The sequence below is a fragment of the Eurosta solidaginis genome, chromosome 5 (genome assembly GCF_040869045.1).
Source record: "Eurosta solidaginis isolate ZX-2024a chromosome 5, ASM4086904v1, whole genome shotgun sequence".
Classification (NCBI taxonomy): domain Eukaryota; kingdom Metazoa; phylum Arthropoda; class Insecta; order Diptera; family Tephritidae; genus Eurosta; species Eurosta solidaginis.
The window spans coordinates 133,604,821-133,676,909 of NC_090323.1; the positions used below are offsets into that span (position 1 = coordinate 133,604,821).

General features: G+C 39.7%; 1 protein-coding gene and 1 pseudogene across 10 annotated transcripts; both read right to left on the reverse strand.

The window, feature by feature from the left end:
- Positions 1-12,144: 12,144 nt before the first annotated feature.
- Positions 12,145-18,880, reverse strand: LOC137233766 (protein transport protein Sec24C-like). Of its 10 annotated transcripts, none has more exons than XM_067757116.1 (10): positions 18,613-18,875; positions 17,908-17,956; positions 17,682-17,846; positions 17,085-17,311; positions 16,795-17,024; positions 16,396-16,736; positions 16,092-16,342; positions 15,476-15,592; positions 15,299-15,413; positions 12,145-13,669 (listed from the first exon to the last, which is right to left on the reverse strand). In XM_067757116.1, exons 2-6 carry the CDS (start codon positions 17,950-17,952, stop codon positions 16,651-16,653), a joined length of 753 nt encoding a protein of 250 aa, XP_067613217.1. In that variant the 5' UTR covers positions 17,953-17,956; positions 18,613-18,875; the 3' UTR covers positions 12,145-13,669; positions 15,299-15,413; positions 15,476-15,592; positions 16,092-16,342; positions 16,396-16,650. The 10 variants fall into 10 exon arrangements, with proteins under 10 accessions (XP_067613217.1, XP_067613219.1, XP_067613216.1 ...); XM_067757118.1 differs by having other exon boundaries at positions 18,544-18,875; XM_067757115.1 differs by having other exon boundaries at positions 17,908-17,973; positions 18,613-18,874.
- A 13,756-nt stretch (positions 18,881-32,636) lies between these two features.
- Positions 32,637-35,223, reverse strand: LOC137254295 (serine/threonine-protein kinase greatwall-like; annotated as a pseudogene).
- Between the last annotated feature and the right edge of the window lie 36,866 nt (positions 35,224-72,089).

Below are 72,089 nucleotides of genomic sequence, written 5' to 3' on the forward strand. Positions count from 1 at the left end.
TCGGAGTCGGGTACATTGGTGGTACTACTGTTGGAAGTGGGTTACGGTCCATCCTATTTGCGTTCCGGTTTTGATGAATTGATTGCTGCGCGGATTCGAGAGCGGCGTTGAGCTGGTCCATGTTGGTTCTGATTGACCCCATCTCTCTCCGCATTTCCTCCTGCGAAGCCTGGAACAGCTGGTGTAGCACGTCCACCCACGAGCCTCCACGAGCAGCTTCGTCCTGCATTCCTAGGGTATTCGCCCGATCCCCTGCAGCTTCTCCAGAGTTTCCAACTCCTTGGTGTAATGGTAAGGCACCAGCTCCATCCGGAGCATAGGTCGACACATTGGTCAATAGCCCCGAGATATCATGCGCGTTCAATAGTGGCGCATTCGGATTACTGGTGCTTCCAGGTCTGTCCAGCTTATTGCGAGGGTCATTCAGGTCCGAGCCCATATTCGGCCCCGCGGGATCTACATATGGTCCACCTACTGGGGTGTGCACCACCAAGGGACGCCTGGCCTTGGGGAAAACCCCCCTATTGCTACCGCCCCGGTTCTGGTTTCCCCGGAAATTCCCCGCACTCCCGAACGGAGTATTCCGGCCCGGTTGCCCGAAAGACTGGTCGCGCCACATATTCAAAAAAAAAGGTCAAATCGTAGATTAAAAAAAACTTTTGCCACGTAAGGCAGTTAGGGATTGGAGGGAGAAAAAAAAGTTAAAATCCACCCCCTTCACTTAGTATACCTAACGATGATTGTTGAGCTGGTCCATGTTGGTTCTGATTGACCCCATCTCTCTCCGCATTTCCTCCTGTTCCAGGCTGGTGTAGCACGTCCACCCACGAGCCTCCACGAGTAGCTTCGTCCTGCTTTCCTAGGGTATTCGCCCGATCCCCTGCAGCTTCTCCAGAGTTTCCAACTCCTTGGTGTAATGGTAAGGCACCAGCTCCATCCGGTGCATAGGTCGACACATTGGTCAATAGCCCCGAGATATCATGCGCGTTCAATAGGGGCGCATTCGGATTACTGGTGCTTCCAGGTCTGTCCAGCTTATTGCGAGGGTCATTCAGGTCCGAGCCCATTTTCGGCCCCGCGGGATCTACATATGGTCCACCTACTGGGGTGTGCACCACCAAGGGACGCCTGGCCTTGGGGAAAACCCCCCTATTGCTACCGCCCCGGTTCTGGTTTCCCCGGAAATTCCCCGCACTCCCGAACGGAGTATTCCGGCCAGGTTGCCCGAAAGACTGGTCGCGCGACATATTCAAAAAAAAAGGTCAAATCGTAGATTAAAAAAAAACTTTTGCCACGTAAGGCAGTTAGGGATTGGAGGGAGAAAAAAAAGTTAAAGTCCACCCTCTTCACTTAGTATACCTAACGATGATTGATAAAAAAAATTTTTTTTATATATATATCTACAGGTGCGCGAGGAAATACAAAAAGCTCGCAAATAATAATTACTACGATTGATAGCCGTACAAAAAAAAAAGTCAAGCTGCAAGAAAAAATGATTAGTTATATAATCAATGGGAATGCTTACATCCCCTTCCTGAAGGCACTCGGGCCACAGGCAAAAACAAAAAATCACAAATCCATTCATACTTGTCCCTAGTGTTCCCAACCGCAATGCGAGGGGGTCTTAAGGCCCCCCTCCGAGACTGGTTGGGGCCACTAGGGTCACTCCAGGCACACACGGGTTGGTCTCAACACGCCCAGCCGCAACGCAGGGGCAGTCTCCAGGGGCTTGCCCCTGGGACTGGTTGGGGGTGTTGAGGCCTCCCGTCCATTCTTAATGGACACCCCTCCTGCCTCCGCCGCAATGGGTGGAGCGGTTTCGGAACCGCTCCCCCAGTATGGTGGGACAGGAAGGAGTGCCACTTTGAATCCCAGCTCAACCCGTCACAATCCAGGTGGCACTAGGTGTTGCCACCTGAGACGTGGGATGAGCTGGGGTCCTTACAATTCACCCACTCACTCACACAAGACACCACAAATTCGGCAGGTAAAAATTTATAAAAATTAGACGTTACAAAAAAAAACCAATTAGCGGACAAAATTTACCAACGCCGACTACGGACAACATTCCGGCAACAAATAAAACCCCTTATAAAAAAACTAAGCTCCGTCAGCTACTGCCCCCGAAGACCAGCCCGGACAACCTGCTCCGTCCAACCATCCCACCGCAACGTAGGTGGCAGCTCCTGTGGCTGCTCACTCGGACTGGTGGGATGGTCAACTTCACAAGTTGACCCGACTGACCCCAGCGACCAGCGCCTCAAGAACCACGTTGGGCGCCATCTGTTATGGTTTCGCATTTTCGGTGGAAGCAGTAAGGAAGGCGGTCGGCATGATGTGTTGGTGCACAGTGGCTAGTCATTGTCGGCTGGGGCGGGTCCTTGCCAACCTTACTGTTCCTGCGCCATAAACAGAAAAAAGTTCCTATCATGCCTATCAAAAAACTCAGCTGTCAGATTCAAAAAAAAACTGACAGAAGCGCAGAGACCGACTCAAAACGCTTATAAATTCAGACTAAAACAACATCCGGCCGAACCGGACGTCACGGACAGACCGTTAACATTCCAAATTTAAATTCAAAAAAAATATCTAACGCAACAAAAAAAAATTACCGAACCGGAAATGACCGGTTACTACAAGTTCAAAATCAAAATAAAAAAAAAAACGGCTGAAAAATAAAAATACAAATAAAAGGGCCGAATATATCTTGGGAGCGCCGCGCGTGTTGTTGCGACGCCCGGTGCTTATACCCACCCTCAAAATCCATGGCCACCGACGCACCTAAATTTTCGGTGGCCCCTTACCTGGTAACCCTACGTGCCTTCTAAATAAATGGCGACGCCAGCATTCCCATATTATTTACAAGTTTATTCAAATTTCATTTTTACTAACGTATGTATGCTATAAAAGAAATATTTAAAGCTATACCAAAACTATGGCCCCTATTATGAGCATTATTCGATCTTCGATCTTCGCTGGCTATCGAACATCGAAAATCGAATTTGAAATTGGTATTATGACAACTCATCTCTGTCGAAATTTTCGTTGTGTATCTAATTTTCAAGCGAATAGAAATTTTTAGTCGATGCTGTATCGAATAGAAAAAGAATTGTTTAAAATGTAAGTTTTTTGTATTTATGTTCTACTTTTTTACTACCTGCTAGTAATTTTAAACTATTTGAATTAATTTTATATAGGTCCAAGGTCGTGAGTACAAAGCAACAGCTTGAAAGATTGGTTTCAATTATGGAACAAAATCCCCATATAGCAAAAGAACTTGCACATTATAGAAATGCAACTTTGCTTGATGCAGCTCAGCCTCCTGGTAATTCAATTTTATTAATCTTTCACAAATAAAATTTTCCAAGACATTCAACACCTTTGATAGCACCACAGACACAGTCGGCTGGGCAAGTCCGAGTGCATTTTCGTTTCCAACGCTCGGTTGGTAGGATCCCTGAGCGCAAAATCGGAGAACTGTTGCCAAAATTAAAAAAATATTACGAATAGACTCGGCTCTTGTGCATTCCTGCAGCAGTTCATCTGTACTGGACAACAAGTCCATGAACGCTTCTTTGGACAGTCTGAAATTTTGAATAAATCTATAAACAAAACTTATAATTTCAACAATTTAACAAATTATTTAGAAAGCCACACTTACGTGGTGGAATTCACTTCCAAAGGATTTGAAGCATCTTACCCGTCTCCTACTTCTGGCTAGCTCCAGTAAGCTTTCCTCTTCATCTGACGAATCATCAAACCACAATTCCGTTGTAGTCATACTTTTATTTTTAATATTTGCATTTAATAACTAGTTCTGCTTTTGTTTATTTATTCTATTTTATTTGACAGAGTATTGGAAATGTGCTATTGTGAACTTTTGAATTTATCGAAATTCACAATAATGCTTGCCTTCATCGAACGCGCGTCGTAATACCGAATGAAAATTCGTTCGATCAGCTCTTTCGACCACGGTCGAAGATCGAATTTGTCTCATAATAGGGGCCTATGTCACCCCCTTTTTTCTTGACAAGGGTTATAAGCGCTTGGTGTGAGAAAAAAAAAATTGTAAATAAACGTGCTTATGAATAGTAGATATATTACATACAAAGTAAAAACTTGGTTAAATGCCCGTTTTCGTTTCATTCACAAACCTATTAAACCTATTCTAGGGCTATACAGTTTGGATACAAATTCCGATAATTGGGGCCCCCTTACAAAATTAATATGTTGTTGTAGTAGAACTTATTTTTGAGTTTAACAAAATATCAATTCGGTATAACGCATAGTATAATGACACTAATGTGTAATATGTACTAAGAAAATTTGTTATAAACGCAATTAAGATTAAATTTGGGGTTAATCATACTCCTTGAAGAAATTGTTTCACATATTCAAGTAAAACATAACTTTTAAATTTATAGGAAAATTAACGGAATCGTTTTACTTGTTCAGGTAAAACGGGTACTTTTAAATTCATAGAAAAATTAATGAAATCGTTTTATATGTTCAGGTAAAACGTAAACTGTTTTGCATTTACCAGTCAGTGCTGGTATTGTTTTGTTTTTTTTTCTCTTGCTTCTAAGTTAATTAAACTTATCTACTTAACTTTACGTTACGTCCACCTTTTTTTTTTTGTATGGTATAATAAGTTAACTTTACTACAAGTGGATGCAGCTTGCTCTCTTTAACTCAGGTATATGCATGTATGTATGTATTACGTGTTAAGATTCTATACTAGGGTGATAGCCTTGAAGTTGAATATGTCTGTATATTAACAATATATGTTGTTGCAGAGTCAAAAAAAAAAAAAAAAAAAAAATTTAAGAACAAGGTTGAGACTACAAATACGCATATTTAGTTCAGTATTGGGACGAACTCACCGCTTCAACCGCTGATATTCGTTGTCGCAATTGGGATTGCCGCAGGCTTGTGTTCGCTGCCCTGTGGTTGTTATTGTAGCTGGTATTGTTGTAGTCCGTACGGTCGTAGCTGATACGGTTGCGCTAGCATTGTTATAGCCGGTATAGTCGTAGCTGATAAGGATGCGGCTAGTATTGTTGTAGCCGTTATGGTCGTAGCTGATAGGGTTGCGCTAGCATTGTCATAGCCGGTATAGTCGTAGCTGATAAGGATGCGGCTAGTATTGTTGTAGCCGTTATGATCGTAGCTGTTAAGGTTGCGGCTAATATTGTTGTCGGTGGTGCCCGTGATAATAGTAGGCGCCGTTGGTGGTGGTTGGCGCTTTGGGTCGAGGTAACCGAGTGAACCGGGTGGCGATAAAGCTTCGTGCTACCCTTTACGAGCCGGATGACTTGGCTCTTTGACGTTGCGGCAGCGTTATTTACAAGTTTATTCAAATTTCATTTTTACTAACGTATGTATGCTATAAAAGAAATATTTAAAGCTATACAAAAACTATGGCCCCTATTATGAGCATTATTCGATCTTCGATCTTCGCTGGCTATCGAACATCGAAAATCGAATTTGAAATTGGTATTATGACAACTCATCTCTGTCGAAATTTTCGTTGTGTATCTAATTTTCAAGCGAATAGAAATTTTTAGTCGATGCTGTATCGAATAGAAAAAGAATTGTTTAAAATGTAAGTTTTTTGTATTTATGTTCTACTTTTTTACTACCTGCTAGTAATTTTAAACTATTTGAATTAATTTTATATAGGTGCAAGGTCGTGAGTACAAAGCAACAGCTTGAAAGATTGGTTTCAATTATGGAACAAAATCCCCATATAGCAAAAGAACTTGCACATTATAGAAATGCAACTTTGCTTGATGCAGCTCAGCCTCCTGGTAATTCAATTTTATTAATCTTTCACAAATAAAATTTTCCAAGACATTCAACACCTTTGATAGCACCACAGACACAGTCGGCTGGGCAAGTCCGAGTGCATTTTCGTTTCCAACGCTCGGTTGGTAGGATCCCTGAGCGCAAAATCGGAGAACTGTTGCCAAAATTAAAAAAATATTACGAATAGACTCGGCTCTTGTGCATTCCTGCAGCAGTTCATCTGTACTGGACAACAAGTCCATGAACGCTTCTTTGGACAGTCTGAAATTTTGAATAAATCTATAAACAAAACTTATAATTTCAACAATTTAACAAATTATTTAGAAAGCCACACTTACGTGGTGGAATTCACTTCCAAAGGATTTGAAGCATCTTACCCGTCTCCTACTTCTGGCTAGCTCCAGTAAGCTTTCCTCTTCATCTGACGAATCATCAAACCACAATTCCGTTGTAGTCATACTTTTATTTTTAATATTTGCATTTAATAACTAGTTCTGCTTTTGTTTATTTATTCATTTTATTTGACAGAGTATTGGAAATGTGCTATTGTGAACTTTTGAATTTATCGAAATTCACAATAATGCTTGCCTTCATCGAACGCGCGTCGTAATACCGAATGAAAATTCGTTCGATCAGCTCTTTCGACCACGGTCGAAGATCGAATTTGTCTCATAATAGGGGCCTATGTCACCCCCTTTTTCTTGACAAGGGTTATAAGCGCTTGGTGTGAGAAAAAAAAATTGTAAATAAACGTGCTTATGAATAGTAGATATATTACATACAAAGTAAAAATTTGGTTAAATGCCCGTTTTCGTTTCATTCACAAACCTATTCTAGGGCTATACAGTTTGGATCCAAATTCCGATAATTGGGGCTCCCTTACAAAATTAATATGTTGTTGTAGTAGAACTTATTTTTGAGTTTAACAAAATATCAATTCGGTATAACGCATAGTATAATGACACTAATGTGTAATATGTACTAAGAAAATTTGTTATAAACGCAATTAAGATTAAATTTGGGGTTAATCATACTCCTTGAAGAAATTGTTTCACATATTCAAGTAAAACATAACTTTTAAATTTATAGGAAAATTAACGGAATCGTTTTACTTGTTCAGGTAAAACGGGTACTTTTAAATTCATAGAAAAATTAATGAAATCGTTTTACATGTTCAGGTAAAACGTAAACTGTTTTGCATTTACCAGTCAGTGCTGGTATTGTTTTGTTTTTTTTTTCTCTTGCTTCTAAGTGAATTAAACTTATCTACTTAACTTTACGTTACGTCTACCTTTTTTTTTTGTATGGTATAATAAGTTAACTTTACTACAAGTGGATGCAGCTTGCTCTCTTTAACATGTATGTATGTATTACGTGTTAAGATTCTATACTAGGGTGATAGCCTTGAAGTTGAATATGTCTGTATATTAACAATATATGTTGTTGCAGTCAAAAAAAAAAAAAAAATTAAAGAACAAGGTTGAGACTACAAATACGTATATTTAGTTCAGTATTGGAACGAACTCACCGCTTCAACCGCTGATATTCGTTGTCGCAATTGGGATGGCCGCAGGCTTGTGTTCGCTGCCCTGTGGTTGTTATTGTAGCTGGTATTGTTGTAGTCCGTACGGTCGTAGCTGATACGGTTGCGCTAGCATTGTTATAGCCGGTATAGTCGTAGCTGATAAGGATGCGGCTAGTATTGTTGTAGCCGTTATGGTCGTAGCTGATAGGGTTGCGCTAGCATTGTCATAGCCGGTATAGTCGTAGCTGATAAGGATGCGGCTAGTATTGTTGTAGCCGTTATGATCGTAGCTGTTAAGGTTGCGGCTAATATTGTTGTCGGTGGTGCCCGTGATAATAGTAGGCGCCGTTGGTGGTGGTTGGCGCTTTGGGTCGAGGTAACCGAGTGAACCGGGTGGCGATAAAGCTTCGTGCTACCCTTTACGAGCCGGATGACTTGGCTCTTTGACGTTGCGGCAGCGTACTGCTGGCCCTGGAGGCAGAGGTGGTGTCGCACGCTTTTCCGCAGATGGTAGGGTTCTTCATAAACATAGAGGAAGTGGTTTATCTCACTAGGTGTGACTGCGAACGCCGACCTACTTCAACTGGATCTTGTGTCCACGCAATAAAACCGGTGCAAGGTTTATTGCCACCCAAAATAGACGCGTAGAAACGAGATTTGTCGGAAAGAACGGTTTCGGTGCTTTGCTCTATCGACTCTTTCCTAGTTTCTGGACAATCACCTGCTTACGCGCACCGCCGGTGAGGATGTTTTGTGATTAGTTGAGTATCGTTGGGGATGCGCAGTGAGCAATAAGGTTACCAAAGCAGTGCAGTTGAGTATCGTTGGGGATGCGAAGTGAGCACTAAGGTTACTAAAGCAGTATATTGGCGGAACTTGACGCCTTTGCTGCTGAAGTTATGCCCCTAGATGTTATATATCCCGTTTGTATAATTGTAGGGTCGCCAAAATTTCGCTCACGCAATTTTTCACCTTTTCTCTTTTTCTTCTTGCCGGAAACTTATGGCAATTTTCGCTAGTGATGGCCCGTCTGTCTTTTTTCCTTGTTTTTCGATACTTTTTATCGCCACTTTCGCCCCATCACTAGGTGTGTTCGCGCGAATACGCTCCCAAGTGGATCGTAGTCGTAGACCGTAGCAGCAGACCGTAACGAATTGCCTCTGGGCTGATGTCAGAAATCCATTATCTCGAGATGGACTTATCAACCAGTCAGTATTTGCGTAAGCTGAGTCTCCAAGCAAACATGAGTTGAATGGAAAGGTGGATGTCATATCATCTAACGCTCATTGGTATAAACTTGATCTATGTCTATAAACATTTTATCTGCGTCTACAATAGCTTGCAATTGAGTTCAATGGAACTAATTTACACACAGCAGTACTCTAAAAATTTGAACAGTATACTTTTACGGAAATGCAAAACTTAATGGGGCATATTCACAGTCCTGAGTAAAAGTATGCTTCACTTGGTGCGGCGCTAAAAAGATAGCGTACATTTCATTTCTAAGTATATCATAGTCAGTTTAGTGGCATGCTGTAACGAGAGCCTACTTTAGGCAAAATTATATTACATAAAAAAATCTATTACGCAATGCTGTTAAATCACTCATCTTGACGTTTGCTTGTTGTTATTTATTTCTGATTGCTAAAATTGAAAAAGTAAAATTTGTATTCATTACTATAGAATAATAAAAGAGTACAAAACTGGATTAACCGCGAGAAAGACTGCTTGCAGGAACTAGTAAACTGCCACATAGATGTTATAGAAACTTGACGAATTTTAATAAAAATTGCACCGCTATTTTCCTTTCGCTGCTTCATATGTATATATGTATACGCATATCTTCTGGGAAGAATGATTCCATTTAAGTATTTTTTAGCAATTAGTTTTATTATTCATTTTATACACAAATCCAAATACAAATACAATAAGAAGTGGTTATCACCAATGATAGAACGGTGTTAACATGTAGTATATTTGAAATATTTAGATTGAATAACGTTTGTTATTCATATTAGAAAGTTGGTAATAAGGACTTGTTTCTGAATTTCACTTCGTCATCAACTTGTTTTTCAAATGCAGGAGTTCGAAGCTCCCCATCCGATGAAATTCAGAAACATGTCCTAGTAACCATGGCCGTGTGCACTTTTTGTCTAATACCAAAAAGAATACAAATTGTATTAAATAATGAGCTTTGCTTGCAAAACAAATTATGTTTTTTAGCAAAGAAACCTTGTACCCTAAAACAAATGGATCAAATCGTTCTTTGTATATTTTCGGCATTCTGATTAATCGCGAATCGTCAATAATTTCAAAATTTCTTTCGATTTCCTCAAAGTAAGACATTTTCACACTTCTTGAATCAAAAATTTAGATTAAATTACCAAATATACCCGTAAATTTCATTTAATTTCATTTCACAGATTTTAGTTATAGCTTTAGTGACAGCTTTTCGAAATTTTTTGGAAGTTATAAAAGTTCACCCTGTTCCTTACAACCGTGGTTACTTGACTCCACGTATAATGGTAATTTTTTACTTGACATAAACTCTTCCAATAGCACAAAAATTGTCAAAGAGAAACTGAAAACGCGTTTTGATCAAAATCCGGGACGGATAATTATCACTCAATTCTATTTAAAAGTTATTAGCAAACGTTTTATAAAAATTCGCTGTTTTTTATCAGCCGTCAATTTAAAATTGAGTATAACATAAACATATTTATTTAAAAAAAATTTACTTAATTTTGTTCTTAAAAAATTATTTAAAACTCGCAACATAAACGAGTAAGTAGATAAAGCGGATTTGGGCTCCTCAAAGCAAAGGAAGCAACAAGGCTATCCACAAATACACTCGTATTCATCTTGAATAGTTTATATAGTTTGTAATGTTGTAAAGAAAAGTTGTTTTCATTAAGACAGATGTGACGGCCAAAATGATGCAAACCTTAAATGTTAGGTGGCCCTAACCGTTAAAGGTTAAAGCCGTTTAATTTAATATACCCGAAACCGAATAGGGATATCTATAACCTCGATACTAATAAGTATGCAGGACATTCAATGATAATCAGGTTAAATCAAATTTAGGTTTGTCTTAGCAAAGTCAGCATAAATAAATGGAGTTTGCAACAGTTTTCCATAGGAAAGAAGTGACCTAGAATGTTGAGCCATTGTACATGGACCTGCAAAGTGTAAGTCCCGTACCAAGCAGTTCTTAAAATTTTTGTTGCTAATTCTTGTTGTATTCCGTGTTTTATTTCATGCTTTCTTTTAAGAGGAATTGGCAAATGTAAAGGGGAATAGAAGACCAAAAAGAAATTCCAGCAGAATTGAATTCAAGAATGTAATGAAATTCAATAATTAGAAGTCGGAAATAAGAAATTGATTTTTCTTTTTATTAGATATTCCCAAAAACCGAATAATTACCCTCAAACGGCTGCGAAACTGGTGAAAATTGTATCAGCGCAAAACGCTTAATTCTTTTCTGTGTATAACAATATCACCAAAATTACATCAACCACATGAAAGTCTTAAATTTTTTTTATTGCAAAAATATCTTGACGTAGTAAAAAAATACTTTGCCGCCTTCGGATTATTGCTTCCGAAATTAAAACGCGTAATTTGACACCTCTCCCGAAATTTTTTGACATGTATTAAAAATCGGCGCCTGTGGTAAATAACTCCTTCCATTGAATGTTTATTTCTAAATTTAATGCATAGGATGCTACTTTTTCCTCAAAAGAAACTAAAATATCAAAACTCACAAATATCTTTGAATGCGGAATAGTCTTAATTAAAGATTTCCCATATGTGGAGCCAAATAACCATTGCAGATTGGATTCGATACCACCCAGGAGCAAGAGAATATGGAGCCGTCCGGCTGCAAGGAGCTGCTGGGAGGATGACAATTTGATGGAGGGACGCAACAAATAAAATGGGGTTACACTTAAATGACAGTCCGTGGTCGGGAAAGATCCTGAGTCGCTCCGGTACATAGAACCAACTGCCTTGGGAAGCGAAGCACTCGCGTCCTATATTTATATCCATCCCGTCAAAACATCAGTTTTAAGCCAGTCATTCAACCTCTTTGTAGGGAGGGAAATTAATAACCTCTGAAGAGTTTCTACCAATGAATTTTGTTTTGTGGCACAGATGAAGGAAATCGGGGTAGGTGACTCAGGTGTATAGCAAAAGCCTGAATCGCTGTAGGACGATGCCATGGAAATAGACATAATTTTATCCAAATTCTCGGAATTAGGAAGCTCCAACGAAATCCCCGATAGACCTATGTATGTAATTTAATGTATTTAAATTTAAATGACTTAAACTCAAGTATATGTTTTTGTTATATTATCGACAAAAAATATCCAGAATTTACTCTATTTGTTCAATACAACAATAGCAAAATAAGTAGGACATAAAGTAACATTTTGACATCCCTGCAAAAACGCTCCACGTCATTTTACTAGTCATTTTACGGTCATTGTGACGTTCTGAAGCGGTTATATTCATAGTCATTTTTGCATGGCATGATTAGGTTTTGTGACCAAATTTTCAGTTTCGTTCCTATTAATGTGATCGTGCATTCCGCTCCCACTTATAGGATGTGAGCATAGCACTGTGCTGCTCACACACGTCACAATGCTCGTCAAATGGCGGTCATTTTTCCGTGATTTAACTCTACGTTTTCGAGCCATTTGACAATCAATTTTACTGCGGTTTTACCATTTATATAACCGCCATATAACGTGAATGTTACCTGCAGATTTACTTTACCTGGAGCAGCCATATGAATAGAATATGAACCAAAAAAATTGAATTTTCAATATTTATTATTTTTATTATATTTACATGAAATTGGAACTTATATTAATACAGTTCATACAAAAAAGAAGTAAGTACTTTAATAATAAATAAACTCGCTTAATTGGTTTTTGTTTTCCAATTGAAATCTTTTCTAAGCGAGCAGAAAATAATTTTAAGCTTTAGAAAAAAAGTCCAATAATTTCAATAATCTACAACTTAAAGCTCAGTAGAAATTCAGATTAGGTTTACTCTTTTTTCAGATCAAGAATATTCAAAGGTGTCGTGGAATCCGATTGCTGACGTAATTGAATTTGAAAGTAATAAAGTAAAGTATGAACCTAAAAATGTAGGACTAGTGATTGAGTCAGACTTATTATTGTTCTAAATCTAATCATTCAAGCAATAATTCTGCAACCCTTAGCAGGAGTATTGATTGGTTTTAAGTCTAATTCCAACAGCAATCGGATCACGACATACCTTATTATATATTTACATGAAATTGTAAGTTAAATTAATAAGTTGATATAAAGAAAAGTAATTATTTTAATAACAAATAAACTCGCATTATTGGTTTTTGTTTTCCAATTGAAATCTTTTCCAAGCGAACAGAAAATAATTTTAAGCTTTAGAAAAACTACAATTATTTGAATAATCTACAACTTAAAGCTTAGTAGAAATTCAGATTAGGTTAACTTTTTTTTTTCAGATCAAGAATATTCAAAGGTGTCGTGGAATCAGATTGCTGTCGTAATTGGCGAACTTAAAAATGTACGACTAGTAATTGAGTCAGACTTATTATTGTTCTAAATCTAATCATTCCAGCAATATATCTGCTACCCTTAGCAGAAGTATTGATTGGTTTCAAATCTAATTCCAACAGCAATCGTTCCACGACATACTTTATTATATATGTACATGAAATTGTAACTTAAATTAATACAGTTCATATAAAGAAAAGTAAGTATTTTAATAATAAACTCGCTTAACTGGTTTTCGTTTTCCAATTGAAATCTTTTCCAAGCGAACAGAAAATAATTTTAAGCTTTAGAAAAAACTCCAACTATTTGAATAATCTACAACTTAAAGCTTAGTAGAAATTCAGATTAGGTTTACTTTTTTTTCAGATCAAGAATGGATGGATAGATGGGTTAAAGTGGTTTTCGTATGTTATTCAACAACTCACCCTATACCATCATCACATCCTTCTCATCGATTTTGAATATGTGTACTGTTTCAGTATTCAGACCCAGTTCGTTTGGTGCAATATTTTCGATTTGATGAATATGTATACTATCCGTTAGGCAGACAATTAAGTGCGTTCGATTCATTCATATACTGTGGGTATTTGAGCCGTAGACGCAATGGCAGATATTTTGATTCTTTTTGAAGTGTAACATTTGTAAACAGTTGGGTTTCTCTGCTGTCACTATCACCACTAGAGAGCTATTGAAGAAACGCTCCACCAAGATAATATGTTGCGATTTACGCGCATAGATTTCTTCCACATATTTACCATCCAATACCGAAATGGAACTGTAGAGGAAGAAACATTTTATAAAATTTAATAAAATCAAAAAATGATAGTTGTGTTAAAATGGGGTAACGTATTGTACGTTAAAGTATAGCGAAGTCTCAGCGGCTTTGTCCTGGTCAAAATTGAGTTTGAATAGGTTTTATTCTTCATTCTTAGAAACATGTACGAAGGTACCTGGTAAGATAATAAAAATCCTCAACGCTTTTTTTGCAACTTAAAAAACTCATATTCAAACTTCTGCTTAACTTCCACATATCAATAGCTACCTTTACCACAAGTAGTCACTATTGCTTCTACGCCTATACTATTGTTTCCTACATCGATGAGCTTTGTAATAAAAAAAAAAACAGCTATCTCCCCAATCTCTCCAGTTTTGTCGCCTCGCGAAACCTGATATGGTCACCAACCAAATCATTGGTGACCTTATTTAAAACATGGCCGCGCCAAATGTCGACCATATGACATTACCCAGAACTGTAACAAATATTTAATATAATTCGATAAATCGGCAGTACTTGGGGTAAATATAAATAGACGTTTGCATGGTACGCGTCTCCGATATGGTCGCCAAGCCTAAAGGTTACTCACTGGAAGAAAATACAGGCCTGCCAAAATGCTGCCCCCAAATCCGCTAAGGGCTGCCTTCTTATGTCCTCGGAACACCACCTGCACAATGAAGCGAGAAAACTCCCAATAAGGTAAAGAAATGAAATGCTAGCCAAACAGTTTCTGTAGAATACCCAGAAACCTGGGCATCCCAACAGACATCTGATTGTTGATCCAACACCACTTAGGACGTTAAAGAGTAATCTCCGTAAGCATTATGAGGAAATACGACACCTGAGAACTCAGCCGTATGAAGCAAAAAAACGCAAGCAGGTCCTCAGTGAACTCCACAAACAGGCGTCGTACCTTTATGCTAGGAATTGCCCGGTGAAGTACTCAAAGAACAGTACCCAAAACTTGCGGAAGAGGACCGCATACTCCCCAGGGAAAAGCGAGTCACTCTAGCTCAACTTCGTTCTGGATACTGTAACAGGTTAAACTCTTACCTATCCAGAATCAACCCCGACATACAAAATGTATGCCCCGCTTGCAATGTGTCCCCACATGACAGCAACCATCTCTTTAATTGTAATGTGGAACCAACGCCTCTAACACCCCTTTCATTATAGTCCACCCCTGTTGAAACAGCAAGTTTGGACTCCCGTTAGAGGATATCGATGACAATTTGTGATCGGTCGCACCTATTAGGTGGGGCGACGCACTGCTACAACAACAACCATCTCGGGAACGATTAATATCATCACTTTAAACCTCCTAAGCCATCCCGCCCCACCCCCTATTTACACGAGGAACTTGGGGTCGCCATTACACATTACACTGAACGAGGCCACGGCGACGTTACTGATCAGTTTAACGCCTTACAGGTAGTTGGCAAAAGAAACGGCATATACGACCAGAAGGCACTCGAAGACGATGCCTCAAAACTACAACCAAAAGCAATAATTATCATTTCACTGACACAAATTTTATAGTTTTTTCTTCCGGAGTTGGACACAACCTTTTCATAATATTACTTAACAATTTAAGATTAGACATTTTTTTCAATTTGTATTTTGACTTACCAGCAACAACAGCATCATGTAACGAAGCTCAGTTTCTTCCAAAAAATTTTCGGCACCGCCACGTAAAATCAATGTACATGTTCTAACATTAACGCAACCTTTAAATAATTATAAACTATAAAAATGAAATTAATGTCAAACCCACTATCAAATCTTGGAAAATGTTGAAACGCTCACCACCAACCTGACGTTCTTCAAAGTAATCACATTGACCCAAAACACTTAATATAATATCATTAGCTGTAGTCATAACAGCACCCCCACAAGCTTTCATTCTTCGTTTCCAATCTTCTTCTGGTACATGAACAGCACAGAACATATTTTGGTGGTTAACCAAATATTTAAATATATATTTTTTAAAAATATTATGTTATTTATTTGAAGTAATATATCAACATTCAAGTTGATATTTTAAAAAACTTTTATTTTTGTTTGTAATATAAAATTTATTTTTGTTTATTTTTGAGTTTAGATATTTTCAAACTAATTAGAATTTTCTTTTTTTGAAGTTATTCAAAATTTTAAGTTAACACGAAAACTCAATTAAAATTATTTTAAAAATTAAAGTAAAGAGTACAAAGTAGTTAACACTATATTTACTCCCCCTCCAATTAGAATTTTCTTTTTTTTGAAGTTATTCAAAATTTTAAGTTAACACGAAAACTCAATTAAAATTATTTTAAAAATTAAAGTAAAGAGTACAAAGTAGTTAACACTATACATATCACAATCTGCAAAATACTGTGTAGCAACATCAATTGGTAGTTTAGAAAACACAACATTGGCGCCTTACTTAGCTAGTTTATTGTACAGGAGACGCCATTCAGCATCAACAGTTTTCTGATACTCTTGGACATTGCTGTGGCAGAGCATTTTTCCAATAAAGCACTTTGTTGTTCCTTTGATTGGCGCTTCGACATGTACAGCCATGTCATATTTTATCATGCATAATTGTAATGATTTACGTATAGCTTTAATGATGATACGTGCATGCACGCCTTCCTCAACATATGGTTTAACTACTGAAGTGGTGCCATCGCCGACCTGATAAGAGGAACATTTTTATTCTACACATTCTAATATAACAAAAAACTTACCTCAGCATCTTGAGATTTGGCGATGTCGATTAGATTTTTACGGCTGGATGGACAATATCCAATAGTTTCATAATTGTTGCCCCATCATTTGAAATTGTGGCCTTACCACTGGAATCAACAATATGCTTGTCCATACTACGTGAACCCAATGTAGTGCGTACAGCGTCCACAATTGAATGCGAGGCATTGATGTTGGATATGACTTGAGGTTTACCTTGAGAGCTATCGGTACCCAAGCATTTTTTACACAAATACTCATGTACCCAATACAAGTTCAGGACGTTCATATTTATCGACACGCTGTCCGGTGTGGCCCAAATGTTGGAAATATGCAGTTGGCACTGTTGAGAAAAAATATTGATCAATGAACACAAGTAAAAGTGAAAGATTTTTTTTTACCATCTGTTGTTACTTTACACATTAGACATTGGAAACGAAGACCAGCATCTACAAGTTGCATATGAGCCTTGCAACGATTACATCTAATTGCACCCAATTCACCAAAATTTACAATGGGTGGCTCATATTCACCATCAACCGTGCGTGCCATTGGTGAGACGGCAAGTGTACTGGACAAAGCTGTTGTTTTTAATAAATCAGCTGTTGCAGGTATGCAATACAAAGACGACCTGCAAAGAAGAAAGATCAATGTAATTGCCAAACAAAACATTAATTTCGATTATCGATACCTAACGTAACGTGGCGAGAAGTTACCCTGATCTTCTACCACATATTTTGTGGTCACCAATGGTGGTAATAAACCCTGTTCATTAGTAATAAAAGCACCGCCAGCGTTTTTTTGATTTTCAATGATAACGCTCATCGGATTTGGTATCTGATCGGGATCTAAACGGCGTTGGGCTTGATCATACTGTTGCGGCTGTTGATATTTACCAGTAACAGGTGCAGGTGGTTGCTAAAGAAAATAACACAATAATCATCAGCAAATTTGTAAATTAGTTGTATTCGCATATATTATAACTAGGGCGTCCGGACGTGTCCGGGTATTGGGGGTTGACCCGGCTTGGGTGGTTGACTGAGCATTGGCATCTGTCCACGTTGTGTTGGTGGCATCATAAAAGCCATCAATAACAAGTGCCAAGAATATATCCGCGGCATACCTGCCGACCAAAATGATTCAAGGGGTTGTGATTGCCAACCTCACCTACCCGTGGCGAATCCTGTACCTAACAATTTGGTGTGAACAATTGGTGCCAGTTAACCCTCTGAAATAATCGGCGCAATTGTACGCCATCGTGTTGGCATTAATTTGGCAAAATAAAAACCTTTTCATCCTCCTCCCGTGACCATTCTGTCTTCTTTATGCTAGGATCAAGCCATTCGTACCAGCGTGCCTTACATTGCTTGGCAGATTTGCGGTGCAGCAGTGATGCAATACGTGACCGCTGGTTTTTGCCATATTTCATTACAGCTGCTTTGAGGATTTCATCCTGAAAGTTTTCAATTTAGTTAATAAACGGCCAAGAGTAACCAGTCGCATCAAATGCTTACCTCAGTGTTTCTCCACACACCACCTTTTATCATAATTCGCGGCATGGTGCTATATAATTGTGAATTCTTTCCATGAGCACAAAAATCAAATCAAAAGTTTTTGTAGAAATAAACAGCAAAAATCATTGTATATTAAAGACTGGGAAAATTTTAGAATAGCACCCCCCGAGTTCGGGGTAAAAATTGGTATCAAATGAAAGAGGGAGTTCTCCCGATCACAAATATATATATTTTAAAGTGCGCAAACTTATAATTTAAAAGTTATTTGTTGTTAAAGTTTGCAAATTTAACAAATTTCTATAGCACTTTAAATTACAATTTACACATCTTTCAAAACCTTAATCCACATACATATCTATATAAATTAGCAACGATAAACTTAAATTGCATTTTTGTATATTTCACATTTCATTTTTGCATTGTTTTTATTTATTATAAATGTTTTTATTAAATCAATCGCACTTTTGTAGCAACATGCACATATATATATATATATATATGTATATATATATATTTTATTGACATTACAAAGCTGTGCTCTGCCACATATATATACGTATACACATATGTATAAAATTTGTATAGAAATTTGCAAACTTTAACACCAAATAACTTTTAAGTTATAAGTTTGCGCACTTTAAAATATATATATTTGTGATCTGGAGAACTCCCTCTTAAGTTTAAATCTTTCCGGAGATATTACACTTAAAACTCTGAAAATTGAAAAAATTTTCCACCACGAAATGTTTTGCTGTCTCTGCTGAATTAGAAATGGCGGATTTTTTTGCACGCAAAAATGACGTATTTTGCTATCCCTATAAAAATAATAGGTGCGAGAGAGCACGATACCTTGTGGGAAAGCTAAATTTGTCAACATGCTATTTCATTTGGGGGATTTTTCATTCCAAATCGTCACCCCTGTCAAAAATTCGTGTGGCTGTGTGCGTTTTTGGTCACACGATTTTTGCAGGGATATAGCAAGAAAGCATAGATTGTCTTTGCGAAGTTTCAGCAAAATTCATAATCAACAGCCCTATGCTTTTATATACGCAAGTTATCCGCGAGATATACCTAAAAAGTAAACCAATCAACTCACAAAGGCCTAAAATTTGTTGATCTTACACGATTAATAAAAGATAAATCAACCCAATTACGAAGTATACAAAATCTGCTATGAAGTACTATGTCTTTGTTATGGAATCGCATCTTCTAAGGGAGCAGCAAAGAAGGCAGTCGGCATGATGTTGTGGTGCACAGTGGCTAGTCATGTCGGCTGGGTTGGGTTCTTGCCAACCTTGCTGTCCTGCGCCATAACAAAAAAAAGTCATATCATGCCTATTCAAGACTCAGCTGTCAAATTCGAAAAAAAACTGACAGAAGCGCAGAGCCGACCCAAAACGCTTATAAATTCAAATTAAAACGACATCCGGTCGAACCGGATGCCACGGACAGACCGTTAAACATTCAAAAAATTTAAAATTAAAAAAAAAAAAAGAAACTTCAAAAAACTAAATGCAAAAAAATTACTGAACCGGACATGACCGGTTACTAAATACAAAAAAAAAAAGCTGAAAATGAAAAAAAAGAAGGAAAGGCCGTGTTGTTGCGACGCCCGGTGCATTACCCACACTCAAATCCATGGCCGCCGACGCACCTAATTTTCGGTGGCCCCTTACCTGAATGCCTAAGTGCCCTCTAAATAAATATAGACGTCAGCATTCCCATTTACAGAATTTATTAACGATTCATTATGTTTTTATGATTATTTAAAACCTAAAAAAAAATTTAATAACGAAAACGAATTTCGAAAACACGATAACTTGAGTAAATTTCGAGGTATCTTGATGAAATTTGGTATGTAGGTTCCTGGGCACTCATCTCAGATCGCTATTTAAAATGAATGATATCGGACAATAACCACGCCCACTTTTTCCATATCGAAAATTTCGAAAAATTGAAAAAGTGCGATAATTCATTACCAAATACGGATTAAGCGATGAAACTTGGTAGGTGAGTTGAGCTTATGACGCAGAATAGAAAACTAGTAAAATTTTTGACAATGGGCGTGGCACCGCCCACTTTTAAAAGAAGGTAATTTAGAAGTTTTGCAAGCTGTAATTTGACAGTCGTTGAAGATATCATGATGAAATTTGGCAGGAACGTTACTCTTATTACTATATGTTTGCTTAGTAAAATTTAGCAAAATCGGAGAACGACCACGCCCACTTTTTAAAAAAATTTTTTTTTAAATTCAAATTTTAAAAGAAAAGTGAATATCTTTACAGTATATAAGTAAATTATGTCACCATTCAACTCCAGTAATGATATGTTGCAACAAAATACAAAAATAAAAGAAAATTTCAAAATGGGCGTGGCTCCGCCCTTTTTCATTTAATTTGTCTAGGATAATTTTAATGCCATAAGTCGAACAAAAATTCACCAATCCTTATGAAATTTGGTTGAGGCTTAGATTCTTGGACGATAACTGTTTTCTGTGAAAAAGGGCGAAGGTTGAAGCCACGCCCAGTTTTTATACACAGTCGACCGTCTGTCCTTCCGCTCGGCCGTTAACACGATAACTTGAGCAAAAATCAATATATCTTTACTAAACTTAGTTCACGTACTTATCTGAACTCACTTTGTATTGGTGTAAAAAATGGCCGAAATCCGACTATGAACACGCCCACTTTTTCGATATCGAAAATTACGAAAAATGAAAAAAATGCCATAATTATATACCAAATACGAAAAAAGGGATGAAACATGGTAATTGTATTGGTCTATTGACGCAAAATAAAACTTTAGAAAAAAACTTGTTAAAATGGGGGTGACACCTACCATATTAAGTAGAAGAAAATGAAAAAGTTTTGCAGGGCGAAATCAAAAGCCCTTGGAATCTTGGAAGGAATACTGTTCGTGGTATTACATATATAAATAAACTAGCGGTACCCGACAGATGATGTTCTGGATCACCCTGGTCCACATTTTGGTCGATATCTCGAAAACGCCTTCACATATACAACTAAGGGCCACTCCATTTTAAAACCCTCATTAATACCTTTAATTTGATATCCATATCATTAAAACACATTCTAGAGTCACCCCTGGTCCACCTTTATGGCGATATCTCGAAAATGCGTCCACATATAGAACTAAGGCCCACTCCTTTTTAAAATACTCATTAACACCTTTCATTTGATACCCATATCGTACAAAAAAATTCTAGAGTCACCCCTGGCCCACCTTTATGGCGATATCTCAAAAAGTCATCCACCTATAGAACTAAGGCCAGCACCCTTTTAAAATACTCATTAACACCTTTCATTTGATACCCATATCGTACAAACAAATTCTAGAGCCACCCCTGGTCCACCTTTATGGCGATATCTCGAAAAGGCGTCCACCTATAGAACTAAGGCCTATGCCCTTTTAAAATACTCATTAACACCTTTTATTTGATACCCATATTGTACAAACGCATTCTAGAGTCACCCCTGGTCCACGTTTATGGCGATATCCCGAAAAGGCGCCCACCCATACAACTAAGGCCCACTCCCTTTTAAAACACTTATTAAGACCTTTCGTTTGATACCCATATTGTACAAACGCATTCTAGAGTCAACCCTGGTCCACTTTTATAACGATATTCCGAAAAGTCGTCCACCTATAGAACTAAGGCCCACTCCCTTTTAAAATACTCATTAACACCTTTCATTTGATACCCATATAGTACAAACAAATTCTATAGTCACCCCTGCTCCACCTTTATGGCGATATCTCGAAAAGGCGTCCACATATAGAACTAAGGCCCACGCCCTCTTAAAATACTCATTAACACCTTTCATTTGATACTCATATCGTACAAACAAATTCTAGAGTCACCACTGGTCCATCTTTTTGGCTATATCTCGAAAAGGCGTCCATCTATAGAACTTAGGCACACACCCTTTTAAAATACTCATTAATACCTTTCATTTGATACCCATATCGTACAAAATAAATTCTAGAGTCACCCCTGGTCCACCTTTATGGCGATATCTCGAAAAGGCGTCCACCTATAGAACTTAGGCCCACTCCCTTTTAAAATTATCATTAACACATTTCATTTGATACCCATATTGTACAAACAAATTCTAGAGTCAGGCCTGGGGCGTCCATCTATAGAACTATGCCCCACTTCCTTTAAAATACTCTTTAATACCTTCCATTTGATACACATGTCATACAAACACATACCAGGGTTACCCTAGGTTCTTTTTACAACATGGTGATTTTCCCTTACTTTGTCTCCACAGCTCTCAACTGAGTATGTAATGTTCGGTTACACCCGAACTTAGCCTTCCTTACTTGTTTTTGTATAATTTACGTAAATATAATGTGTAAGTAAATTTGTTTTTTTTCCTGCTATTTTTAGCTATAAATATGTAGTAAATTAAGGTGGGTCTTTTTTACGCATTTAAAAGGCCATTCCAATATATAAACATGACATTGGAAACGTCTTCTGAAGTATTGTGCTTTGTTTTTTCAAATTCTCGATAGCAAAACCGGCACCCCTATATTTAAATAGTGATATATATATAAAACTTGGAAATCATGTCAGTTAAATTTGAGCCCTGCATACTGCGGCTGGGGTAGAAAAATGTATAAGAAATAATAATTTCCTTTCACGTTCATAATTAATAACTGCTAGCAAAAGCGGTCGAGTTCTCAGATTTTACAAAAGGAATGCTGCATTTATGCTGAAAATGCTTCACACATCACCTCTCTGGTAGTTCAGCCTTTACAGCTTCAGCAGCCGTTATACTAAAATAAAGACCTTTAAAAAACTGTGGCCATCAGCTTGCATACTATATTATTTGAAGCACAGGTTTTACTGAAGAATGGGACCCACCCTAATTCAGCAGTAATAAATATCCAAATTTATATATTCCTTGTTTTTTTTTTGTTAGTTTAAACAATTGATTGAATGTATACAGAAAAGGTGTAGGCCGATTTTGAAAAGGTTAAAAAAAAAAAAAAATTTTTAAAACTCGCAGGTTTTCGAAAATATTCAGAAAATTTACAAATTTTTATTTAAAGTTCTAAGCTAATTTTTCTGAGTATGCTTTCGGCATATTTTTCCTCCGAAGAACATTTTAGATTTTCTTGCATTATAAAACAATTTTCTTATTTGTATGAAAGAAAATCTAAAATACCCATATATGTAATAATGTTTAGGTATCTACACGCACTAAAGTAACAGCACAGTTTAACCATCGATACTTTCTTTTTTCAGTAACCAAATTTAAAATTACATTTCAGTACAATTAAAAGGAATGCGAAAGAATTGTAAACCAACTTCTAAAACATTTTTGAATAAATTTCGAAATTTTACCTTAGAACCTTATTAAAATTTGAGTATGCAGCTTTTCGTAACTTAACTATTTTTAGGCTGGCATTACAAATGTATAGTCCAATTCAACTCCCAAAGATTCTTACAATTATTCTGTTAATTTCAAACCCAACTGGTAATTGGTTAAATTAAAATAAAAAAAATTTAGTTTCTGTATTACAGAACGAACTCACCCAGTTTTAAAGGCAGTTATTGTCATAGTTGGTGGCTGTTTAGGAGGCCTATACGAGGCGGCCCGGCTGGCTGTTGTTAATCAAGTGTAGGTTGCAGCAGGCCTATACGAGGTGGCCCTGCTGGTTGTTGGTACTAAAGTGGATGTTGCAGCAGGCCAAATGAGGCAGCCCTGCTGATTGTGGTTAAACTGGTGGATGTTGTAGCAGGCCTATACGAGGTGGCCCTGCTGATTGTTGTTAATAACGTGGAGGTTGCAGCAGGCCTATCTGAGGCGGCCCTGCTGGTTGTTGTTAGTCAAGTGGATGTTGCAGCAGGCCTATACGAGGTGGCCCTGCTGATTGTTGTTAATAACGTGGACGTTGCAGCAGGCCTATCTGAGGCGGCCCTGCTGATTGTTGTTAATAAAGTTTATGGTGGTGGTACGTCCGGTGGTTTCGTTAGCGCTATCGCTGGTGTTTGCGCGCGGTTTATAGTGGCCGTGCACGGTTTTTTTGCATGCAAGGTGGGCACGACTGGTGGTTTCGTTGGTGCTATAGCTGTTAGTAGCGCGTTTGGTTGCTAGCGCTATCGCTGTTGAACATGTGCCGAATCTGCGCTGCTTATTGCGTGCAGCTTCTTAACTCCGCTCTTGTTTCTTTTCGTTTTTGGTTTTTTTATATTTATATGGCAGTGTCAAAAGACGCTCCAGATCAGTTCTGCAAAAATGTTGAATGTTTGTCCGTTAGGATGACGATGATAGTTACACCAATGTATTTTCACGATCGACCACCACCAAGGGCAAAGATGACCACCAAAACCAACCTCGCTTTTTCTTTTCTTCTTACTTTTTTTCCTCCCGGAAACAGAGTGTTTTTCTCTTAGAGATCATCATTTACGCGGCCGTGGCGGCCTCTAGTGTCCCTTTTCGATTAAAATTGCCATGGCAGCTTTTCTTTGCCATCACTAGCCACTAGGTGCGTTCCAAAGGTGACTCTCCCAAGTGGACCATAACAAACCTGCTTCGCTTTGAAGACCTGACGATGAAGCGAACAGGAAACCGGATAATCTGTGGGAAGCCACTGCCAGGAACCTCCGATGACAAGCAACGTGGGGCACGACTCACCCCTAAGATAAGAGTCTCAAAGTTTTACCGCGAAGCTAGCCGGGCAACATAAGTCCATCAAAAAAAAGTTAAGTCAAGTAGGGAATTACTTTTGTTTCTTAGTTTAAAAGGCTTTGCGGCAGTTAGACATTTGTTATGGAGAACTCGTCAGAACTCCGTATAGTTCTAGTGGTTATCTCCCCCACAGAAAGGCAAAAAAAAAAAATATGGGTGTAGACATTTTGATAAGGAGAACTCGTCCAAACTCCGAAAGGCTAGTCCAACCCAAGCTTGGACTGCCAGGCTGTTCACGGTTCTCGGTGAGTACGCGTGTGAACATCCTATGAGGTCACTGCTCGGGGAGAATACTGGGCGAGATTTCCCCGACCGCCAAAACGCCCAGACACGAAAAGGCCAATTGGGAGGTTTATAAAAAAAAAGGCAAATAGTAACTTGGCAAACAAAATTTTCCTGTTGGTTCATTGTAGACGAATATCCGAAGCATGGAAGCGACCTATCAATTTCTCGTTTAGGTCCTCGAGATCATACAATGCATTGTCTATTTTTCGGAGTACTCGACACTTAAGGTATTTTGGCAAGAATTTGGCGTTAATGCCCTGTTTGAAGTTACTTAAGGCAAAGTTTTTCCGGAAAACTTCCTGACCTTCCTTGTATTTGATTTGTCTAGAGCGCTTGTTATAGGTGTTTATTCCCCTATCCTTGGCCTTATCTAAATTTCTATGGATCTGCTCACGAATATTAGTCAACTTGTCCGTTCTTCTCACTATCGTAACCTGGTCTTCCCGAAGGCTGCGAGTTTCTCTAATATATTGTACGCTGAGGCATGTTGGACCATATTTTGGCCATATAATGCAAAGTATGGAGAGCACTGAATCGCCGTATGAAAATCACTTCTCAAAACTGATAAAATCTCGGGTATATGCTTATCCCAATCGGTATGGTCAGGTTTATCTTTCAGGAAAATTCTAATCTTCGAAACAATTTCTCTATTAACGCGCTCGGATGCGTTTGCTTGAGGAGAATATAACCCGTCCTCACGTGCCTCACCCCGTAATTTACTAAAAATTTTGTTCATTTCCTTAGAGATAAATTGTTTACCATTGTCGCTATGAATAAATTCAGGTACCCCTACAGCTGGAACAATTTCTGAAGCGAAGTGATTTATAACGTTAACAGTGGTGGCTCTCTGCATGGGCTTTAGCCAAACGTATTTTGAAAGATGGTCTAGTACTGTAAAAAGAAATTGATTTTTCTGCTTAGATCTCAGATACGGCCCTAGGAAGTCGCAATATAATCGCTGAAATGGTCTCTCGGATGCAAAGATATTCCCTATAGGTGGTATCGACTGTTGATTAGTGGGTTTTACTGCCTTGCAAGTGTCACAACGCTGGACATAGTCCCTGACGTCCTTAGCCTGCTGCGGCCAGATGTACTTCTACCTAACACGTTCTAAGGTTTTCTGCCACCCGCCATGGTAACTCCGGTTAGAGTCATGTGCTAATCTTACTGCATCCTCAGTCAACCCTTTTGACAACCACAAACACCACAGCGAGTCTTCTTCCCCTTCCACCCCCTTACGAAATTTAACTATTTTGAAAATTACACCGTCCACCACTCGTAAGTCCGGAAGCGATTCGTCGTTTTATCAAATCTAGATATTCGTTACTGCTAAATTCGGGGGAGACTAAATCTATTTCCCCGGGTGTGGTAGTGAAAGTTAACTCATCGGCATCAAACCGCGAAAGCGCATCGGGTACTACATTCAGGGTGCCTTTATGATTATCCATTTTAAAATCGTATCTTTGCAGCAGGAGCGACCACATCGCCAACCTCCCGCTCAAGTCCTTTTGCGTCATCAGCCACTTGAGACTGGAGTGGTTTGTGATAATCCGAAACGGTAATCCTTCAACATAGGGTCGGAAGCGCTTCACGCTGATTATGGCGGCGAGACATTCCAGCTCGGTTACTGTATAGTTGCGTTGATCATTATTCAGCTTTTTCGATACGAACGCGATTGGATGCTCAGCGCCCTCATCATCGACCTGGAACAACAATCCGCCAACACCTATTTTGGAAACGTCGAATTGGATTACAAATTCTTTGGAAAAATCGGGTTGGGCCAAGACAGGAGCGGAACTCAAGGCTACTTTTAGCTTTTCGAAGGCCTCTATAGCTTCAGAGGTAAGCTTCAACGGGCCTGGTGACTTACGGAGACAGTCGGTCAAGGGACCTGCTAAGTCAGCAAAATTGGTAATAAATGCCCTGTACCAATTCGCCATGCTCACAAACCTACGCACCTGCCGAGGGGATTTAGGGATCGGAAAGTTTTGTATCGCTTCTATTTTTCCTGGATCCACCTTCAAACACCCGCTGCCTATCAAGTACCCTAAGTAACGAATTCCCTTCTGACAAAATTTGCTCTTCTTCACGTTTATCGTCAGACCTGCATCGGTTAAGCACTTTGCCACTTCCGCCAGCAATTTCAGGTGGTCTTCAAAATTTGTACTACATACCATCAGGTCATCCAGGTAGACGAAGACATTCTTCCGCAGACGCGAGGTGATTGCCTTTTCCATCAGCCTACTCATAGTCTGCGGTCCATTGCACAGACAAAAGGGCATTACCTTGAAGTGGTACAGAGGCCTCCCCGGAACTGCGAATGCTGTTTTTCCTTGGAGGACTCTGTCAATTTGATCTGGAAGAACGCGTCCTTCAGATCAATGCCACTAATAAAATGCGTATCTTTCAGTCTGCTCAATAAACCGTTGATATGAGGCTCTTAGTCACCGCGTTGACCTTCCTGGAATCTATGCACAGCCTAACTTTACCTGGTTTCCGGACCAGTACCACAGGACTACACCACGGAGATTCTTCTATAACTCCCAATTCGAGTAACCTGTCTAATTCGCTAAAAGCTTCGGCTTGCCTCGGTGGCGAAAGAGGGAAATGCTTGCTTTTTATGGGAACGGCATCACTGGTGTCAATGTGATGCTCCACTAATTTAGTTTGCCCCAGGCCTAACTTCTCATACGAAGGAAACGTCTCTATGGCCTCTTGCAATTCTATTTTCCGGGCTGGTTACAATTCATGGAGGTTAAGTTCTTCGTCCTTTTCATTCCTCACCTCTATGCACTCTACGCTTGGGAATATTTCGGGAGCTAACGCAAATGCTCTACCCTGAAGTAAGCTTCTTGGAAAAGTGAAGGAACAAGGTAAAAACGAATAACTTTCGTGGTATTCTTGAAAAGGACCGGTAGGGATACTGAGCCTAAGATTTTTTGTTTGTTGCCACCCGCGGTATATACGAATGCATGTAAGGGCTGATAATCGAAGCCGTTATCTCTTAGGAATTCTAATCCATTTTTTCCCAAGATGGAGACGTTGGCTCCCGAGTCCAACAACCCTACAATAAAACTATCTTTTATTTTAGCCTTTACGAGAGGCCTGTCATCCTCTGTAAGCGTTAACGTGGTGGATTGCAGCAGTCTAAGCTCCTGTACTCTCCTGTGGTATCTCTTCCTGCACTTCAAAATATTGTCCGATACCGGTTGTTGTTCGAAAATGGTATGTCTTATTTGTTCATAGCTATGTTCCCTTTCTTCTAGATTAGGTAAAAATTGTGTCTGGCAAGCGATAATTTGCTGGCGTCGCAGAATTTTGATCGGCTCGCCCATCGCGGATGAGGACGTTTGACTCTCGGATTCAGAACTCTTGGAATTATCCGTACTGTCCGGGAAGGTTACGATTACATTTGGGTATTCTTTCGCCAGGGTACTACTGCACCTCGGAAGCTCACCACCTCCATGCAGAGATTCACCCTATGGTTCGGTGCACTGGACGACGCCTCGAGCACCGGCTGGAGTGGGAGCTATGATGCCGAATGAGGTTCCCCCGCCTTCTCGCTCGGGTACTGGTTTCCCTGCCTGCGATCGTCCCTAGGGCATTTAGGAGTAAGTACTCCCTTATACCCACATTTAAAACAAAAAGGATTCCTAATGGGTTCCTCACTGTATATATATGAGTGGCCCATTGCCTGACAATTCCAGCATTGGATTCCTGAAGAGTCTGGCCCCTTGTTGCGTCGATATTCCAGCGTCTCTATCTGCGGATCCACTTCGCAGTCCTCGCTTTCCATCCTCAAGTCCGGGGTTATCACACGGGCTTCGTTCGCGTGCCGTCCTGGGTAAGTGGCTCCCAACAGCTTGCTTTCCTTCAGCACTTGTTCTCCTCTGCGTGCTACATCGCGTAAATCATGAAGGGGTTCTTACATCCGCGTTGAAGAGCATCAGCTTAAGGCTACTGTTGACGTTCCTTTTTATGATGTCAATCAGCAATACCTCTGACATGGGTTCTCTTAAGCGCGCGTCCAAGGAGATTATGTCCGTGTGGAACACGTCAGAGCACTCACTTGCCTTTTGCTTCCGCATGGAGATCTCCATCATGATTTCGTGGTCACTTTTTAGAGTACCGAACTCTGTCTTCAAGGAAAAGCACAAAAAGGCGTATGTCGTGCTTGGGTTCTGCTTTGTGAATAACCAGTACCACTCTTCGGCCCGCCCAGAAAGGAATAGGTGGAAGCTAGCCATTATTTGTTCGTCCGTGCATTGTGTGCGCTCACACAGGGTGTTTAGCTTAAAAAGAAAATCTGATACGCTTCCAGTACCGTCGAAAGATATTTTCCACTCCTGGGGTTTTATTGCTATGTTGCTCAGAGCAGGGTTCATTAGGGTTACAGCCGCTGGAAGTGGGTTACGTTCCGTCCTATTCGCGTTCTGGTTCAAATTTATAGAATGCTGCGCCGATTCGAGGGCGGCGTTGAGCTGGTCCATATTGGTTCGCATCGACCCCATCTCTCTCCGCATTTCCTCCTGTGAAGCCTGGAACCGTTGGTGTAATACTTCCACCCACGAGCCTCCATGATTAGCTTCTGCCCGAATCCCGGGGGTATTCGCCCTATCGCTTGCAGTGTTTCCAAAAGTTCCGTGATTTAGTGGTAAGGTACTAGCTCCATCCAGTGCGTAAGTCGACACGTTAGTCATTAGCCCCGAGATATCATGCGCGTTTATCAGGGGCGCGTTTAAATGACTGTTACTTCCAGGTCTATCCAATTTTTTGCGGTGGTCGTTCAGGTCCGAGCCTGTATGAGTCCCCGCGAGATTTCCGTATTGCCCCCCTACTGGGGTGTGCACCACCAAGGGACGCTTGGCCTTGGAAAAGCCCTCCCCCCCTATTATTACCACCCTCGTTCTGGTTACCTCGAAAATTTCCCGCACTCCCGAGTATTCCGGCCCGGTTGCCCGGAGGACTGCTCGCGCGACATTATAATCAAGTGAAAAAATTGTAAGTGGTTAAGTCCTAGTATCGTTATTAAAAAAAAACTTCTATTTACTGCAAAACGTATATTTAGACAATGTTTTGTTTACTAATAAAAAAAAATTTATATATATATGTATATATATAAAAAAAAATTAGCGCGAGGGAACAAAAAATTCGCGAAAAGCTGCAAAAGAAATTGTTAGTCAAATGTAATGGGAATGCTGACATCCCATCGCCTTATCAGAAGACACCAGGCTACAGAAAAAAAAACACAGATCCATTCATACTTGTCCCTAGTGCTCCCAACCGCAATGCGAGGCCTAAACATGCCGGCCCCCTTGCGGTACGCAACCTCGCCTTGCCCTGCTGCTAGAGTAGACAATATCTAGAGGGAGAAAGATGAGAAATTTGTGGATGGACAGACTGTTCGCATGAGTTCAAAGTATAAAATATTCTTTATTAAAAAATTCATGATTTAAAGGCAAATTCAAAATAATTTTTTTTGTTGGATATTTATATCTGCGACCTTTTAGGCTCTGGATACTCCAGAGAGCACGAAGCCGAAGATTGTGCTTTGCGCCAAGAGCGGGCCGAATGACGCTGGCAGAACTTGACTTAGCATAATGTCGGCATATACGTCTGCCCCGAGAACTAGGCGTACTGGCGACGCGACGTAGAATTTTGGATCGGCGAGACAGATGTGTGTATACATAGCCGCGATGGCTGGATCCAGGCTGTAACTAGGCGCCACTCGGTGGAAATGTGGTGTGACGACGGCATGGGTCGCAATGCGTTTGTTATCGCCGTGCTTCCCCCGCAGACGCACCACACAGCCTGTCTGGCTACCCACTCGAGTTTCGTCCAGCCGCAGATCCCGGACCAAGTCGGCCGATATGACGGTTAACGGCGAACAAACATCGATCAATGCTCGCACCAGATGTAGTCGTCCTCCAGCTTCTATTTTGACGATAGCGGTCGGCGAAAGCGAGATCATGGGCCGCAGTACCGGTCCAGCGACGGGGTCCAGCCCTGTACGTCCACTGCGGAACGCTAGCGGCGTCCTTAGCTGGCGAGTGGCGATGACTCCTCGAGAATCGGCGGCGGTCGACGTAGAGCGAGGCAGGCTGGTCGTGATGGCTTCGTGACGGCGATTTGTGTTGTTGTTGGCAAGCTGGGGGCGTTGTCGTTGTCGGCGACGACGGTGAGGGGTTCTGTTCGACTGTTGGCGCTCATGTTGTAGCAGGGGTCGGAAGAGCCGTGGTTCCGATCCCCCTGATAGTCGGAAGGGCAGTGGTTCCGGTCTATCGGAGAGTCGGAAGGGCAGTGGTTCCGATCTCTCTTGGACCATGCTGGCCGGTTGAGAATAGGTGTCCCTCTCCGTGGTTTCTCGTCCCATTTCGTCCGCCTCAATATTGGAGGCGTTAGTGATAACGCCCCTTCGAGGTTATCGCGTTCTTCCTCCTCTACCTGTACGCTCCACGACTTGTACGGCTCACGTGAGGCTTTGGTTTGCTCATCCACGTGAAGGGTGGTGTGGTGTTTCTCGCCACATCGTCGACATCTCCCGTTGCTTGTGCAACCAGCCGTGCGATGCGCCATGGAGAGGCAATTGCCACAATAATTGCCCAGAAGAGCTTCGCGCATCCGTTCCTCAGGCGTCTTTGAACGGTAGACTGGGCATAAACGGATCGGATGCCTAGCCGAACACAAATGGCATGGGACCTTGAAATAGCTGGCCTTTTTTTCATATGCCTTTCGCAATTGGCCGTAGCGGGTCATGATGCCTGCAATTAGAATCATTAGTCATATTATATACGTGTCGATTATTTTTCAAAAAAAATATCTGGTTGTGGCTGAGTGACGAGATTACCTCAAAGTTGTGACTTATAAAATTTTTCGGAACCCGGTATACAAATTTCGGTATACAAAATGAGGTATACAAAATTTAGAAACAGGTATACAAATTTAGGCATACAAAATTTAGAAACAGGTATACAAATTTAGGTATACAAATTTCAGAACCCGGTGTACAAATTTCGAACTTAGGCATACAAATCTAGGTATACAAAATTAGGCATACAAATTTAGGTATACAAAACTTAGAAACAAAGCTCAAGATTTGGGGTTGTTTGTTTGGGTGTATTTTAAAGTGCAGAGCCTTGCTATAAATGGTGGTGATGTCTACTATAAACCACCCTGGGCTCCCACCAACAAAAATTTGTTCACAAAGCTTTACCACGCCCATGCAAATGTGACTATGAATATGACCCATGACCGTAAAATGACTAGTCAAATGACGTGGAATGACGAGAGCGTTTTTGCCGGGCACTAACAAGGTGCAAAGCTTTGCTGGATTAATGTGTGGACATTATTACACTGGTGGTTAGATCGGTTATTACCCCTTCCCTTGTACTAATTTTTCCCTCATACACTCATTCGTAAACGAGTTGGTCTAAGTTCTGAATTGGTATTTCATTGAATAGCAACGTTTTATTTGCTATTAACGATCTACCAGAATATTTGGTGCATTTGGCTTTTTGGCCTAAAATGCTGCAGGGTGAGTCAAGTGCTCATTAATTGCGGCCATGGGTGTTGGCATCACTGTTGATTAGTTATTAAAGGCATTTCCTGAATGAGAAATGTCATTATGACAAAATCCACGAGGTTGTACGGTAGCAGAGCGGTAAGTATTGTAAATTTAGTTGTGGTTTCCTTTTACTATGATTTCTTTCTTATATTTTCAGGTCAAATACAATCAAATGGTCGTTTAAAATTGTTCGATAAGTCGCGAAATGCGCATTCTATTGGTTTCATTGCTCATATTGGCGTTGTAACTGCGTGCCTAATCTGAACAGCGTGTATCAGTTTTAGAAACACATATTTTCAGCCTTATTCATAAAACTTCTAGTTTTTCCTACTCGATACACCAGAGTCTTCTAGACATTTGAAGTGCGTAAACGCTGTATCTCGTCAATGGTACGTTTCTGAACCATGTTAAACTCAAATGAAGTTTCTTCCTGCTTATATGGTTCGCCTTTAGCTAAAAACTTATTCTGCTTTTTATAATCAAGCTTGCAGCCACTACAGTTCGCTTTAGAAACAGCTGCATAGTCATTTGCAACTTTCATGCCAATACCTATATCTGCAAAGCCAACGTGACGCGTGTTATTGGCTGCAATTGTATTCGCACTTCCATCATTTTTACTTAATTTTGTTGATGTACATTTATGATAGGAGGAAGTGCTATCGGTGAGTTGTGTATTGGTTTCGTTGCATGTGGGCGTTGCAGATATATTAATTTCGTCAGCTGAAAGGAATGGTGAGACACCAGAAATTTTGCTGTCACTTGGGCGTTCAGCTTCATTCACCCTCACGAAGGATGTAGCTACAACAAATGAATTGGTTGTGGAAGAGAATAAAGCAAACAAATAAATTTAATCCTGTATCCAAGTAAAACATTAAACACAGGAGTCGGTAGTAGGTCTACACCTATTATTGTAGCCACGCCAAGTGGTCTGCAAACCGTACATGTATCAAATGCAACAGTTGTAACATCATCAAAATCTTCATCGCCAGGAACAGGTACGATTGCTGCATCAGAACAATCTTCTCCTTCTCGATTGAGCGCTACACTTGTTGGCAAAAAAGTATCTATTAATAAACCAATTGTAGTCAGTCAAATAAGAGGACAGTCTAACATAACTGCAGCTGCTAAAAATAAAGCACCGTCCTCCCCACAACTTCTCAAACAATCTAACGCCGCATGAAATATGCAACAAACGCATAAGCAACAGCAATCGCATAGTTTTTGATACCAACAAGTATGGCAAACTCTTTAACAAAATCAGGAACTGGTATTGAGTGTCAAGATGTTTTAGTCGGAGACACGAATTTGCGTTCAGTGCCTGTTTCGTCTTCGGTCTCCAACAACAATGTTGATGCCACAACAGCTATTTACATGGATAGCACACAATTCATTACGAATGTAGATAATGGAACACAGCAAGAACAATCGCCACAACAACAACCAAAACAAACACTTGCTGACAATATAATACGACTTGTACCAAGTAGTGGGAGCGGCAGTGTAAGGTGAATTTTACCATCTCCGTCAACAAGTGGTGGTGGCATTGCTAGCTCTAATAAGCAGCCCGTTCACGTAATTGGGCATCGTGTCGTGGCAAGTAGCGGTAGCGGTGGTGGTGGCGGGGTGGTGACAGCAGTGCGCTCACCAACACAACAAAACAATACGCAGAAAACATATCAATAATAAATGCAAGCAATACACCAACATCTGTTGGCGCTGTTTCGTCAATAATAACTGCGGCCAGTGGATCGACGCTTATAAAAATGTCACCTCACACATTCGCAATATTGCAACAAAAACATGGCCAACATATTGTTGTAAAGCAATCGTCGTCTCCAGTCACGTTATCGTCACCCACAAACCAACAACAGCGTGCGATTGAAAGAACTACCTTTTGAAAAATACTTCAATTGTTGCTCAACCTGGACTGTAGGGTGAGTTAAGTCAATGATGTATCTGCTTCACTATCTGATGATTCAGTTCTTACATTCCGTTCATTCATCAAATTAGGAGTGCCTGTGCCACATTCTATTTTCTTCTCCGAGCCAAAAGATGAGTGCAACTGACCAGGTGTACGTGTATTAGCGCAGGCGAAGTGTTTATCAGATCGGAAATTTTCAAATCTTTCCTATTCTCAATTTTGCTCAAACCAAAATCAGTCAACTTTACATGACCAGTCTCCGATAACAGCATATTATCTGGCTTTATATCAAGATGCACAATTCCATGCTCATGTAAATATTGCAATGCTAATGCAACTTCTGCTACATAGAAACGCGCAACTGATTCGTCAAAGTAGCCATTCATGGCAAGTAATGATTTGAGACCACCGCCCACCATATAATCCATTACTAAATAGATATAGGAGATTGATTGCAGCGAGTAAAATAGGCCGACACAAAATGGGCTACGTGACAATGCTAAAGCATTACGCTCTGAAATAACTTGTGATACCATAGTCTTATTTATCTTATCGGATTTACGCATCACTTTGATTGCGTATAATTTATTAGGATCATCGTTTTTATCGCCAAAAATTCTTCCAAATGCGCCGCGGCTTATTGGTTTAATAATACCGAAGTCTTTGATTGTAGGTAGCTTTGTGCACGTTTGATTATCTGGTCGAGTTGTTAACATATTAATTTTATCTATTAAACGTTCTCTATCAATTAACATGGATGTCTTTTTGGGTGTCTTGTAATCACCTTGCTGGTATTGCACGCACGCAGCTTCCTCCTTTTCCATGACCCGATCGTATAATCCTGTTGAATTGCTGCATAGATTTTTCCACGTTTCCAAAGTACTCAAGAATACACATACTTTATTTTCTATAACGATGGATTAATAATGGATATATCGCGTGTGAATATATTTTATAAATACATTTTTATTGAGAATAACACGTAAGCTGAAATATATAGCACAAAAAATCCTTTCAAATTTTCTGGCAAACGTTGATTGAAATAATTTTGACGTGGGCCATACAGTATTTCGGGGTTTAAAATGTGGTTGAACAGAATGGCCTTGTGGAATTTGATGGCGTAGAGCCTGGTCTTGCTGTTGGGGATTTTCTTCGTGGTGCTATGTCGGCAAGTACCAGTTGTACGCTGTATGGTTCAATTTTGAAAAATGTTGATCGTCCACCATTGTAAATACAATAATTATCACCCTTGCCGATCTGTGTAAGAAGTATACGCACATTGTTGAACGTATTATTGACAAAGTGTTGGCCAAACTTGCATCGCCATATGTAGTGAACCGTATTGAGACCTTCACATGCCTTGAAAGGTAAGTGTTGCAGAATCAATTAAAGCTGCATGGTTCGCTATTATGGGTGAAAGTACCGGGCTAGCTAGACGTGCCTGTGATTTTTGAGGAGTTTTTTCTGAATCGACGCTTTTTCAAAAGTGTCTTATTGCATGTCCCTTTCGTCTTTAATGAATATGAGAATTTCGATGGTTTGGATAGTTTTTCAAATACAGGTATTAAATCACCATTGAAAGGTGAAGGGGCGCGTAAAAGCCGACAGTTGTTTTTCTCTTTTTTTGAACATACATTGTTATGGGTAGAATTTTCACTAGATTTATAAGTTGACTTTGTTCACGACGTAGACTCATTAGTTTGGTCTTTCGTGAAGTAGAATACAATAGGAAAGATTTTTAATTCGATGCCGCAGATTCTTCTGCCTCATCGCGATTGTAAGGTAGGATGATGAGTTTTACCAAGGGTCGGGTTATCTGACCTTTCACAGTCATGATATCGACCACTCTGACGCGATCGTCAGGTCCTGGGTGTAATTTAACCACCCGTCCGAGTCTCCATTCATTGGGAGGCAAATTGTCCTCCTTGATTACGACCAGGTCCCCGATTTTTAGGTTCGTTTTGGGAAATCTCCATTTATTCCTTTTCTGCAGTTCAGAGAGGTATTCCGATTTCCACCTCTTGCAGAAGGAGTGATGTAGGGATTTTAACTTTTGCCATCGATTTATGATTGAGGCAGAGTTTTCGCTGGCGTCGGGTTCTGGTGGAGATAAGAGATGTCCTCCTACCAGAAAGTGACCTGGGGTTAGTGGCTCCAGGTCTGATGCATTGTTTGACGCAGGGCTCAATGGTCGGGAGTTGAGGCAGGCTTCAATTCTGCATAGCAAAGTCGCAAACTCCTCAAAGGTGAATTTGCAACTTGAAGCGATTTTTGTGAAGTGGCTTTTAAAACTTTTCACTCCCGCCTCCCACAGTCCCCCCATGTGAGGAGCTGATGCGGGAATGAAGTGCCACGATATGGATTGATGGGAGTACTTGGATAGGGTGTTATCACGGGCATTTTGTAGGAATTCCCTCGTTTCCGCTTTAAGTGCTCTCGAAGCCCCGACAAAATTCGTGCCATTGTCGGAAAACATTTTACTAGGGCAGCCTCTTCGCGATACGAACCTCGCAAATGCTGCTAAAAATGATTGGGTGCTGAGGTCGGAGGTGGGTTCCAGGTGAATCGCTTTCGTTGCAAAGCAAACGAACAAGCACACATACCCCTTCGACACTCTACAACCTCGCCCTCGAAAGTTCTTTATATCGAAGGGTCCCGCAAAATCAACTCCTGTGTTTGTGAATGCCCGTGAGTACGTAGTTCTCTCCTTGGGTAAAATTCCCATTAGCTGGGTTTGAACACGTTTTCGGTAAATCGTGCATTCCTTGCAATTGTGGATTGTCGATTTTATCATGTTCTTGACCCGTGGTATCCAATACTGCGTACGGATGAGGCGTAGCATAAGTTGGTTTTCCCCATGGAGTGAGATCCTATGGGTAAACTTTACAATAAGACGCGACAACTGGCAATTATACGGCAAAGTGACTGGATGTCGCTCGTTGTACGGGATATCTTCGGAAGCTTCGAGGCGGCCGCCTGCCCTCATAACCCCCCTTTCATCTAAGAATGGGTTCAGTGGTAGTACCTCGCTCTTTGCTCCTATAAGTTTTTTAGATTTTAAAGCTGAATACTCCTCCCCATAATGCCTCTTTTGATAAATAATAGTCAGACGTTGTCGTTGCTTTTATTTCGCTTGACGAAATTGAGCAAGACTTCGACTGAAATGAGGCTCTTGTTTTTGGGTTAGTTCTTTGAAAGAATCTCCAGACGTAGGATAGTACTTTCAAAGCTCTCGAGAGGTCAGAAAATCTTGTGAGGATATCAGAGTCTGTATCTACTATTGATGAGTGTACCTGGACCCGCTTTTCTTCTGACGTGGTGGTATATTCTGTTTCTTGGGTAGGCCAATTTGAACTATCTTCATGAAGCCAAGAAGGGCCCTCCCACCACAGGGCTTTGTTGATAAGATCTTCAGCGGGTATACCTCTACTTGCGAGATCTGCCGGGTTTGATGCCGAGTCGACATGAAGCCAGTTTTCTTTACCTACTTTGTCGATTATTTTTGTCACCCTATGGGCAACGAAAGTGGACCACGAGCATAGGGGCTTGCGAATCCATGCAAGGACGATTGTCGAATCCGTCCATAGATAGGTGGTAGGGTTGTTAAAATTAAGATTTCTCGCGACTGACTGTACTATTTCTACTAGCAGGACCGCACCACATAGTTCGAGGCGGGGAAGAGATATAGTCTTCACCGGGGCTACACGGGTTTTTGCGTAGAGCAGATTTACGAACACCCTCAGGTATATTGCGGCTGCGTATGCTTTCTCGGAAGCATCGCAGAAGCCATGTAGTTCGCTGCTCGCTACCGGGGAAAACTGTATCCAACGTGGTATACGAATGCTTTCAATATGTCTGTAGCTTTCTAAAAAATCATGCCATCTATCTAATATCGCGGGAGACACGGCTTCGTCCCAGCCCGTGCCTTCCAGCCAAATACCTTGCATAATGATTTTCGAGGTAATAATAAATGGCCCTAGCCAACCTATTGGATCAAATAATTTTGCTATAGCAGATAATATTGTTCTCTTTGTGAACACGACTTGGTTATCGATGGGTTGCGCAGAAAAATAGAAATAGTCAGAGTGGGCATTCCACCTGATCCCTAACGCTTTAACCATGCTCGCATCTTCAAAATTTAAAAAATTCTCGTTTAATAAATGCGATCTTGGAATACCTTCCAATAGTTGGTCGCAATTGGAAGTCCACTTCCTGAGGGAGAAGCCGGCTGATTGTAATGCCGCTTGAATTTCGTCCCTTGCCTTCGTGGCGGTGGCAATGGTGTGTCCGCCCGCTAAAACGTCGTCGACATACATAAACTGTCGTAGGATGTCCGATGCGATGGGATAGGTTTCCTCTACGTCCTCTGCTAGTTGAAGAAGGGTCCTTATGGCCAGGTAGGGCGCGCAGTTTACTCCGAAGGTCACCGTCTTCAATTCGTATATACTGATGGGTTCGCTGGTGGATGACCTGAAGACGATGCGTTGATACCTGGTGTTCCTGGGCTCTAGCAATATCTGCCGGTACATCTTTTCGATGTCACTGTTGAATACGTATCGGAATAATCTCCAACGGAGTATGAGAATTGTTAGATCACTCTGAAGGACTGGGCCTGAATGAAGGACATCATTTAAACTGATTCCATTAGCAGTGGGACACGAGGCGTTAAAAACAACTCTCACTTTAGTGTAGGTGCTTTCTTCCTTAATTACTGCGTGATGGGGTAAAAAATAGGTATCGCATGTATCTGCCGGAACATGCTCTTCTACTCGTGCCATATGAGCTAACGTTTCATATTCTGATACGACTCGGTTATATTCTGCTGCAATTCGGGATTTTTCGCTAACCGGGTTTCATTTCTGAAAAATTGTGAGCACGCGCTCTTTAGCGACGGTCCTAATGAGATACCCTTTTTAAAATCCTGCTTAAAAGGCAAAGACACGATATATTTGCCATCCTCATTTCTTTTGGTGGTTTCTTGATACAACTCCTCGCAGTAATTTTCGTCTTTGGTATAAATATGGTTTTTGAGAATGTCTTCCAGTTCCCAAAATGACGCTATTTGTTTATCCAGTGATACCTCATTAAAAAATGACACACACCTGCCGGCTGGGCTGGCCGCTTCCGTTTGGCCAGTTAATATCCAGCCAAATACTGTTTCCTGCGCAAGGAGGGTGCCTAAAACATTTTTCCGTATACCGCCCAGCATTATCTGCGCGTAAATATCCCCACCCAAAATAAGATCTACTTGTTCTTTTACAAAGAACCTCCGATCTGCTAGCACCAAGTCCGGGAAAACTTCGTGTGTCACGGGGTCAATTTGGCAGGTTGGCAGATTACCGGTGAGCTGGGCTAAAACCAGTGCTGTAGTGTGTATGCGTACATTCGGGTTTATTGATGACCGCAACTGAATGAAGCATGCCTCTTTCACTTGGGCTGACACCGTGTTGTTTATCCCTGACACTTGTGCATTTAGCTTCCGACAGGGCAAATTTATCCTTCTCTTAAGTCGTTCCGAAATGAACGAGCACTCTGATCCGGAGTCTATTAGGGCGCGGGCCGAAAATTGTTCATTGTTATAAAATATATTGACTTGCGCAGTGCCTAATAGAACCCCTTTGCTTGTATTCGCAAAACAGGAATTGAAGTTGGTTGGTTGATTATTTGCCATGGCAAACTAACGTTGGGCCTGAGCCTGTGCCGAAGTAGATGGTCTTTGATCTAACTGTGCTTGTTGGGTTGTGGTTGGTCTTGCACTCGTGCCCGCATTTTGTTGAATATGCAGGAGTGTATGATGCCTGAGATGGCAAATGCTACAATTAAAGGAGCACGTACATTTGGATACTGTGTGTTTCGCTGAGAGGCAATTCAGACACCCCCTACTGTCTTTTATAAACGCCACTCTGTCTACGACAGAGAGCCGTTGGAAGCTTTGGCATTGCGACAGCTTGTGGTTATTTTTCTTACAGCATCTGCAAGTGTTTCTACATTTGCTTGGTAGGCGCCTACTTTCTTTTGAGACGAATCATTATTATGTTTGGGTGGTGGTTGTTTGGGAGCTTTGGTATTTTTGCTACCTGTTAATCCCGAGACTGTTTCCAAGGTCTGGAACCTATTCGATAAAAATTTATCCATATCTTCCCATTTCGATATTTCAGTTTTATTCTCTATGGTCTGTTCCCATAAAGCTAGCGTACTTTCGGGTAGTTTGGTGGAGCATAGATATGTGAATATCGCACCCCAATTGCCTATCTCAATTTGATGAGCTTTTAGAGCTGAGATGCAGTTATTTATTTCCCGCTGAAGTGTTTTAATCGCGGTGCCACACTCACTTTCTACGCTTTCAAGATTGAATAATATTTTTAATTGGGTATTGACGAGAATTCGTTTATTCTCATATCTTTCCCCTAAATTCTTCCACGCTGTGTCAAACCCATCGTTTGTAAGGGGGCATTTTTTAACTATATCCCTTGCCTCACCCTGCGTTGGTTGAGGTGAAATAACTTCTCAACTGGAGTGAGGCGCTTATTCCGTATGTATATTGCCGTGAACATGTCACGGAACGTTGGCCAGGAGAGGTAGTCACCTTTGAATACATCCGTATCGCACGGAGGTAGTCGCATGCTGTGTTCTGGATCAGGTGTGCCTTCTCCCTCCTTATCGCGTTTAGTTAGCTTTGCTATTAATTCAGCCATGGTTGAACTGCCGCGTACATATGCGGCATACGTTGCCTGGTATTTCGGCTTGGCCTGCGCTAACACCTTTTTCTCTGCCGTTTCAGAGTACAAGAGATCCTCAAAAGCTAACTTTGCCTTTCTCCAATTATTCTTTAACTCTTCTTGGTGAATGGCTAGAGTATATTTTGTGTGTTCAGCTTGAGGTCTGTCGTTGAATTCAGCCTCAAACTGTGCCACCTCATCAGCTGCTTTACTGAATTTCTCCATATCGTTTGATATTTAACAGAGAATAGCTATTATGCAGGGCCTAATTAGAAAATTTAAGTTTGATGCTCAGAAGCAAAGGGAAGGGTTTCAATAACCTAACACCACCACTCAAAAACAAATTTTCACGCAAAAGAAAAAATTTTGGAATCACCTCTTTATGTTCTTTTAAAATTTATTATAACCAAATATATATGTATATATATGCAATAAAGTGTTATTTTCAGCTCTTCGCCACTGAATACCAGATTTTATGAAAAATAATTATATACGTGTGTGATATAATATAATAAATATGTGATATAAAGATACAGTGAAAAAAATCGAATATAAATGTGAGGATTGAACGACTCAAACCCAATTTATATTGTTTTTTTTTTTTTTTTTTTTTAAAAAAGAAGATATTACAATTAAATTGACAAAACAGTGAGCCTGTATGTGTGACCGGTGTGCAATATGAGGAGTGAGGTTATGTCTCTTCTCATAAAATGTATTGCTGGTGCTAAGTGTCCAAGGAAAATTTGCTTGCCACAAAATTAACGCTTGTGGAGCCAATAAATGGTCTTTTGCAATAAAACGTGTGTGTGTGCACGTTTAAATTTTTAAACGAGCAGAAAGCACTGTGATAGCGATTTTTTTCTAAATATTCAGATAACGACGAAAGTGGTGTTATAGAAATTTGGACAAGCACCTTTTTGTCACGAATAAGCTCAAAATTTGTATAATAATTTATAAACGCGATGGTTGCAAGAACCGAAAGTGCAGTGCAGTGCTACGTTTCAAGGGAAGTTTAAAGCCACTGACTGCTAGCCTTAGGCTGTGTCCAATACCTCTTACCACGGGTGGGGGAGAGTATTGGATAGACAAAAGGCTTTGCAATACCACTGTTTGTTCAGTAATTTTTTAATCACCGCATGTGATTAATATGAACAAACAATTTTTTACACTTTTCTCTTGTGTCACTTTTTTTTGCAAATTTTTTATCACCGCGTGTGATTTATATAAAAAAAACTTAACCACTTTTTTCTTTGTGTCACTTTTAATTTGAGCACATACCTTTTAACCAACGCTTTTATTAGTGTATTGACGCTGAACAAATTCCGTTGTTTTGTCCGGAATGGCTTTGTAGTCAACGCTTGATGTGATGATTTGATAAATTTAATTGTTTTATTAGTGGACTGTATCTCGATATATTTCTGACTCCTTTACTGGCGCTGATGGACCATGAGCCGGCTCGAAGGACCATGAAAACTTGAGCTGGCGGATTCCAGACTAGTTTCTCTCGATGGAGGTTAGGAAAGAAAGGCAGTGATTAATATTAAAATTTCAATAGACTTTATTTCACACAATATGCAGGGGAAAATAACAGAAAGAGAGTTTAAAGGTGCAAGCATGCAATTGCTACAATATTACCTTTAATATATCCAGGGACTCTGCGTTCTGGCGGTGTGACGTTTGATGTGGTTTTTAACTTGCGGCTTCAAGACGTTCGAGCGTGCGTAAACTGCTGCGGTATTAATCCAAGTGAAAGAGTTTCCTTTCCACGCATTCCGTTTACCCCCAAAGCTAACAGGCCTTTGGCGGGGTAACTTAACGAAACGTCACTTTTCCTTTTAGTATAAGTGCTAACGGCCGTAACAAATAAGCGGTTTTGCATTAGATTGCATTAGGGTGGCCGGCCCTTAATTTTCCTTTGGGGTTAGCCTGCTGGCCTAAACAGTCAGTTCCAGATACACACGGGTTGGCCTCAACACGCCCAGCCGCAACGCAGGGGCAGTCTCCAGGGGCTCCTGGTGGGACAGGAAGGCGTGCCACTTTGAATCCCAGCTCATCCCGTCACAATCCAGGTGGTATTCTACATTACCACCTGGGACGTGGGATGAGCTGGGGTCCTTACCACACGCGCACACGCACTCACTCCTGACAACACTCGTTCGGCTAAAAAACTTAAAAAAAACTATAAAAATTTAGAAAAAAAAACCCAATTTAGCCGACAAAATACTTCCAAAGCCGACTACGGACCACATCCGGCAAACTAAAATCCCAATTACTAAAAAAAACTAAGTGCGTTCAGCACTGCCTCACCGGGTGAAATAACAAAAAATCCGGAGACTGACGTTAAGTCTCGTGGCTCCTTCGGCCACTGCCCCCGATGACCACTCCGGATAACTGATCCGTCAACCATCCCACCGCAACGCAGGTGGCTGCTCCTGCGGCTGCCCACCTCGGACTGGTGGAATGGTCAACTTCCCAAGTTGACCCGGAATGACCCCCGCGAACAGCGCCTCAGGCGCCACGTTGGGCGCCATCTGTTATTGCGCCCTCAGCAACTGTCATCGCGACAGTGCCTCGGACACCAAAACGTTGGGCGCCATCTGTTATGGAATCGCATTTTCTACGTGAGCAGCAAGGAAGGCAGTCGGCATGATCTGGGGGTGCTCTGTGGCTAGTCATGTCGGCTGGGCGAGGTCCTTGCCAACCTTACTGTTCCTGCGCCATAACAAAAAAAAAGTCATATCATGCCTATTCAAATCAACTGACAAAAAAGCGCAGAACGAATTCAAAACGCTTACAAATTCAAACTAAAACGACATCCGGTGGAACCGGATGCCACGGACAGACCGTTAAACATTAAAAAATTTTAAATTCAAAAAAAAAAAGAAACTTCAAAAAACTAAACGCAAAAAAATTACCGAACCGGACATGACCGGTTACTAAATACAAAAAAAAAGCTGAAAATGAAAAAAAAGAAGGAAAGGCCGAATATATTTAGGGTGCGCCGCGGGTGTTGTTGCGATGCCCGGTACATTACCCACCCTCAAATCCATGGCCACCGACGCACCTAATTTTCGGTGGCCCCTTACCTGAATGCCCTCTAAATAAATATAGACGTCAGCATTCCCATTTACAGAATTTATTAACAATTCATTATGTTTTTATGTTTATTTAAAACCTAAAAAAAAACTTGAATAACGAAAACGAATTTCGAAAAAAACTTCGTATTGGTTTTTTTTAACAGCCCTTTTTCGAAGACTGATTTTGGTCTTTCTTCCATACAAGCCTAAAACTATGCAAAATTAATAAGAATGTATATTTGAATTAAGCAATGCAATTACTTTTAAAAACTATTCTAATTTTTTAATTTTTTCGAAATTTTGTTCGGGTAAACCCCAACAGCTTTCATTGTACAATTCATTAACCGTTTTTTGTATAATCTACGTAAATATAATGTGTAAGTTGTATAAAAAATGCACTGTATGAGGTAATGGTGCACCAGGAAAATGGTGGAGGGGCTGAGCACTTAACTTTAATAATATATAAACCCCGACAACTTTCGGTTTTAAATATATAACTATAGATTTTATTATTAATTATTTAAGTATTAAGAATTTTCACATTTGCAAAGATAAATTTATTTAGTTTTAGAGTCGTTTGTATGGTTAGGCTGATGGCGAATAACTAACTTAAAGGCGGTCCAATTCATTCAGTTGGACCGCTTACTTTTTAGTTTAAGGAGAGAGAAAAAAGGTAAGTATATAAATAGGTAAATAGGAAAATATGTATGCATTTCTTAAATCTGCATATTTTAGGCAAACGGTAGCTTACTAAATCGATACAGGGTGAATGTAAAATATGAGTATGAGTATGTGATTTTATACAATGTAAATATTTCTGAATGGTAAGTATTTCTGAAATGTCTATACATAATTAAAAAAGGTAGGTATATATTACAAATTTAAGGTAAGTATTAAGATGTAAGGATTATATATATTAATATTTTACGTGTATGCATATATATATTTGACTCATGTCTTCAACATGGCGGCCGGCCTGCGGAGCTGAGGGATGTAGACGCTCTTCGAGATCCTCTGAGGTTCCGTCGACTTGGTTGAAGATTCTTCGCTGATGTAGAGAGTTGCTATGGCGGCAGTTCCTGAGATGGGAGGAGGCAGAGTTTAGTTATGTTACCTGCTTGGGTGCGGACATCTACCACACGAACCCGTTGATCGGCGCCCGCATGGAGTTTGATAACTCGGCCTAAGCGCCATTCATTGGGGGTGAAGGTCGTCTTTGATAACGACCATATCTCCTTCGTGAATATTTTGTTGGGGATGTTTCCATTTATATCTTTTATGCAAGGTTTGTAGGTACTCGCTTTTCCAACGTGAGCTGAACTGGTGATGCAGAAACTTTAATCTTTGCCATTTCGTAGTAGGGGATACGTTTTCTGCTTTCGGTTCGGGTAAGGAGGTTAAGGGGGCTCCTCGAAGAAAATGCCCAGGAGTTAGGGCTAATAAGTCGTTTGGATCCTGCGACATGGGAGAGAGAGGGCGAGAATTGAGCACTGCTTCGATTCGAATGAGGAGAGTGGTGAATTCCTCGAATGTAAACTTTTGATTTCCAGCCACTTTTGTGAAATGGGTTTTGAAGCTTTTTACTGCGGCTTCCCATAGACCGCCCATGTGTGGGGCATACGGCGATATGAATTGCGAAGAGAGGCCCTGTACCGCATACCTTTGTGCAATATCCACAGCTGCTTCTTTGATGAATAGGGCTATCTTCCTCTGGATCGCTCGTTGTGCGCCAACAAACGTCTTTCCGTTGTCAGACATTATTTTGTGGGGTAATCCGCGTCGCCCTACGAAGCGAGTGAAGGCGGCTCTGAAGGCTTCAGTTTGCCAAATGTGTGCATGATTCGAGGTGGACTGCTTTAGTGGAGAAGCAGACGAATACGCAAACGTACGCTTTCGTGTGAGAAGCTCGTCGTAAGAGGGACGTTTTCACCATAAATGGGCCAGCAAAGTCAACTCCTGTTACGTGAAATCGCACTGAGTAAGTGGCACGTTCGGGGGGTAGAGGGGCCATTATTTGTGAACGCATTTGTTGTTTGTATATCGTGCACGTCTTGCATTGGAATATGCATTTCTTTACTTTCTGCTTGATACGGGGAATTGAGTATTCCGCTTGTATCATGCGAATCATCAGTTGTACCTCAGCATGAAGCAATACTTTGTGGAGAAAGTCTAATAGTAGTGAGCAGAACTTGGAGTTATCTGGGATAATTATCGGGTACCGTTCATTCTTGCTGATGTCGGCATTAGCTAAACGACCCTTAACTCGCAGGAGACCAGCTTCATCTAGCACGGGATTGAGGGTCAACAATGAACTTTTCTTGCTGATGGGCTTTGCTGCTTCTAATTGAGTAATTTCGGCCGGGAAATGATGGCGTTGCGTGACCATTATAAGTTTAATTTTTGCGAAATATAGTTCTTCTTGCATGAGAACTAGGGAACTGGAAATTGGTTGTTTCTGGGTTTGGCGGATAAGCCGGTACATGAAGGCCACAACTCTTAACGCGCGCGGATATGATGAGAATCGTTCCAGTATATCGGCATGATCGACAGCATGCCAGGCTTCGACGAGTTTCTTCTCCGGAGGGGTTGAGGTAGAAGGGACATATTTTGGCCAGAACAAGCTCGGTTTAGAGAGCCATTGGGGTCCATTCCACCATAACGAGGAGTCAGCTAAGTCTGGCGGCTTGCATCCTCGGGTCTCTAAATCGGCGGGGTTGTCAGCACTGGGTACGTGGCGCCAAGATGCGTTACTAACGATCTGTAGAATCACGGTGATTCTATTTGCCACGTAGGTTTTCCATGTATATGGGGGTTTTTCTAGCCAAGCAAACGCGATGGCGGAGTCTGACCAGAGTGTCAGTTCGTGTGGTGGCAGATTTAATTTGGATTGAGTGTTTGCTACTAATTTTGATAACAGTACTGCGCCACAGAGTTCAAATCGTGGTAAGCTAATCGTCTGTAGAGGAGCGACTTTGGTTTTAGCCACGAAGAGCTGAGTTGAGAAGGAGTTTTCATCATGTTGTACTCTAATATAGACGCATGCTGCATGTGCTTTTTCTGAGGAATCTGAGAAACCGTGTATTTTGATGCATTTATTTGGGGCGAATTGCACCCATCGTGGAATACGTATATTGCTTATGGCTGGGAGACTTTCCTGGAAAGTGTTCCACTTATGAACAGATGCGGGTTTGACCTGTTCATCCCAGTCGGTACCTTCTAACCATAGCTGTTGGAGCAGAATTTTGGCTTGGATCATTATTGTCGAAAGCCATCTTGCGGGATCGAACAGCTTAGCTACGGCCGAGAGTATTTGCCGTTTTGTGTGTGACGTAGAGTCCGGTATTGGGTCGTAAGAGTACGAAAAGGAGTCAGTTAGAGCATTCCATCTTATGCCCAGAGTTTTAGTGGAGCTGGTGTCATGGAAATTAAGAAATTCCGCATCTAAGACATCAGAGGCTCGAATCGAATCGAGAATTTCTGCTCTGTTTGCAGTGATTTTTTTGAGTGGAAAGCCAGCCGATTTTAGAGCTTCGATAGTTTGATTCATGGAAGCGAGAGTGGACTGTATATTGTGCCCGCCTGAGAGTACGTCATCTACGTAAGTTTCTCGAAGAATGATGTCTTTAGCGAGCAGGTGAGTTTCTTCGTAATCCTGAGCGAGTTGGTGGAGTGTACGGATTGCGAGATATGGAGCGCAGTTTACACCGAAAGTGACGGTTTTCAACTTAAAGTCTTGGAGTGGCTGGTGGGGAGCTTTCCGAAAGAGAATTCTCTGAAAGTCTTGATCTTCTTCCTTGACGAGAATTTTGCGATACATTTTTTCGATATCGCCATTGAACACGAACTTGTAGAGGCGCCAATTGAGAATCATTGACATCAAATCGTTTTGGAGAATCGGGCCTGGGTATAAAACATCATTCAGAGAGTTTCCTGAGTGCGATGTCTTTGATGCATTAAATACGACGCGAACCTTTGTGGTTTTGCTGTCGGGTTGGAGAACAGCGTGATGAGGGAGGTAAAATGAGAAATATTTACCATTTCTGATTACTTCTGTGTTTGGAGCGGGCTGCATGTGGCCTTTTGGAGCCATTGTGAGCAAGCGACCTAAAAAGAAACAAATTTAAATAAACTTAATATTAACAAGTAAGGATGGCTAAGTTCGGGTGTAACCGAACATTGCATACTCAGTTGAGAGCTGTGGAGACAAAGAAAGGGAAAATCACAATGTTGTAAAAGGAACCTAGGGTAACCCTGGAATGTGTTTGTATGACATGTGTATCAAATGGAAGGTATTAAAGAGTATTTTAAGAGGGCGTGGGCCTTAGTTATATATGTGGACGCCTTTTCGAGATATCGCCATAAACGTGGACAAGGGGTGACTCTAGAATGTGTTTGTACGATATGGGTATCAAATTAAAGGTATTAATGAGGGTTTTAAAAGGGAGTGGCCCTAAGTTGTATATGTGAAGGCGTTTTCGAGATATCGACCAAAATGTGGACCAGGGTGATCCAGAACATCATCTGTCGGGTACCGCTAATTTATTTATATATGTAATACCACGAACAGTATTCCTTCCAAGATTCCAAGGGCTTTTGATTTCGCCCTGCAAAACTTTTTCATTTTCTTCTGCTTAATATGGTAGGTGTCACACCCATTTTACCAAGTTTTTTTCTAAAGTTATATTTTGCGTCAATAGACCAATACAATTACCATGTTTCATCCCTTTTTTCGTATTTGGTATATAATTATGGCATTTTTTTCATTTTTCGTAATTTTCGATATCAAAAAGTGGGCGTGGTCATGGTCGGATTTCGGCCATTTTTTACACCAATACAAAGTGAGTTCAGATAAGTACGTGAACTGAGTTTAGTAAAGATATATCGATTTTTGCTCAAGTTATCCTGTTAACGGCCGAGCGGAAGGACAGACGGTCGACTGTGTACAAAAACTGGGCGTGGCTTCAACCGATTTCGTCCTTTTTCACAGAAAACAGTTATCGTCCTAGAATCTAAGCCTCTGCCAAATTTCACAAGGATTGGTAAATTTTTGTTCGACTTATGGCATTAAAAGTATCCTAGACAAATTAAATGAAAAAGGGCGGAGCCGCGCCCATTTTGAAATTTCCTTTTAATTTTGTATTTTGTTGCAACATATCATTACTGGAGTTCAATGTTGACATAATTTACTTATATACTGTAAAGATATTAAAATTTCTTTTAAAATTTGAATTAAAAAAATTTTTTTTTTAAAAGTGAGCGTCGTGGTCGTTCTCCGATTTTGCTAATTTTTATTAACCAGACATTCCTGCCAAATTTCATCATGATATCTTCAACGACTGCCAAATTACAGCTTGCAAAACTTTTAAATTACCTTCTTTTAAAAGTGGGCGGTGCCACGCCTATTGTCCAAAATTTTACAAGTTTTCTATTCTGCGTCATAAGTTCAACTCACCTGCCAAGTTTCATCGCTTAATCCGTATTTGGTAATGAATTATCGCACTTTTTCGATTTTTCGAAATTTTCGATACCGAAAATGTGGGCGTGGTTATTGTCCGATATCGTTCATTTTAAATAGCGATCTCAGATGAGAGCCCAGGAACCTACATTCTAAATTTCATCAAGATACCTCAAAATTTACTCAAGTTATCGTGTTAACGGACAGACGGACGGACGGACATGGCTCAATCGAATTTTTTTTCGATACTGATGATTTTGATATATGGAAGTCTATATCTATCTCGATTCCTTTATACCTGTACAACCAACCGTTATCCAATCAAAGTTAATATACTCTGTGAGCTCTGCTCAACTGAGTATAAATATAAAAGTTGTATTGCCCCTCTTTACCTTCATTTTAAATTAAATTCACTTCGATAATTCTTTCCGACACAATTCCTCTTTAGTACTTTGGCATATTATCCTCTGTGGGTGCTCCATGGAGTACTACAGTGAAAGTACTTTGGTAAGTACTCTCACGTATGTACTCTATGGAATACTCACAAACAAAGCGAGAGTGGGATCACCTACTCCTCTCCTAGGACATCGCAATGTTAATTGGAGCACATTTCTTGTATGAATACAGATTAGATTTGGAGCAGTCCTATACTCCCAAAGGAGTATTCCTTACATTATTTATAGAGTACTCGCGTTTTTTGAAGGGCATGAATACAGATTAGTTTTATATCCTAAAGGAGTATTCCTTAAACTATTTATGGAGTACTCACGTTTATTGAAGGGCAGTTGAAATAATTAAAAAAAGACAGAAGATATACGCTATCTGAAACGGTAGGGATGTATTTTCAACGGTTAGAAGAGGGTAAAATTTTTACCCGCTTTGCAAAAATAGGTGTAGAAAAATAAATACCTTGCTACGAAAGCCATTACAGAAACTGCTGCTTTCAGCATATCAGTGCAACCTACCGCAAATGTAAAATTTAATACAAAGGACCAGTGCGAGTTTACATTACTTTTAGGATCGAATAAAAATAAAGAATTCAATTAGCCACTTTAGCTGTGTTGAGCAGTAAAATTCGATGGATGCGGCCAAAGTAAACTGACCTCAACTTCAACTGCAGTTAAAACTTTCATCGAAAAACCGGACATAAAAGAAATATGTGTTAGTCAGTAGGTATATACGTCAGTTATTTGGTTGGACTTTTCTGCCTTTTGCGGAACCCAAATGGGTTTCGGGTTCAATGAAAAGTTTTACAGTCACGCTTAGAAATGATCGTGATACTCTTAAATGTGTTTCTATCCCTTAAAATTCATTGACATGTTCAACTGCTTCGTTGATTTGTCGTTGAGAGTCGGGAGTAAAACATATGCTCTTCCAAATAAAAATAACAAACTTAATCAGAAGATACCCCAAAATTTTTTGACAACTGAATTCATGATATATTACTTATGTTACCATTAATATAACCACATTAAACCTTCGAGGTCATCCCGCCTCCCCGCCGACCATAAGGAACTTGGTGTCGCCAGTGCCTCGCCTGCTAAATATGTGTATGATACATTCATATTGTCCCGCGTAGGTGAGGTTGACAACTGGGTTGCGGAAGCTTTGAAGCTATAAAGCTTTGTATTGCGCTTATCAACCCCTTGAATCCCAGGATCAGAAGATGCTGATCCGAAGCGAGCTGGATTCATATATTCTAAATTACAATCCTTAATTGTAACATTCCTCTCATCTTAGTGGTCTGAGCAACAGTGAGTTAAAATATATATATTTAGAATAATACTATTTTAACGAAGTATTTTCAAAATCAAGTATAATACTACAATTTTGGTATTCTTGTAGGAACGAGAAAAAATCTTCACCTAATAGTTTATGTGGAAAAAGTACTAAAAGTGGCATATTTTACTCCTGAAAATGCAAAAAGCAACACTTTTTTGGGGAAAACATTGGTGAAAAATTCTCAGATAGCCGAATGACAGAACAAAGAAGAATTTAAAGCGAGACAATTGACGGATTACTTTACCTGGTTATTCCACCATGGCGGAGACCGAGATTACTGGTTTTGTTATCGGAAACAAAAACGTTGAAGTAAATACCATGATGTAATAAAGCCAGGTGTTCTATGTAGTGACAGCTCATTTTGAAAGCTCGCAATTAATACGAATGATGAGATAAAGAAGAAGAACAGAAGAGGTCGCTTTGTGAAACAGTATTAAATCGAGTACTTTTTTATAACAAAGCACTTAATCCAAAATAGTAACGAAACTAGTATCTTGTCATTTGTTTATAAAAATAAAAAGTGAATATAGGTCACTGCGACTGTCGCGATATATAGGCTTGTTTACCATAACGAAATAGTGGAAGCCAGCTCAAAGTACTTTAGAAACAATATTTTTTTTTACTTAACGGATTGGTTCTCGCGGTAAAAGAAGACAATACAAAGTACTTTCTGTCACCCAAGAAACAATCGGCCCATTTGCAGCCACGTCAATGTTGACGGGTATAAATTCGAGACTGTGAAGGATTTCGTCTATTTTGAAACCAGCATTAACAGAAAAACATCAGATTAGAAATCAAACGGAAAATAACTTTAGCCAACAAGTGCTAATTTAAACTGAGAAGGCAATTGAAAAGTAAAGTCCCATCCCGACGAACAAAAATCACTCTGTACAAGTCACTCACCATGCCTGTCGTGCTCTATGGCTCGGGAATCATTGACGGTGTCGAGATCAGATGGCTCTTGGAGTGTTGAGAGTTTTCCGGAAGATTTATGGTCGCGCACGTGATGCCGACTGCGAGTATCGAATGATAATCCGGCGGGTTAGGGGGTTAGAATATACCCACGGTAGGTATGCCTGTCGTAAGAAGAGACTAAAATACCAAATATATTCAAGGGGTTGTGTAGCGCAACCCTTTCAAGGGGTTGCCAGCGCAATATATAGCTTCCCCATACCCAATTGTCAACCTCACCTATCTGTGGCGAATCCTGTTTCATTAACAGCAGAGGCTCTTGCAACCCCGAACTCCTCATGGATGTAGGGGGTGGGAGCGCGGAATGACCTAGAAGGTCCCATGTGGTCATAACAAATCGTTCCCGAGATGGTCGGGCTTGGTACCGGAACTGCATCCGGCAAAGGACCATCAACTCTATAACACTCCCCAAGGCCTTCGGGGAGTGTCCTTATCGCTACAACTACATCGAAAGGGGTATAGTGATGACCTGTATAAGCTTTAACAATTTTTCATGCAGAGCGAGTTTTGAGCTGCATAGGCAACTGCTACATAAAAACACATTTGTACTGAATTAAAGAATTATTAACAGATGCGATGGAAGCAGCATTATGCGATGTTTATTGCAGTGTGCATGAAAGCAATTTTTCTGGTAGAGATATTGTGATTCATGGCTCTGTTTGAATGTTTCGCAATAATGAGGTGAAATATGTATGTCGCGACACGCGGAAGGCACATGCTTTCATTCTTTTTTATATGCGCACGATTCGAGAATCAATATCAAAACGGGTCACTATCTCGTCATAGTCAAAGTCAGCCCTTGCTATTGAGCTGCAAAACCTGCATCCTGAAACAGTAGTTAAGCAGAAACATAAAATAGTTAAAACATGTATTAGAATTATTATTAACAAACATCTTGCCATTATTTTCGACGGAAATATTAAAATTCAAACAATTTCGTTTAATTTAAATTGTTTTATATAAAAAAATTTACGCATTTAAGTTATAGAAAAGTCAACTCAAAATAGAATTGGAGAAAAAAGTGATGTTTTTGCATACTTTTCCAGGAAAATTGATTTGTATGGTTTTTACTACAATTTTTCCTCTGAATGAAAAATTTGTTTCGCAAAGAGGCAAATTGAGTTTCAGAGTGGGAGTTCAAGATGGCGGATTAGAAAGAGAAGCTGCCAACGGCAGTCACCTTGTAATTGCATCAGGAGTAAATACTAACCAAGGGGTCCATGATGGAATTATGGGAGGTGGCGCATTGCGCATGTAAACATTAGTTCAGCTGTTTTTTATGGGCAATTTTTACGTAATTTTCCTTTAGCTCTTGTTTTTTCTCTCTTGAACTCTTGATTGCATAATCTTCTGTGTGTGATTTGTGCAGGGGTCAATTCCCTAACTGTGAAAAACTGAATAATATACACTCATTGAAAACTCATTTGCACACACAATTTACACTTTAACCTTTCATGCGATTCTGCAAATTATTGTGCACATTGTTTTGCTGAATGAGGACTGAATGTAAAAGTCTTATGTCAGTGAGAACATATTCATCAAACGCCATGAAAACAAAAAAGTAATTCTGCAACAGTGCGTATGAGTTTTGAATGTCTCAATAGTGTACACTCGCTGCCAATAAAACTCACGAAGTTGTTATCAGTGAGTTTTTTTGTTGACAGTTTTGCTTTACCGAATCAGAATGTAAAATTTTACACAATTTCTTGTGTACACTTTAAAACATACATTTAGCGAAGAGCTGTAAAACTGCTCTGCCAAAAATTATTGGATTACGTGTTCCATTTTTTTAATGTTGGAGTACTCCAACAATACTCCTTTGCAATGCTTTTGCGGACCACCATCAGCCGATTATTGCTCGTGTTTTAACGACCGTGAACACGACACGATGACGATCGAACAGAGTTGCCAAAAGTTAAATATTGCATACAAATAACTGATAATAAAATTTTACTATCGCAAATCTGATAAAATGCAACCGCGCAACTGCTTTTATGTATACATGCTATAGTACAGAGAAATATTCAACGAGGAATTGTGTCGGAAAGAATTATCGGAGTGAATTTATTTTAAAAGACAAACAATTTTATTGGTGAAAAATAAAATAATTATAACTAAATATATAAAGGACGTCACAAAAGACGTATTCAAAAAATGGAGAGGGAAAATTTGCGCGTAGATTGAAAAATGGAGAAAATGCGACGCTCCAAATTGAAACTCCAAATTATGCCGCAGGATCAGAGGTTATGGAATTGGTCAGCTCTCCTAGCATAGCACCAGAAGGCAATAATTTTTCACCATCTTCGGAATTTAGTATATTCGGAATTTAGCATTTTCGTGAATAAAAAAACTTATATGATTTTTTTATAATTTTTATGTTTTATTTTGGGTGTCTTCTTCTCTAGCGATGGTTTTAAATGTACTCTAACATAGCTACTCCAAGGAGTAATGCTTTTAGAGCACTTTCTTAAGTAATCTTCTGTAGGTAATCCATTAGGTAATCCATAGAGGGTGGTTTAACGAGTACTCTTTTGTTAGTATTCCAAGGAAGAATGTTTTGAGAGCAGTTTCGCAAGTAATCTCTTGTCGGTGCTCCATGGTGTAATATTTCAGGAGCAGTTTAGAGAGTACTGTTCCGCAGATACTCCATAGAGTAGTTTTTCTGGAGTACTTTGGCATATGATCCTCTGTGGGTGCTCCATGGAGTACTACAGTGAAATTACTTTGGAAAGTACTCTCATGTATGTACTCTATGGAATACTCACAAACAAAGTGGGAGTGGGATCACCTACTCCTCTCATAGGACATCGCAATGTTAATAGGAGCACATTTTTTGTATGAATACAGATTAGTTTTCCAGCGCTCCAATACTCGTAAAGGAGTATTCCTTACACTATTTATGAAGTACTCGCGTTTTTTGAAGGGTACTTTGCAGGGTATGCTTTTGTGGTACATGGAAAATACCAGAACGTTTCGCTAAATAGCGAATCGTTTCAACATGGTTGAGTCAACTGCATGGAGGGTAATAAGGCGAGTGATTGAATGGCCATTGTCAATTGGCCATGAATATGTTCAGTGGCCTTCTCTGTCCAAAGCAAATGCAAAGAATAGCCTTACGGAGTTTTGATGAGTTCTCCATAACGAATGTCTAGTTTCCGCAATGCTTCTCAACTAGGAAACAAAATTAATTTACCATTTTTTTAAATTGACTTGACTTACTTTTTTATAATGGATCTTTTGTTGCCCGGCTGGCTTCGCGGTAGAACTTTGAGACTCTTATCTTAGGAGTGAGTCGTGCCCCACGTTAATTGACATCGGAGGCTCCTGGAAGTGGCTTCCCACAGGTGAACCGGTTTCCTGTTCGCTTCATCGTCAGGTCTTCAAAGCGAAGCAGGTTTGTTATGGTCCACTTGTGAGGATTCACCTTTTGTGCGCACTAATTGGGTAGTTAATAGGGAAAAGGTTAGGATTCACCCTCACTCATGTCTGCCTGGGGTGCTTAAAACGATTTTTTTCCCATTTCGTGCGGGTGGCATCGCCAAGAATTCCAGTGACATTGCCGAATTTTGAAGAACACATGGCTCAATTGCATAGGTGGCTCATCTCAGCAGCTGATTTTGTTCTCTCGCATTTCACTGGCGTGGGGATTGTCAGAAGGAGATGGCAACGCAAAAGTGAACCCAACACATTGACAGTTGTTTACTGCCGTGATGGTCAATTACTATCTGAATTAGCGTATAATTCTCCCACAACGCGCAAGAGTTGCAAGGTTGCAAGGTTCTCTCCAGGGTCTTCTAGGGTCTTGACAATCAGAACACGGTACGTGTTGTAGGAGAGATGAGCCCAACATATTGCCAAAGCACACAAGAATGGCGCCACCACTAGATCAGGGCATATAACTGTTTTTTTTTTTTTTGTCGCATGCGCGATACTGACATTGATTTTTCTTTCCTAACAGCCACGATGGCGTGGGTAAGCATGTAAAATTTTTAATAAGTAAATGGCAAGCGTGGCAATCGGAGTGGTCGACCGTTCTAAGCAAGAAATTTTTTTTTAATAAATTGTTGAAGTCGCTATCTTAGCCACTACTAATAAGTGGTTTTTTTTAAGTTTGCATAATCATAGTGCGCGGAACAAAGTTTTGAAAATTGTAGTGAGATTTCGTGGTGGTCTTCATATTACTTTGCGCACGGCGGCGCCATAGAACGAAAAAAAAAGAAAAGAAACAAAATCGGTGCGCGCGACTAATTACGCAATTTTATAAGAGGCGCTTAGCACCTGGCTAAAAGTGTTTCGAGAACTGGGGAAGAGGGTCGAGAAGCGGTAAGGTCAGGATTGCGCCCTGAGTTCCGTGCATCCATTGGCAACCGAAGTACCTAAAATTTTAAGGATTGCACATTCCGAAACCGACCTACCATAGGTTGGTCATACGGTAAGTTGTAGGAACAACGAAGTGAATTAAATATTTTACTGACTCCCCTGAATAAAGTTTTTTTTTGGAAAGATATTTAACTTTACCCAAAAGGTAGTGAATGTTTTATAATTTATCAGTTTCGCTCAACAAATATTCGCAACTAACAACGAGCCAAAAGTCATCTTCCCTACACTACGGTCCTAACTTCAGATTGATACACCTAGTTGTGTTTAGCGCGCAGGGTATTTTTTGTTTTGTTTTTTTTTTTTGTCATTACTGCATTGTGAGGCCTTTATCTACTTATTTCGCTTAAACCAGCTCTGCGCCTCCATGTTTGAGCAGCCCGACGGGTATCCCGTCATTATTTGGCACCACGTGTGTTTTTATTCAGTTACAAATACAACAATTCCGTAATACATGATCTTATCTCATTTGTTTAGGATGCATACCTTCCAAAGTTTTGGGGCGCGATAAAATGGAACTCTGAATGACGAACCAAAACTCTGCCAACGCCCCGCATTGCGATACTTAAACCATCTTATGCATACCTTCTTACACATTTATATGAATGCAATCATTAATTGATCTATCACACAGGTACGCTGCCGCCGCGGAGAATATTAGGGCGACAAAACCGCGCGCTATCACCACTACCACCACCATCAGCGCTATCACCACTATCAGTGCCACCAACCACTATCAGCGCCACAAACCGGCAACAACAATATACCGGTACCAATAATATACCGGAAACAACAATAGCATACCGGCAACAACAATAGCATACCGGCAACAACAATATACCGGCCACAACGATATACCGGCAACAACAATATACCGGTAACAATAATATACCGGCAACAACAACTACCCGGATACAACCACACCAGTCACACCAACAACAGGGCCGGCTGACATAGGCCTGCTGCAAAAACCCGACTTCCACAGCTAAAACAACTACCAGACTTACAAACAACAACAGCAGGGACGCCAACCATAGGCCTGCTGCAAAACGCGGCCACAACAACAGGAACCTAATGGGTGAGTCCGTATATAAGCAAATACGTACTTAGAAATGCACATATATATACAATGATATATACATACATGCATATATACTTATATTGAATATATTTATATATAAGCATACACATACCTAATAGTACACATACATATACAATGACATATACTTATATACACATATACTTATATTAAAATAATGTAAGAAAACCGTAAAACTTACGGCTTACGCAGATGACGTTGCAATTGTCATAAGTGGAAAGTGTCTTCCAACGATTAGTTCTTTGATGGATCGGGCGCTCCGGGATATTCATACCTGGGCATCTAATGTCGGGTTGAAAGTCAATGCGGAGAAGGCGGATATGGTCTTGTTTACAAAGAGGTACAAGGTCCCACATTGGACCAGGCCTAAGTTAGGAGGGGTGACCTTACAGGAGAAACCTTGCACAAAATATCTAGGAATCATCCTAGACAGTAAGCTGTCATCGAAGCTTAACGTGGAGAAGAGGGTCAAGAAGGCCTCAACGGCACTCTATGCATGTAAAAGAATGCTGGGGTGTACGTGGGGCCTATCGCCCTCTCTTTCTTATTGGGTTTTTAAAGCGATTGTAAGCCCTATTCTATACTACGGAGTTCTTGTTTGGTGGAAAGCCACACAAAAAACAACATACTTCAAAAAATTTGAGGGGTATGTAAAATATCGATGCTTAGCATTACGGAAGCCCTGAAAACAATCCCGACGGCTGCACTGTATGCCATTCTGCACATCCCACCTGTAGACCTGGTAGCAAAGAACAAAGCGTTAATGACCGCAACCAGGCTCGGTGCTTTGGGCCAACTTGAGCGCCGACCATATGGCCATAGTAGTATAGCGTCATCAATCACAAGACGAACAGACTACATGATTCCCTATCTGCGCTTCGAGGCAGATCTTAGGGCCACAATAGAGGTGGACGGTTGGCGCAAGGGTGCGCAAATGGCGGACGAGGCGATACATGTGTACACCGATGATTCCAAAGTAGTGGAAGGAGTAGAACTACGGTATACTGCGCTGATCCGGAAATAAGCAGTAGAAACCCTGGAAGAGAATAGCTTAAGCTGCAACCGTGTTAACTTTTATACTTTTTACTACAATAATATCGCATAGCACAGCATCTAAATGCGTGTTAGAGTGTAAGCAGTCTCTGGAGGGAATCGGGACAGGGAGAAGCATACATCTATATTGGGTCCCAGGGCATATGGGAATAGATGGGAATTAAAAAGCGGACGAACTAGCTAAAAAGGGCGCATCCCTTGAAGCTTGCTCCGTAGATGTCGCAATTAGATTGGGCGAGATTAAGCGAAGGCGAGAGGTGCACATGGTCGACCAAGCTGGAAAGGCGTGGGCTCAAGCGCGGGGCTGTATAGTGTCGAAGATTATGTGTAGGTCTTACAACCTTAGAATAACACAGTTGCTTCTATCATTAAAAAGAGAGGACTGTAGACTCATGACGGGTATTCTGACTGGATACTGCTTTCTAGCGTCACATGCCTTTAAATTAGGCTTGGTCAGTGATAGCAGATGTAGGAAGTGCTGGTTGGAGGAGGAAACTATCGAGCACGTTCTGTGCTCGTGCACTTGCTAGGCTAAGACTCCAGCTATTAGGAGTGATACAGCTGTCAGATCTAGAAGCAGCAAGTGGCTTAAGTCCTAGGAAGCTTCTAGTATTTGCCAAGAGGACGGAGTTATTTTATAACATAGGTCCTGGTTGTTGATAGGGTTTTTCAGTTTGGTCGTTAAAACAAACTTCTGGTAACACTACGGACTCAATCAGTCTATGTGAGGTCCTCATGGACCGGCCAGTTCAACCTACCTACCTAATGTAAGAAAACCCGTACCCAAGCAATTCAATTTTAAAGACAACTACAGCTATAGGTACAGATGAGGCCTAAACTTCTCAAAGTGCTTAGATAAGAAAAGGGAAATAGTCAAGTTTTTACTTTACTTATATATACCAAGGCCAATTGCTACAAACATACACAAGATACATACATGTGTACGTAAATATTTATAAGACAAAACTAAAGCAACAAAATGCGTGAAATTAGTTTTACACACATTTTGGAATGTAGGCCAAATTCTTAGAGATTCAGCAAAAATGAACACAATTTTCTTTTCTTAAGTAAATTAAAGTAGGATTAGACAACACAACTCCTAGACATGTAAGAATGTAACACTTACTTTTAGTTTGACTGCATTAGGAATTTGTTTATTGTTATGGTCCATTTGGGAGTGTCACCTTTGGAAATCACCTAGTGGCTAGTGATAGCAAACAAAAAGGCGCCATGGCAATTTTCAACGAAATGAACACTAGATGTCGCCACCGCCGCTGTGAAGCCATTTTGCAAAGAGATAAGAGGAAAGAAAAACAAGTAAGGAAGGCTAAGTTCGGGTGTAACCGAACATTACATACTCAGTTGAGAGCTATGGAGGCAAAATAAGGAAAATCACCATGTAGGAAAATGAACCTAGGGTAACCCTGGAATGTGGTTGTATGACATGTGTATCAAATGGAAGGTATTAAAGAGTATTTTAAGAGAGAGTAGGCCATAGTTCTATGGATGGACGCCATTTAGGGATATCGCCATAAAGGTGGACCAGGGCTGACTCTAGAATGTGTTTGTACGATATGGGTATCAAATGAAAGGTGATAATGAGTATTTTAAAAGAGAATGGGCTTTCGTTCTATAGGTGAACGCCTTTTCGAGAAATCGCCATAAAGGTGGACCAGGGGTGACTCTAGAATATGTTTGTACGATATGGGTATCAAATGAAAGCTGTTAATGAGTATTTTGAAAAGCAGTGATCCTTAGTTCCATAGGTGGACGCCGTTTCGAGATATCGCCATAAAGGTGGACCAGTAGTTGTACGATATGGGAATCAAATGAAAGGTGTTACTGAGCATTTTAAGAGGGAGTGGGCATTAGGTCTATAGGTGCACGCCTTTTCGAAATGTCGCCATTAGGATGGGCCAGGGGTGACTCTAGAATGTGTTTGTATGATATGGGTATCAAATGAAAGATGGTAATGAGTATTTTAAAAGGGAGTAATTCTTAGTTCTATAGGTGGACGCCTTTTCGAGATATCGCCATAAAGGTGGACCAAGGGTGACTCTAGAATGTTTGTACGATATGGGTATCAAACGAAAGGTGTTACTGAGCATTTTAAGAGGGAGTGGGCATGAGGTCTATAGGTGGACGCCTTTTCGAGATATCGTCATTAGGGTGGGCCAGGGGTGGCTCTAGAATGTGTTTGTACGATATGGGTATCAAACGAAAGGTGTTACTGAGCATTTTAAGAGGGAGTGGGCATTAGGTCTATAGGTGGACGCCTTTTCGAGATATCGCCATTAGGGTGGGCCAGGGGTGACTCTAGAATGTTTTTGTACGATATGGGTATCAAATGAAAGGTAGTAATGAGTATTTTAAAAGGGATTTATCCTTAGTTCTATAGGTGGACGCCTTTTCGAGATATCGCCATAAAGGTGGACCAAGGGTGACTCTAGAATGTTTGTACGATATGGGTATCAAACGAAAGGTGTTACTGAGCATTTTAAGAGGGAGTGGGCATTAGGTCTATAGGTGGACGCCTTTTCGAGATATCGCCATTAGGGTGGGCCAGGGGTGACTCTAGAATGTTTGTACGATATGGGTATCAAACGAAAGGTGTTACTGAGCATTTTAAGAGGGAGTGGGCATTAGGTCTATAGGTGGACGCCTTTTCGAGATATCGCCATTAGGGTGGGCCAGGGGTGACTCTAGAATGTTTGTACGATATGGGTATCAAACGAAAGGTGTTACTGAGCATTTTAAGAGAGAGTGGGCATTAGGTCTATAGGTGGACGCCTTTTCGAGATATCGCCATTAGGGTGGGCCAGGGTGACTCTAGAATGTGTTTGTACGATATGGGTATCAAATGAAAGGTGGTAATGAGTATTTTAAAAGGGAGTAATCCTTAGTTCTATAGGTGGACGACTTTTCGAGATATCGCCATAAAGGTGGACCAAGGGTGACTCTAGAATGTTTCTACGATATGGGTATCAAACGAAAGGTGTTACTGAGCATTTTAAGAGGGAGTGGGCATTAGGTCTATAGGTGGACGCCTTTTCGAGTTATCGCCATTAGGGTGGGCCAGGGGTGACTATAGAATGTTTGTACGATATGGGTATCAAACGAAAGGTGTTACTGAGCATTTTAAGAGGGAGTGGGCATTAGGTCTATAGGTGGATGCCCTTTCGAGATATCGCCATTAGGGTGGGCCAGGGGTGACTCTAGAATGTTTGTACGATATGGGTATCAAACGAAGGTGTTACTGAGCATTTTAAGAGGGAGTGGACATTAGGTCTATAGGTGGACACCTTTTCGAGATATCGCCATTAGGGTGGGCCAGGGGTGACTATAGAATGTTTGTACGATATGGGTATCAAACGAAAGATGTTACTGAGCATTTTAAGAGGGAGTGGGCATTAGGTCTATAGGTGGACGCCTTTTCGAGATATCGCCATTAGGGTGGGCCAGGGTGACTCTAGAATGTATTTTTACGATATGGATATAAAATTAAAAGTATTAGTGAGGGTTTTAAAAGCGACTGACTTAGATGTATATGTGAAGGCGTTCTCGCGATATCGACCAAAATGTGGACCAGGTGATCCAGAAAATCATCTGTCGGGTACTGCTAATTTATTTATATATGCAATACCACTACAGTATTCCTGCCAAGATTCCAAGGGCTGTTGATTTCGCCTTGTAGAACTTTTTCATTTTCTTTTACTTAATATGGTAGGTGTCACACCCATTTTACAAAGTTTTTTCCAAAGTTATATTTTGCGTCAATAAACCAATACAGTTACCATGTTTCATCCCTTTTTTCGTAGTTGGTATAGAATTATGGCATTTTTTTCATTTTTCGTAATTTTCGAAATCGATAAAGTGGGCGTGGTTATGGTCGAATTTCGGCCATTTTTTATACCAAGATAAAGTGAGTTCAGATAAGTATGTGGGCTAAGTTTAGTAAAGATATATCGGATTTTGCTCAAGTTATTGTGTTAACGGCCGAGCGGAAGGACAGACGGTGGACTGTGTATAAAAACTGGGCGTGGCTTCCACCGATTTCGCCCATTTTCACAGAGAACAGTTACCGTCACAGAATCTATGCTTCTACCAAATTTGAGAAGGATTGGTAAATTTTTGTTCGACTTATAGCATTAAAAGTATTCTAGACAAACTAAATGAAAATGGGCGGAGCCACGCCCATTTTGAATTTTTCTTTTATTTTTGTATTTTGTTGCATCATATCATTACTGGGGTTGAATTTTGACTTAATTTACTTATATGCAGTAAAGATATTAAATTTTTTGTTAAAATTTGAATTTAAAAAAATTTTTTTTTAAAAAGTGGGCGTGTTCTTCATCCAATTTTGCTAATTTTTATTTAGCACATATATAGTAATAGTAGTAACGTTCCTGCCAAATTTCATCATGATATCTTCAACGACTGCCAAATTACAGCTTGCAAAACTTTTAAATTACCTTCTTGTAAAAGTGGGCGGTGCCACGCCCATTGTCCAAAATCTTACTAATTTTCTTTTCTGCGTCATAACGTCAACCCATCTACCAAGTTTCATCGCTTTAACCACCTTTGGCAATGAATTATCGCATTTTTTCGGTTTTTCGGAATTTTCGATATCGAAAAAGTGGGCGTGGTTATAGTCCGATATCGTTCATTTTAAATAGCGATCTGAGATGAGTGCTCAGGAACCTACATACCAAATTTCATCAAGATACCTCAAAATTTACTCAAGTTATCGTGTTAACGGACGGACGGACGGACGGACGGACATGGCTCAATCAAATTTTTTTTCGATCCTGATTATTTTGATATATGGAAGTCTATATCTATCTCGATTCCTTTATATATGTACAACCAACCGTTATCCAATCAAACTTAATATACTCTGTGAGCTCTGCTCAACTGAGTATAAAAAGGAAACGCGCTGTTTTCGGAAAAAAGAAGATTCTTTTTGGGCGATGGTAAATTGTGGTGAGACGAGAACGAAACGTTTTCCTGAAAAATTAAAATTGAGCCATTAGCAGAGGGTGTGTTTGTCCGTCTGTGGAACTTACCATTTCCATCGCCGGACCGCTGTTTGTGACAGCTGCTGTAGTTTTTTTTTCGCTGACAAACATAGAATTAACTTTTTGGACGCTGAATTAGAATGAAAAACCAACCCAACCTTGAGAATTGGAAAGCAGGTTGCTAAAATTAAAAACTCCGATGCAAGTGAAATTTTACACAAAAAGATGATTGCAATTTCACAAGCGCAATAAGCAACGCAGATTCCACTACATTTTCAACATCGATAGCGCAACCACCACCAACTGCGCCAACCACCCTCTACAGTCCCACCAATACGCGTTATATCGTCGACAGCGCCTACCCAAACGCTGTAGCCAACCATCACCAGTCGTGCCCACCTTGCGTGCAAAAGCCGTGCACGACCACTATAAACCGCGCGCAAACACCAGCGAAGGCGCTAGCCAACCAAACGCGCTACCACCAGCTAGAGCGCCAACGAAATCACCGGACGTACCACCACACCAGCTTTAGTAACACCAACCAGCAGGGCCGCCTCATAAAGGCCTGCTGCAACATCAACCGCAGCAACAATAACCAGCAGGGCCGCCTCATATAGGCCTGCTGCAACATCAACCTCAGCAACAACAACCAGCAGGGCCGCCTCATATAGGCCTGCTGCAACATCAACCTTAGCAACAACAACCAGCAGGGCCGCCTCATATAGGCCGGCTGCAACATCAACTTAGGTAACAACACCAGCAGGGCCGACAAGCATAGGCCTGCTGCAACAGTACCGGTAACGACAACTTACTAGCAACGACAACAGGAACAACATCTAATGGGTGAGTCCGTTCCAATACACACCTTTAGAGAGAAACTAAGTACATACGTGCTTATATACTTGCACTAGGTATAGTTATATATGTATAAGGGCATACACGTACTCATAAATACATAAGCAATAACAACTACATACCTGCATATATACCTGCATCAAACACAAGTATATTTGGGTATAATCATGTACATACTTAGAAATACATCTTTGGAGAGAAAATAAGTACATAAATGCTTATATACTTGCACTAGGTATAGTTATATATGTGTAGGAGCATATACGTACTTATAAATACATAAGCAATAATAAGTACATACCTGCTTATATACTTGTACTAGGTATAGTTATATATGTGCATGGGCATATACGTACTTATAAATACACCAGTAATGATAAATACATACAGGCATGTATACTTGTATCAAATATAATTATACATGTGTAAAGTATATACATTCTTGGAAATACACATGTTTAACCGATGATACATACTTGTATCGAATATAGTTATACATGTATAAGTATATATGGACTTAGAAATACACATGGGTAACCAATGATATATACATGCATGTGTACATAAATTAAATTGTAAGACCTTTCGCGTGCGTGAAATGTTCTATTAGCGTTTTTTTTTATACTCAGTTGAGCAGAGCTCACAGAGTATATTAACTTTGATTGGATAACGGAATCGAAAAAAAATTCGATTGAGCCATGTCCGTCCGTCTGTCCGTTAACACGATAACTTGAGTAAATTTTGAGGTATCTTGATGAAATTTGGTATGTAGGTTCCTGGGCACTCATCTCAGATCGCTATTTAAAATGAACGATATCGGACAATAACCACGCCCACTTTTTCGATATCGAAAATTTCGAAAAATCGAAAAAGTGCGATAATTCATTACCAAATATGGATTAAGCGATAAAACTTGGTAGGTGAGTTGAACTTATGACGCAGAATAGAAAACTAGTAAAATTTTGGACAATGGGCGTTGCACCGCCCACTTTTAGAAGAAAGTAATTTAGAAGTTTTGCAAGCTGTAATTTGGCACCCGTTGAAGATATCATGATGAAATTTGGCAGGAACGTTACGCTTATTACTATATGTATGCTTATTAAAAATTAGTAAAATCGGAGAACGACCACGCCCACTTTTTAAAAAAAAATTTTTTTAAGTCAAATTTTAAAATAAAAGTTCATATCTTTACAGTATATAAGTAAATTATGTCAACATTCAACTCCAGTAATGCTATGGTGCAGCAAAATGCAAAAATAAAAGAAAATTCCAAAATGGGCGTGGCTCCGCCCTTTTTCATTTAATTTGTTTAGGATACTTTTAATGCCATAAGTCGAACAAAAATTTACCAATCCTTGTGAAATTTGGTAGAGGCTTAGATTCTAGGACGATAACTGTTTTCTGTGAAAAAGGACGAAATCGGTTTGAAGCCACGCCCAGTTTTTATACACAGTCGACCGTCTGTTCTTCCGCTCGGCTGTTGACACGATAACTTGAGCAAAAATCGATATATCTTTACTAAACTCAGTTCACGTACTTATCTGAACTCACTTTGTATTGGTGTAAAAAATGGCCGAAATCCGACTATGCCCACTTTTTCGATATCGAAAATTACGAAAAATGAAAAAAATGCCATAATTATATACCAAATACGAAAAAAGGGATGAAAAATGGTAACTGGATTGGTTTATTGACGCAAAATATAACTTTAGAAAAAAACTTTGTAAAATGGGTGTTACACCTACCATATTAAGTAGAATGAAATGAAAAAGTTCTGCAGGGCGAGATCAAAAGCCCTTGGAATCTTGTTCGTGGTATTACATATATAAATAAATTAGCGGTACCCGACAGATGATGTTCTGGGTCACCCTGGTCCACATTTTGGTCGATATCTGGATAACGCTTTCACATATATAACTACCACCATTCCCTTTAAAAACCCTCATTGACACATTTAATTTGATACCCATATCGTACAAAAAAATTCTAGAGTCACCTGGCCCACCTTTATGGCGATATCTCGAAAAGGCGTCCACCTATAGAACTAAGGCCCACTCCCTTTTAAAATACTCATTAACACCTTTCATTTGATACGCATATCGTACAAACAAATCCTAGAGTCACCCCTGGTCCACCTTTATGGCGATATCTCGAAAAGGCGTCCACGTATAGAACTTAGGCCTACGCCCTTTTAAAATACTCATTAATACCTTTCATTTGATACCCATATCGTACAAACAAATTCTAGAGTCACCCCTGGCCCACCTTTATGGCGATATCTCGAAAAGGCGTCCACGTATAGAACTTAGGCCTACGTCCTTTTAAAATACTCATTAATACCTTTCATTTGATACCCATATCGTACAAACGCATTCTAGAGTCACCCCTGGTCCACTTTTATGGCGATATCTCGAAAAGGCGTCCACCTATAGAACTAAGGCTCACGCCCTTTTAAAATACTCATTAACGCCTTTCATTTGATACCCATATCGTACAAACAAATTCTAGAGTCCACCTATAGAACTTAGGCCCACGCCCTTTTAAAATACTCATTAACACCTTTCATTTGATACCCATATCGTATAAACAAATTCTAGAGTCAGGCCTGGTCCACCTTTATGGCGATATCCCTAAATGGCGTCCATTTATAGAACTATGGCCCACTCCCTCTTAAAATACTCTTTAATACCTTCCATTTGATACACATGTCATACAAACACATTCCAGGGTTACCCTAGGTTCTTTTTACTACATGGTGATTTTCCCTTATTTTGTCTCACAGCTCTCAACTGAGTATGTAATGTTCGGTTACACCCGAACTTAGCCTTCCTTACTTATTTAACCTACATTCAAATAAGTTTTGCATTAACCTACTGGCAGAGGTTTAAGTAATATTTTTGTACCAGTGTTCCTTCGTATTATAAGTGTAACACTTTACCTATGTAGTTATATCTTTACAAAGTTAACACCTACTTGAAAGTGATTGTTCTGCGCTACTTCGGGCCTACAAATTGTTACGTAATTGGTAATATTTTGTAAGCTTAAGACAAAACGAATTAATAAGCACCGACATAAAGTGAATTTACTTCACTTTTAATATAAACCTGTTTTTTTTTTGCCAGCCATTCAATTATGAAACTCAAATTTCTACATAATTAATAGTAACTAAATCTATGGCAAATATTAACAACTTTGCTTAAGCCCACAAAATATTATACAAGACATTATGAAATATATCCAACAAACTCTTGGATAGTCCTTGGTAATAATAAAATGTTTAGTATAAATATGCCAAGACAGTAATTCTGTAGGATTATTATAGGTACATAAGTTGTCCCACAAGTACATATAGTCTCAATCTGAATGAACGCACCTGTGTTAAAAAAAAAAAAAAAACAAAAAAAGAGAGACCCATAATCAATTTAAAACATTGTAGCACAAAATAAATCAAATGAATAATTATATATTTATTACAGGCATGCTTAACCAACGAAACGATATCATTTCGTTACGATAATCAACGTTAATAAACGAAACGAAGTCATTTCGTTTCGTTTATTAACGTTAAGATCGTCAAATTAACGAAATGATTTCGTTTCGTTTTCTGCCATATCCAAACGAAATCAAATCGTTTATGTTGATTATTAATTTCAAACTATGCTGGCAAAGCTGACTGATGGCGGAGTCATTAAAGGTGAAAGCATTAGCCAAGCTGATTGCAACTTTTCTCATGAATTTTGACAGTACAAACATTTCTCAGAGTATTTTTGACATTACCACCAACGAATTACACAAACAAATTACATAGAGTTTGTGTGTGTATGTGCGCTCGTTGTTGCCACCTTACGGCTTCACCATGGCTATAGCATTGCCAGCACAATTCAAACATAAAGTATCACGTTTTTGTTAACGTTTTTAACGTTAACGAAAGCTTTTCGTTTCGGTTAAAAACGAGATACAATTTATCTTGATAATTTCTTTATCGATAATATTTCGAAGTGTTTCAACGGAAACGGTGGAAATTTTTTGATAAACGATTAGCTTAACGTTAAGGTGCATCCCTGATTTATTATAAATGCTCGTTGTCGACATGAAACGTTTCGTAGCATTCATATCCAAAACATGGATGAAACTTATTTCAGTTATATAACAGACAACTAGAATTAAAGCTTTACCTAGATTGAAGGTAGTAAAGGGAGGGAGAGGAAAATATATGGAATTAAAATTACTATTAAACTAAATAACAGTAAATAAAAATTCAATACAATAAAGTTAAACTAAATATGCAATAACCACCTATATACGGATTAAATTATACGAAAATCAACTGAATTAAAATAAAAAAATAAAAAGAAGAAAAATTAGTAAGATAATACAGAATATAAACAGTGGTAATACAAATAAGATACAACAAAATACAATAAAATTTAACTAAAGGTTGTTACGTGCGGTGTTTTTGCCAGGCGGACGCATGCTCTCCCGATTGCCTCATCATCATGTTGCATGCCCCAGTCGTCGCGCAGGTATGCTTGCTTTTAGCACGAGCTAGCTCGCCGGACTACGGGATAGTTCTTGCGACTCTGAGTCATACCGACCGCACCATACAAGAAAAAAAATACATACCTGATACTCTCCATGTTCACTCTTGGCCAAAGGTGACGATTGGCCAGCCATTCACAACCCACCCTTCCATGGTCGACAATGGCTAATGATATTGTTGCCGACCCCTATATGAATGCCCCTATCTGCCCCTTAAAATTCAGCCCCTCTTACTGTCCCCAGGTCCGTCCGTCTCCCCCACATCTAAAAGAATATCGTCACCAAATCTGCAAATTAAAAATTCATGTTTATTATATTAATATGTCACATAAATACGTATGCTATCATAGGTAGCTATGATTTAACAACTAATTAACTAATTAGCCTTAAAATTTATGTACCTGAACCTCCCTCACTTTGCCCAAGACCATACATGCGTGCATATATATATATACTTAGGTATGTATGGCGTGAGATTCGTTGCTTAAGTCGCGGCGGGACTTTTTTAAAAAGGAATATATAAACCAAAGGCAGAATACGCTAAGAAAATCAACACGACTGACTAGGGTGTAACTCTGAATCAAACTGAACTTTCACTTTATTACCATCAATAATGAAACTTACAATTTGCTGATAATAATATTAATACTTATTGCTAACTGAATGATATTATTGCTTACTAAGTAGAATTAACTAGCTGTGTACTTAATATTTTGTTAAATAGCAGAATTCCCAGAATTGCCAGTTTGCAACTTTAATTTAGACCGGATATTAATACTCTTGTTTATTTGTGATTTTTAAAATGAATTGGTCAATATCGTCTGCTGCTGACTCTGCACTTATATAACTTGGCGAGCTATTGACCTTATTTGGTAGAGTAGCGGAATTATACGTAACTACCCTCCCTTTTAGATTGGAATTCTCCTGAATTCTACTATTTAATTTTATAATTACTTTATTATGTTTAAAAATTAAAAATATTACAACCATTATTATTATAATAATTATGCTTACGATGCATACATATGAAACTTTGCTATGGTTATACAAGCTTGCAATACTCTGTAAATTTATTTTATTAAGTTTAATGACATCCGTTAAAGTTATTTTTTCTGTAAAATTGCGTATCATTTCATTTTGAATGTATATCGTTTTTTCTTCAATATTTTCTTTTGAATTTGAAAAATAATAATCATTTATTTTTACTGAACAGTTCGTATATTGTAACAAATTATTTTCTACTAGAATAACTGTGTTTTCTGTACAAGTTTGATTTATTAATAAGTTTCGGGCATTCTTAATAAAAATTGTATCTGTATCAATTTCTATTATTTCTAGCTCTTTGTTTTTAGTAAATTGGCAATTTGAGTTTAAAATACAATGTGTGCTTGGTTTTTATTTTCCTAGCTGTTTATTTTCTTCAAATTTATACGTTTTGTTGTTGTATTCAAAAATTTCTTCGATTTCGTAGTCAATCTCATGATAGGAATCGTTTGGTATTGGTATAATATATCTAACTTGAACATTTACAAAAGTTACAGGTATTTTTATACTAAGTATTAGAAATGTATTATTAAAAAATGCTGTTCCAGATTGTAGGTATTTTAGCTTATCGTAGTCAATATCATACTTCATTATTTCATTACTTGTTAAGATATTAGGGTGTATTATCTTGTACTTGGCTGCCACTACGCTATCAAGTATCTGTTCTATTCTAGTTTTCAGCAGTTGAATTTTTGTTAATTGCTCTAAATATAAACTTCTTTCATATTCCTCATCAAGTGATTTTTGTATAAGGTTGAGTCCTTTTTCTATTTAAATTTTATCGTTATTTATAATCTCGTTAATCTGTTCTAGGGTGCTGCTAAAATAATCGTTTATAAGGATCTGTTTATTAATTTTTTCTCCTGTTTGTAAGAGGTGATTTTTTATATCCTGTCTATCCTCGTCGTCCATCGTACCAAATATCCATTTTGATAATGTACCGCCTGCATTTATCAGCCCTCGTTTGTGTCGTTTGTTTTTCGGTCTTAGCGTTAGTAATTTGCTCCTTGTGTCTGCTATTTCGAGTAATAAGAGGTCTTTGTATTTTGCTTTCGTTAATACTTCGTTGTCCGTCATTTTGTTTAAAATGTCTTCTATCCTGGTTATGTTAATCATGTGTAAGATAATTTCAGTGTCTTTAACGATTTCTTGCGTCTTAAATTGAATGTCTGTAAATCCTGACTGATCCTTAATTTTAGTCACGACGATCTCACAATAGGATTTAGACGCCCATTGTATCATTAATATTATCATCATTATTATCTGTAAATTTAAGAGGTCTTTTAATATTACATGGATGAATACCCTTGAGACTTTTATTCTTATATTTTGGTTGTTCCTTGTGCCTTAATGCTTTATAATTTTTTATAAAGCCTCTTCTCCTAGTTTCTACGTAGCTTTCTCGTTTCTTGTTAAGTTTATGTATAAATTTTCCCTTAGATAACTCCATATTTTGTCTAACTTTTTCTTTACTAATCTTGCCATTTTGTACTTCTACTGGGATACCTTTTATTGTTGAATGATATCTTTCATTATAAGTTCTTATTGCTTTTTGCATAATTTGATTGATTGGTAATTTCTTGTTCAAATAATATATTATCCTAAATATCTCAGCCACAGAGTTGTGCATTCTTTCAATATCTGCATTTCCTGTGTGGCTATTAGGTTTCGTCAGGTGTAGTTCGATTCCTTCTTGATCT

Bases quoted from the DNA above. Each gene is read 5' to 3' on its own strand.
- LOC137233766 (XM_067757109.1), bottom strand. From the start codon at position 18,784: ATGTTGACAAATTTAGCTTTCCCACAAGGTATCGTGCTCTCTCGCACC. The intron at 17,974-18,610 runs GTAATATCTCCG...GCTCATGGAAAG, and splicing joins CAATTTTCAGAGTTTTAAGT to AATTCACAATTATATAGCAC. The intron at 16,737-16,794 runs GTAAAAAAAAAT...TTTTCTCAACAG, and splicing joins GTGTAAAGTAACAACAGATG to TGCCAACTGCATATTTCCAA.